General features: G+C 49.2%; 1 long non-coding RNA gene across 1 annotated transcript; it reads left to right on the top strand.

Moving 5' to 3' along the window:
- Positions 1-2,265: 2,265 nt before the first annotated feature.
- On the top strand, positions 2,266-41,212 carry LOC144276519 (uncharacterized). Its single transcript, XR_013348263.1, has 4 exons — positions 2,266-2,361; positions 2,557-2,633; positions 35,495-35,599; positions 41,001-41,212. It is a non-coding gene; the product is annotated as an uncharacterized LOC144276519 (long non-coding RNA).
- Positions 41,213-71,754: the final 30,542 nt, after the last annotated feature.

The raw sequence follows: 71,754 nt of genomic DNA on the forward strand, positions 1-71,754 counted from the left end.
CAGGAGTGCAGGAAGGGGTGCAGGTTCTGGCTGGGGGTGCGGGCTCTGGGGTGGGGCTGGGGATGAGAGGTTTGGGATTCAAGAGGATGCTCTGGGCTGGGATCGAGGGGTTTGGAGGGTAGGAGGGGGATCAGGGCTGAGGCAGGGGTGTAGGGCATGGGGAGAGACTCAGGGGTGCAGGCTCTGTGCGGTGCTTATCTCAAGCAGCTCCAGAAGCAGTGGCATGTTCCTTCTCCGGCTCCTACGTGGAGGCGCAGCCAGGTGGCTCTGCACGCTGCCCCGTCCACAGGCACTGCCCCTGCAGCTCCCATTGGAGCATGTAGGAACTGGAGCGGGGCGATGCCACGGCTTCTTGGAGCCGCGTGGTGTGGCCTCCTGACCCCGCTCCCCAGCGGGCGCTCACAGGCTGGCTTAAAATGGCTCCGGCCCGTAGGCCATAGTTTGCCCACCCCTGTCCTACATGCTTGTGCTATTCTTTTGTGCTCCTCCTTAGCAATTCATCCACATTTCCACTTTTTGTTTTTCAGGTCATAAAGGAGCTCTTGATGGAGCTATATTGGCCTCTTGCTATTCTTCCCATCTTTCCTTTGCATCGGAAGAGTGGGCAGCTGTGCATTTAATATTGTCTCCTTGAGAAAATGGCAGCTCTCCTGGTCTCCTTTATCCCTTAGATATTCTGGCCATGGGATGTCAAAAAAGCAGATGTTAACAAACTCAGAGAACCAGTAGGTGAAGTCCACTGGTCTGCTGCTCTCACATCTCCCTTTCGTTTCTACCATTTCATGATCACTTTCACCCAAATCACCTTCCCCCTTCAGATTCACAACTGATTCCTCCCTGTTGGACAGAGTCAAGCTTCCAATTGTCAATAATAATCACTCCAAACACCCGCAAAGCCTCAGGGTGCACAGAGCTGGGACCATGGGGTGCTCCATCTCACCTCCTGAGTGTACGATAGTCCCATTGTAATCAGCGCGGGGGTTTCTGCAACTGGATCAGACGTTGATGGATCAAGGCAGGATGTGAGGCTGGGGCTATGAGGAAGAAAAGCCTGCACTGTGCAAAGAAAAGGAGCTTTGATAACAAAAGAAGAAAAGTGGCCAGGGAAATTATTTTTAAAACCAGTCCCATGAAACGTACGTGCATTTGCAGGGAGGCGCAGTGCATGGGGATGTGTCTGGCAGAGAGAAAATCTCTGTGTGAGGAAACAAAGAACGAAACTGAACTACTGAATCTTCCAAACCAGCTACTCTTAGGAGACTGAACAATAATGGGAAATAAATCTGTATCACATTTATCTCAGACAAGAGATAGACAATAGCTGGGCATTAGATATTGTTAGAGGCTCTGCACTGAAATGCACTGGGGAGCTCGGCCTCAGGTGCGGAGTGGAAGAGCTGGCTGTTGGGGATGGGGCTATATGGGGACGATGCAGCTCACTAGCAGAGCTGGGGTGGGGAGCAAGGCTTGAAAAACAGAGGAGCCACAGAGCAGGAATGAGGGGCAATTTAATAATCCCTAGCTTTTTTCCTCAGCAGCGCTCAAAGCACTTTACAAAGGAGGTCAGGAATAATCACCGTTGCCATTTTACAGGTGGGAAAACTGAGTCACGCAGCAGGTCAAAGCTGGGGAGAGAACCCAGGTGTCCTGAGTCCCTGTCCTGTGTGCCATCCACTGGGCCACACTGCCTCCGATAGAGAGACTTCTGCAGTTGGAACATCAGGGATGCAGGCCGGGAGGTTTCAGGTACATTGGCAGAGTTTTCAGAGCAGGGAGACTGGGGGGGGGGGGGGCGCTGTTACACAAGTCGCAGAGCAAAGGGGGTGGCAGGCTGAGGCTACAAGTGAGTGCCATGACTCAGGACAGAGGTGCCATCGCAGTGCTAGACGGGAGCGGGTTACGCTCTGAATTGCAGTGGGTAGGAGGTCGGGAGGGAGGTGAGGTCTGGAGGCCAGCGCTGGAATAACAAGGGGTGATGCAGGTCCCGGCTGACATGCATTAGCTGAGCTGCGTGGGAAGCAGGTGCAGGGCCTGCCTGCATTCTAGCTGCCTCCCCCACCCTCGTGCTATTAGACCCTGACGTTCCTGAGCACCAAAAGTTAAATGTTTTTTTAACAAATCCCTTATCATTAATTCTTCCTGCTGGAAGCCTGCGCCAAGTCCCGGCCCCTGGTTGGGTTGTCACAGCGCAGACTTATCGACACCAGGCGGCGGCTCATAAACACGCCGTGTCGTCCATCATCCGGCGGAGACAATTGTGAGATGGGGAGTGAGAAAGATGGTGATGGAGCTGCCATATCGATCTCAGGCGGGCGGATTGTGCCGTCCGGTCCAGACACGGCGGATGGCATTTCTATTAAGGTAGCACCTTACAGCAGCCTGAGCTGTACCAGGCCTGGGTGCCACCTCGCGGCTTGTGCAGAGGGGGTTTGAGTCACAGTTAAAGGGTGTTAATTTAGCATCCAGGCCTGTATATTTGCCTGAGACAGAATTTGGGGGGTTGTTTGCCGGTTTGACTTATGATAGTCTTTTATCTTTTCTAACGTGTGAACAAAGGACAAAGACACTGTGTGTTGCATCTGCCCACAACCAGATGGCGTTTATCGCACAATGAGAAAAGCTAAAGAAGAGAGGTAAAGTGTTGCTGGTTTTGGTGAGAGTTTAATGTCTCAAGACAAGGAGGGAGGGGCGAGGGGGGAGGCATAAGAAACACTAAAAAGCCATAAGAAGAACTAAAACCAGAACCTCCCTCCCTACCCCTCCCATGGGATACAGAAGCGGTGGTACTGAAGCCTCCAGACCCAGGACCCTCCAAAAGGGAACGTGGCCATAAATTGGAAGGGGTGGTGCCAGGGCTGGGCACTACAGGCATAATCGAGCCTGCTGAGAAAGAGGAGGGGGGACAGGAAACAGCTGTACTGGGGTACAGAGCTATGGATAGGCTTGCTTGATTCACCAATAAACGTCTCATTGCCTGCACTTCGGACTCCGGTCTTCTGCTTTCTGTCTGCGTGTCCAGAACCAAAGCAGGGCGAGGGGAGGACACCACCGGGCGCATACTGGGGGAACACAGCAGAGACGCGGGTTCCTAGAACCCCGGTGCAGTGTTGCCTGGGGCCCACGGTGTGGCTGTGTTACTCAGGTGTTAATGTACCACAAGGTGGTGGGTCCGTGAGTGCTCTGTCACCAGGTCTACGGAAAGGGTTACTAGCAGATGGCGCTCAGGAGTCCTCTCCCGGCAGTCATCCAGAACTTTTCTCTCCTCCTTGCTGTGTGCAGCAAATCGCTAACTGGGTGGAGCCCTATCCAGGGATCTCTCACTTGATCCAGGCACTCGGGCTATGGCGACTTTTCCTGCTAAGTCACTGCTGTGAATGTAGCCCCTCACCATAGTGCCCAGCAAAGAGGCACCCTTGAAAAGTCTGCGTGGGACTAAAGAGACCTGGGATTTGTTCCAAGCTCTGCCACTGAACTGCTGGGTGACCTTGGGGCAAGTTACTTTGCTGCTCGGTGCCTCAGTTTCCCCAGTGGTGCAATGGGGATAATGATCTTGTTCTGCTGATGAAAAGTGCTGTTGAAGAGCTAGGTGGTGGCGTTATTACTCTGTGGAAGGCGAGGGGCCCCAGAGCTCACAAGGTTTCTTGTTGGTGTTTAGCCACTGGTCTGCACGGAGGGCAGCACAAAGAAATGATGGAGCATGGGACCGCTGGAGTCCTAATGCAAGAAGTTAAATCGGAAGCGTTCTGTATATCATAGAAGGTTAGTGTTGGAAGGGACCTCAGGAGGTCATCTAGTCCAACCCCCTGCTTGAAGCAGGACCAATCCCCAATTTTTGCCCCAGATCCCTAAATGGCCCCCTCAAGGATTGAACTCACAACCCTGGGTTTAGCAGGCCAATGCTCAAACCACTGAGCTGGAAGGCAGAGAACTGGGAGGCCTCGGGAGGGAGCAGGGGTCAATGGGGCAGCTAGGAGGAAGATAGGGGCAGTGGGGGAGGCCCAGGGGAGCACGGTGTGAGTGCCTACAGAGCCCCTCCAGGCCCCACTTACCCCTGACCTGTGCCTGACTCCTGTTGCCTGCAGGCGCCCTGTCACCTGGCTCCAGACCTCCCCCAGCCTACCAGCAGCTGTGACCCTCACACCCTCCTCCGCGGTCCCGGCTGCAGCATCCCCGGCTCCTTCTGAACTCACCCACTGCCAAGCGCCCCCGGCCCAGCCCCAGCCGGCTCTGAGCTGGGAAAGGAGCCGCCTGGCCCAGGACCGGCAGAAGTACCGAAGGGTGGTTCTGGAGCATTCCAGGGCTGTCGGGAGACATCGTGCCTCCAGAAGGTCCCGTCCCTCGTGGAGCTCCCTGGGACTTCACAGTCTCCACCACCACCAAGGAGAGGGTGGCATGTGCCCCCTTCTCAGCTGGCTACTGTGTGTGTGTGTTGGGGGCGCGAGTCACGGTTCTGCCTCTTCCTCCTCCAGCCCAGTCCCCTATGGGGTGACTAATGCTTCTTAACCAGATATGAGCCCTGAGCACAGGGGAGCACAAGGAGTGCAAATGGGCCTGCCTCTTGCACAGAAGAGAGGGTGCTCTCCTCACCCCTTTGCATCAAAGCCTGCCGACGCAATGGCCCAGCCTCCATGCCCTCTCGGGGTATATCCACCCTGCAATCGGGGGCATGATTGCATGCAAACTGTGTATGCACACCCAAGCTAGCTTTCATCTAGCTCGCTCAGGTACTGGTAGCCGGGAAGCCGGCTCAGCACAGACTTCAGCGTGGGCTAGCTGCCCCAGTGTATATCCAGGGTCCCGGGTGGGCCCATGGAGCTCCAGGCTGCTGGAACCTCACTGTTATCGATAACTGAGCTGCCTAGATCGAAGCTAGCTCAGGTGGATCTACATTTGCTCTTGCGACACCTCTGACCGCAGTGCCATCGTACCCTAAGTCTCGGGGCGGGGGGGGGGGGGCACTGGACTTGTAGGAAGCTGGTAAGAGGGTAACCCCAATGTCAGTGACCGAGCCAACCTCCCAGGCTTTGGGAGTACACATCAGCTCATGGCCAAGATCATTTGGGGGGAGGGATAGCTCAGTGGTTTGAGCTAAACCCAGGGTTTGAGCTCAATCCTTGAGGGGGCCGTTTAGGGATCTGAGGCAAAAACTGGGGATCGGTCCTGCTTTGAGCAGGGGGTTGGACTAGATGACCTCCTGAGGTCCCTTCCAACCCTGATAGTCTATGATTAAAGGTGTGTGGTGACTCTGAGTCCCTGATCTGAGACACCAGTTTTTCAGAGGGCACTGTCTGAAAACCAGGTCCCTGTTCAACATCTCAGGTGAGACGCTGAAAACCACTGTCATCCCCAAACCTTCCTCTAGACCCGCTCTCCTAACCAAATCCTTCAGTCTGACTCCCGCTGCTAGGTGCTTTGTACATGTCACCGAATCCATGAGATCTGAAGGGGGAGGGAAAAAATACAGACGTAGAGCCCATGCAGTCAGAGAACAGTTTATTATTTATAATGCTCAGCTGTAAGCAATAAACACAGGCTCCAAATGTAAATTCTGTCACTTCCCCTACCCTCTCCATATAATTCCCCCGTAAATTTACATTGCTCACTGTCTGACTTAATGTGCTTCTATTTGTCTGATCTACAGATTTCTCTCTGTGTTTTTATGGTAAAATAAGAAGTCTAGGGACAGTCTCTCTCCTCCCCACCCCCAGACAAGTCAATTAAATTCATTTAGAGTTTGAAGGGATAATCTTCTATTATAATGATTCACTGTATCATTGCAGGTCACAGCACCAGGCTGTAATATACACGTCTGTGCTCTCATGCAATTTATAAGGCTTTGTCCGTCCAGAATCTAGCAATATGATTTGTAGATCCATAGGAAAAGATGGGAAGGTGCGATGCCCACTTCCAATGCAAGCTCAGTTCAGCCTAACAGATCCATGAGTCTGGAGAGCTCAATGGATAGACCATCGGCCTTTTAATCCGAGGGCTCCAGAATCTAAGATTTAATTGAAAAAAAATACCACTTAGTCATTTACGGTTGTTAAGGTAACATTGCAGAATGTGAACTGGGCATCAGTCGATGCAGTGATAGCTGCCTGAGTCTGAAGAGAGCCTGAAACAATTGCTCTTTTCATTCATTTCTGTGGAATGAAAACTCTGAAGCCTAATGATTTAAATGTTGTTTTGCCAGTATTTCAGTATTGGTCAAAGAAAGAAGCTGGCTGGGTGTGAGGAAGGATGACCTTGCAGTCAAGGCTATATTGCAGGATGCCAGAGACTTGGGGTTCAATTTCTGCCTTTGCCACAGCCCCTCTGTGTAACCTTGGGCAGCTCAATTAATCTCAGTGTGCTTCAGTTCCTCATCTTTAAAAGGAGGTGATAATAATGTTTTCTTTCACTTACGCTTTGTCAATAATGCCTACTTAGATTGTAAGCTTTTGGGGCAGGGGCTGTCTCTTTGTATATGTTTGTACAACACCTAGCGCCATGGGTTGCTGATTTCTGTTGGGACTTCTAAATGTTACTGTAATAAAAATGATTGGCGGTGGGGAGAAAATGCAATTTCCATCCTATAGCAAATTCTTACATGCAAAAAAAAAATCGTTCCAAATTGGGATGAAAAGTCATAAAATGGAAATTTCAAAATATTTTAATTTGGAAACATAAAAATGAGCACAGCAAACGATTTCATTTTGAAAATGTCAAACCATTATAATATAATACCAAATATGAAATATGCTATATGGTATTACACACATGATATAAAATACCACATGCAACACTAAATATACGATAGAAAATCCAATAGTAAAATTAATATTTTATCAGGCAATATAATATCAAAGTGGAAACAAAACAAGCTGAGAAAGTCCAGGCAAAATACTTCATTTTGATTTCCAGTCGTTTTGACCATTTCGCGTTGAAAACGTACTCAAAATCAGCATTCTCCCACGAAACATTTCAATTTCACCAAACCAGCTTTTTCCAGTGGGAAACTGCTCCAATGAAAAATGTCCTACCAGCTCTACAAATAATGAATGATTAAACAGCTCGTCAAAGAATGGAACTGCTTTTTGTGAAAAATGCATCCCTGTTTTTCGGGGAAATGTTTGGAAATCTTCCCATCAGCCCTATTAATAATAAGTATAACGGTCACTGCAATCCACCGGGAGCAGCAGCTCATTCTGATGTTGCGAAGGCCTGCAGCTTAGATGAAGAGTGGATTTTGGGACAGTGCTGTGACTTGCCTGGACCCTCCGGCAGTCCAACCCCTGTTTCAGGTAGGGGAAGTCTGCACCAACAGAACACATGCTGTCCCTGCAGAGAGCTTCTCTCTAATGGTGTGAATCTGACACTGCATTCATTTCAGAATAGCAGACTGCTACATTGCTTGATGAAAAGAAACAAACCAGGCTTCCCAGGTCTGTTTGTCACTCACGGGGAGCTTAGCCGAGCAGCGACAAAATGCGTCTCCTTACGGATGCAGCGTGGCGGACTCGAAGGTTCCTTTGCAGCTCCGGCAAGCCCCGTAATGGCTTCGTTTCAGCCACATAATGAAGACTGCTCATTCTCACTGATCATACATCATATTTGCAAGGATTCCTTCGGCGTGTTTGGAGCGTCGATGAGAGTTTTGTAATTTATGAGACTCTTACTGGCTTAATTATGCCGTCAACACCATCTGTCACTTAGCTGATATAAGGAACGATGGGTTGCCATTAGCTGGCTAATAGTTGCTCCAAAGTGTATTGTTTTATGCCATTAAATAGCAAGAGCAAAACCAGGTTTTGCTCCCTGATATTCACGCATGCTGTGGTAAGGAGGTTTAAAAGGTTGACCCCTTGAGATCAGTGCCTATGCTTGAAAGTTTGCTCCAGGAAATTAAAAAAACAAACAACAACCAAAGCCAGCAACCCTAATCAGCTTTGCTATTGAGATGATTGTCAGTGAGCAGGGGCAGCTCTACCAATTTTGCTGAATTGCCACCCCGGGACCCGGACCGCCGCCCCATGCTCAGTACCGCCCCAAGCAGCTGCTTGGAAAGCTGGTGCCTGGACCCAGCCCTGTCGATGGGGCATCTACATTTTCACCCTCAGGCTGTTCCATTTGTGGAACTCTGAAAAGCCAAGGGATGGCCCCATGGTGCAACTATTTCCCCATGTCACGAAGGGAAAAAGCCGATGGTCTGATCCACCTTAGGTGTGTATCTGGCCCTATTTACCGTAGTATTGGAGTAACTCGCCCGCTTTAATGTATCTGTCTGCCCAGCACTCGTGTGCAGCACAGCCCCGCTTTAAAGAGGGGGAACTACAGCACAGAGAGACAAGGGACTTGTCCAAGGTCACACCACGAGTCCGTCCCAGAGCAAAGAAGTGAACAGGGAACGCTTGCTAGCCCCCTAACCAGTGCGCCATCTTCCTCTGCCAAGCCCCCGGTTGGTAGGCAGGCACCTTCCTGAATCTCCACCCCCCTTTGAAAAGCACCTGGCCTACAACACATTATTTGCATTATGGGAGCATTGTGCTAGGCGCTGTACATACACACAGTGAGAGGCAGTCTCTGCCCCATAAAGAACTTACTGTCAAAATAGAGAAGATCGAGATCAGGTGAGGAAACTGAGGCACAGAGGCGTGTGTCCCTTTCCCAGTGCAGCTCTGCTAATGCACCTCCAGTCTGAGCTTCAACCACCAAGCTGTCTCAGTCCTGCCCGCCCTACCGATTGAGCAGTTGGGCTTCAACCCAACTGTCCAGCACTCTCTGATATTAGTTCTTATTCCTTCTCTGCTCTGCCAAGGCGCCTGGATCCTGACATGCAATATCCACTTGTTACTCTAGTCCCAGGGACTCCACACAGCTCAGCCAGTGCACCAAACGCCCACTGGTCTGTACGATACAGAGCACTGGAAGCACTAAACACCGTTGGCCAAATCAAGTCATCTTCTTGGTGGTCTCGTCTTGACACCAGTTCTCTTATTCCCCGTTCCCAGTAGGCAGCAGGCTCTGGTGGCTCCCAGAGTTCCTTTCAACTGGTATGACTCCGTGCTGCAACCTACGTCCTAGTACAAGAGGTGTTAATTCACTTGCCAGCCGTTGGCCACCGGTCAGTTTCCTGCACAGATAAGGAGCCATCAATCAGCTGGCTATCTGCAGTAGTCAAACTGTAATAAAAGGGGAGAGATTATTTGCTACAGTGCCATTCATAATAAATGTAACCCAAAGTGCCTTACAGAATTAATTAATAGCCAAAGGAGAGAGAAATTAAGAGCGAGAGGCCAGGAATAAAAGACACGTTTTGAAATGGGATGTGAAAGGATTGGCTGAAATCAGGGAGGCGCATGGGAACAGGCAGGGAGTTCCAGGGGTGGGGGCGCAGTGGAGAAGACTCTTTCCTCAGTAGGCGGCAGGCTAGAAGAGGAAGGCAGCTGGTCAGATCCTCAGCTGGTATAAATCAGTATCATGCCATTGACTCCAGTTGAACTCCGGGTGATTCACAGCTGGGGAATGGCCCATTGACCTCAATGAAGCTACCGGGAATTATGGGTATGGTTCAATATGACGAGCAGGGAACTGGGGTCAGGATCTCTGGGTTCTTTTCCCAGCTCTGCCCCTGACCCCCTGTGTGACTTTGGGCAGCCCCTGCTCTGTGCCTCAGTTTCCCCCTCTGTACCATGCATGTACTATTACTTGTGGGGTGTTGCAAAGTTTCATTTATCAATGGTTAGAAAACACATTGGGTGAAAGGTGCTACATAAATCCCAGCTCTCTGAGCTTGTTACTTCTCTGACAGCCACACCTGGAGGCCCCCGGTCAAACCAGCCCCGTTACAACCACATAGTGACCGACAACCCCTGCCCCAAAGAGCTCAGACTCTAAACAGACAAGACCAACAGAGGGGCAGTGGTTTGGCGATGGTCGCACAGCTGGGATGAGCACCCAGATCTCCCCATTCCCCAAGCACTGGGCCACACCCCTTCTCCTAGCTATTGTTGGGCACTGCCAGTTTTATGGTGCAGTAGCTCAGGTAAATGGAGGCACTGGCAGGAAGCTGGCGTGACACAGCAGAGAGCCAGGAACTGAAGGCAAGGAGGAGAAAAGATCGCCTCTGTTTTATACTCACCCGGGTGCAAAGGAGTCAGCCCGAGGCTAAGGCACCAATTAAGTCCTAAGAGCTTGTGCAGAAAGGTTGATTCCTAGATTCCACGGCCAGAAGGGACCCCTGTGATCACCCAGTCGATCTTTCAGGAACACGTCCGCGGCCCTTGGTGAGCTGTTCCAGTGGTTAATTCCTCTCACTGCTGGAAACTGATGCTTTGTTTCCCATCTGAATTTGTCTCGCTTCAACTTCCAGCCATTAGATCGGGCTACACCATTCCCTGGTAGAGAAGAGCCCATTATTAGAGAGACAAGGTGGGTGAGGTCATCATCACTGTAATGACCTCACCTACTGTGTCTCTCTAAGAGTCTGGGACTGACATGGCTACACCTGCATGAGCCCATTATGAAATATTTGTTCTCCATATAGGGCTTAATCATGGGCAAAATTCATCTGAAGGTCTAGGTCTTGGTCTGGCCTTGTGCCCAGGGGTGACCTTCACCCCAGGTGTCTGCTCGATTTCCCAACAGCCCCCGAGCGTGGTCCCGCAGAGGGGCAGAGAACACTGCCAAGTGAGACAGAAGCCACCAGGGAGCGATGAGCCCAGGCTCTGACACTTTATACTCATTCCCATTTGTTAAATTGACATGCAATAAAGCAAAATGCCAATTTTCTTTTGAAATGTCTTTTATGGCAGATGTGATACGGCCTGACGGATTGATGGCCCTGGAGACTGACAGCCTCCATTTGTTCTCCTGAAGCATAGGTGGCAGCCGTGAAGGCTTCCCCAGGCTGTTGCAGCCCTGATCTGGAAGGACCACCCTTGGGGATCATCTCCCTGCTCAGTCAATCTCCGCAGTCTTTCCACTGAGACAGTGCTGCCGGCTTCTGTTAGGTGGGCATCTGCTTGCTGTTCGACTGAGGTCACCAACCGGCCATCAGAAGTTTCTATCCTAGAGTTATGTCTCAACTCCAACCACTGTGATAGCAAAGCCAGTTCTCGCAAACAAGGCCTGAGATTCTTAAGTGCTCAGCTCACGTTTAACCACCAAAATAAACAGCCCGTGTTCTCCAAAGATCCCAGGTTGTTGGATATGTAGCTTTGGAAAATCTGACCCCAGTGTCACACTGGGAGCTTTGCACCCCTGAAAATGTGGCCCTTCTTTGGGTGCCTAAATGGGCATTGAGGTCTGTGGGGAATCTAGCCCCAATTATGGGCGCTGAGGCCTGGGGAACATGGCCTGGAGCACTTCCCAGCAGGAGAGAATTTTGAGTCACTTACTGAGCTGGTTCCAAACCAGTCACCTCGAAGTGCCAGGCACCATCCAGGACCAATAGGTCAAGCCAACCAGTCCCCCAAGGAATGATATTGCCAAATGAAAATAGTGTCTTCAGAAGCCACATGTGCACAAGGGGTCACGTTGCTGGAGAGCCCAAGGCAATCTCTGCAGAAGTCCCTTGGGGAAACCACAATCTCCACACAACACCGTGAAGTCTTTTGAAGACTGTGCTGGAAACTTGAAGAGGTCGCACATTCGGTACCCAACGACAGCTTTCTGTCTGCCCCCCTTGTCCTCAGCCACCCTGTTGACCACCTCTGAAATGTGCTGGAGGCTCTGGTTTCCCCTAGAAGAGTCCCATGTCTCTGTATCCTCACTGTCCTCCACAGATGGGCTGGAGACCCCCTTTGACACAGCAGCTTTAACCTGGCCACCTTCATCCATACGCATTGCAATACATTCCCTTTAGTAGCTGATCATATATCCCTGACTCTCCATTGGGACCTATGCTGGGCATGTGAGCAGGGATCCAAGGGGGGTCACTGAGCGTGATGGGCAAGTGAACTGGTGCACATGGTAGGGATCTCCAGGGTGTATTTGGAGTGTAGCTGGGTTGCAGCGTTTGGGTAAAGAGGAGAAATGAGTCTTCAGCTGTGTAAAGCAGAGGGGCAGATGCAGCTCTCCTGCTGCTGAGGGAGCACACAGGCCTATATCGTGGCTAGCTGCACTGGGAGGATCAATAAGCAGGACAACAGCCAGCACATAGCTGTGGTCACTGCTGAAGCCCTAAATGAGAATTTCCTCATACTTTGTGTTTCTAACTTCTAAGCTCTCCCATCCAGTGAAAACAGTTTCTAGTCTGTTGAGCTGTGCTTTCATGAAGATGTTTGCTGTGGGTAGAGCTCACTGGATCTCATTTCTTGTCATCGGGGTACCCAGCAAATCTCAGGAATCTCCATTTCAACAGACCTGCAACCCAGAGCCTTAAGTCCTGTTTCAGAACTTCTGCTGTGACAGCGGCAGACAGAGAGGGAGGCTGGCCATGTGATTAAGGCACCGGGCTCTGACTCAGAAGAGCTCGCTTCGAGTCCTACCTTCAGTCAGAAATGCCTTGGGTCAGTCATTTAATCTCTTCGTGCCTTCCATTTCCCAGCCCTACACTGGGGATAATAATCCGTCCTTTGTCTTATGTATTCAGATTGTAAATTCTTCAGTGGCGTGCTTTGTCTGTACAGCACCTAGCGCCATTGGACCCTGGCCTCAGTGTGCGCCCTCTGGATGCTACAGTGGGTGCCCCTTTGCCTTGGGGTGCTGCCCCCTGGCAGTGTCCCCACACTCTGGGTCTCCCCTCCCAGGGGAACCCCCCAACCCTCTATCCCCACCTTGCCTCAGTGGCTACTGCCAGTCAGCATGTAGTCCCGCTCACTGGGGCAGGCTGCAGTCTGTAAACCCACTCATCACTGGCACGGGGGTTTTGGACCTGCTGCCTTTGCCTAACGCCAGGCTACACCCCTGTAGCCTCAGTACCTGCTTTGGCCTTTCTATCAGGCCGCAGCCTGGGAAGTCACCAGGCCTGAGCGCCCCAGCTCAGCCTGCCCTTCCCCAGCACTGCGCCATTCCCTGAGCTCCCAGGCAGCCAGGTCCGCCTCTCTCCACAGCTAGAGAGAGACTGCCTGAGCTCCTGGCTAGCAGCCCTTTTACAGGGCCAGCTGCGGCCTGATTGGGGCGCGGTCCCAGCTGTGGCTGCTTCCCCAGTCAGCCTAGCCTCCTCTCTTAGGAACAGGGTAACTGCAACAGGAGGAGAGATATATATATATATATATTTAAAACACTTTCTGCGCAAGCCTTTCCTGGACAGTTAGAAAGAGCCCTGTGTATTCTGCTGACTCAGCGCTTCTGGAGGAATCCACCGTTAGCCGGCAGAGAGGGGAGTGGGCGTTTCGAACATTAACATAACAAAGGCAGTATTTTTCAGAACTGGGTGAATATGCTGAGAGGTGCAAAAATGGCTAAAGCAGACAACAAATAAGTGAAAAGAGAAAAGAAAAGGAGGACTTGTGGCACCTTAGAGACTAACCAATTTATCTGAGCATGAGCTTTCGTGAGCTACAGCTCACTCCATCGGAATACAGACTAACACGGCTGTTACTCTGAAACCAACAAATAAGTGGACTTTCTTTCTCGCTTTCTTTCTTCTCGCAGTGTCATGCCACCTCAAATACATTCTGGCAGCCAATCGTGTCTGAAATAACCCTGGTAAAAAGTTCTCCCAAACTGCGGTGATGTCTTTCCCAAGAGCATGGCGGGTGTAAGAGGAGAGACGCTGCTCCTCTGAGTGAGGCCCAGAGAGCCAGAAAGCAGGGAAGAAACCTCTTGCATGGGGTAAACTGCCCCTGCCTCCCACGCAAGACAGAACCAATGCTGGAGAGCACATGGCATCCCCAAAGACATGCCAAGGTGAAGGACCAGAGAGGCACCCTCCAGGCCTTGAAGGGCAATGCCAGCTTCTCAGTAAAGCCAAAGGGAGATGAGGAGGATGGCAGCAGAGACGTCACCAACGTTCCCGCCTCTGCCCTCGAACTGTGGGACTTCAGAAGAACGCTCCTTGGTGCCTGGCCAGGCCTTGCGTGCATGCAGAGTGTTGGGCAAACAAGCACAAAGTAAAACATGCCTAGCTCCTGCATTCATGACAGTGCTGCTCAGTGGCTACCACATACGTCCTGCCCAGGAGCGGTTTAAGGCTTGATAACTTTTTAACCCAGCAAACCCAGCTGTCATGGTCTGAGAACATCCCCTCCCTGGGCCTGACCGACCAGATGCTCCCGACACAACCAAAGAGGCTGTTACGACAGAGAATCCCTCTCAGGTTTTTACCGCGAGCACAGTGCATGCTGGGATAAGACGGGAGGCTACCCATGATAAAGCTCATGAGGTTACGTGCCTCACTGCTGACTCTCAGTGCCATGTGCTGCCCCGGTGACACGGCACAGCCAGCCTGTGATGGACTCTCCCAGCTGGTTAAGTCTGCCACCACATAGCTAGCACAGCTGCTGCACAGAAGGAGTTAAGGACGCTGCAGTCGGTTGGCACACTTTAAACATAGCTGTCTTGACCTCTGCTGGGCCTCCCACCTGCAGTGGGAATGTCCAGGACAGGGACCTTCCACCCCTACCAGCCCTGCCTTTTCCTCTTGATTCATTATGATCTGTTACACCACAATGTACCAAGGAATTTTTATCTCACGGACAGTTATAAGGACAAGAGGCCAGATTCTGCTCTCAGCTAGGGAGGAAGGACAATTTGCTGCGAATATGCTGGATGAGCCCTCAGAAAACCGGCATTCAAGTCCTGGCTGCATGTGTGAGCTGGGATGAGACCATGAATCCTTCTGTGCCTTAGTTTCCCTGTCTGTAACATGGGGGAAAATGATACATTCAGAAATTCACAGCAGGCCTGTGAAGATGAATGATTTTTATGGCGATGGGGCCACATAAGCAGGAAGAGAGATAGTTACAAAGGTGTAGCTCAGTGCTGATTCACCAGTTCGCTCCAGTCCTTTACCTGCTATCTGGTTCTCCCGCTCCTCCTAGCATCTCAACCAGACATGCCCCCTGCCCAGTGTACTTCAAAGTGACATCGACCAGATCTGGTAAGTTTCACCTTGCTGCTCCATCCCCCTTGAGCTGAAGGAGCAACAGAGCAAACTATCCTGTGCAGGTCAATTTCACTTGAAACTGCCATGCTGCAGACACAGGGTAGGACACAGCTGAAGCAAGGAGATGGCTTGTGGGACAGACGAGGCTGGGAGTTAAGTGGAAAGAAAGAAAGAAAGAAAGAAAGAAAGAAAGAAAGAAAGAAAGAAAGAAAGAAAGGACGTTGGATGGAAGCAGCAAAGGTAGGAAGTGGAAGGGGAGAAGACACAGTCTGTGGAATGGGACAGACAAAAGGAAAAGGGAACAGCTCAGCAGGGGCCTAGGGATGAGGTGGCTCAGGAGGAAAAGGCAACAGAAAGAAACGGAGCCCGACTGCCTTAGAGTGTTGTGCAGTGTTGGCCACTATGCAAAGAGTTCATGGCCCAGTTAGAGTCTACATGGCCCCAAGCAGGCCTTATAAATCCTTTGTAGCCTGATCGCAGGCAGCTGTGATGTGGGTAACGGCAGGCAAGGCACTAGAAGGAGGAAGTTAAGTCCAGAGAAGACACATGCAGGGCAAGAGCTCTAGCAGGGGAATGGAAGGAGTAAACTTTGCTCTGCTTTTACTAGGAAAAAGCAGTCCTATGGCATGAGCATTCAGTGTAATGAACAGTGTTTGGGGTAAGGAGAAAAGTCAGCTGAATATAGATCCTTTCAAAGCTGCGCCTTTGCTCAGAGCAAATGCTCCCATTTGTTCAGTGGTTCATAATAAACCCTTTCAGACACTAAGTTGTTCGTGGGGGGAGGGGGAGAATCCACTCTGAGAAATACGCACCCGTCGTGACTGTCATAACTAGACCAAGCAGAAAATTTTCCGTTGGCTTTTTGTCAAAGGGAAATTGTTTTTGCTTTTCAGCTTTTCCCCCCCAAAAATCAATAAAAATGATTTTTCTTTTCCTTCTCGTTGACATTTTTCCACAGGGACAAAATAAATTTCCTGACTCTCTCTAGTCAGGGGCTTGCAGAACTGACAAATCTTAAAATATGTATTTTTGCGTAACTCTCATTTGTCCCATTGTTTCCTTTTACTCCCCCATCTGTTTGTGTCCATCTGTTGCCTCTTGTCTTATAGGCAGATGGCAAGTTCTGTGGGGCAGGGACTGCCTTTTTGTTCTGGGTTTATGCAGCCCCTAGCACAATGGGTTTCTGGTCCATGCCTAGACCTCCTAGAGGATACGTTGGTGATAAATAAATAATAATAATAATAATTAAGAACTATTTTGTTATTGTGATGGGGTGTTCCCCCCACAATAGCCCTGAAAAGGTTAAGGAAGCTGAGAAAGGCCACACAAGAGGGGAATAGGCAAGAGAAACAGCCCTGACTGGGAGATGAAGCTCAGGGGAGACCTGTGTATAAAGCCAGGCAGCTGGCAACAGAAATGGCTGCAGCGAGGAAGTCTGCAGCCATGTGCTTTGCATTAGATAGGGAAGTGGGGAGCTCAGGGAAAGAGTAGAGCCCTGGGAGCCTGGTCCTGAGGGAAGGGTGGACCCAGATGAGAGAAGGGTGGAGAAGAAAGCCTTGGCGAGGCAGAGCAGGAAGCAGCCCAGGGAGAGAGCAGCAAGGCTGGAGACTTGGCTGCGTGTTGTATGGTCACTGACCGGACCCCTGAGTCATGTGTGGGCCCAGGTTCCCCTACCAACCACTGATGGAGTGGCATTTCCTGGGCAGCTGGTCCAGTGAGACTCGAAATCACATAGTGCCCTGACCGGAAGGCCGACTCATGAAGAGGAAGGTACTGCTCCTGGCATGAGAGAGGACAAAGGGTTGAGAGACCACAAGGGAAGGCATCGGACTTGGAAGAGAGCTATTTCCCACAGCATCCAGGAGGAGCTGCCCCCCACAGTGAGTCGACCCCATGACAAAACTGTTGCCACAAAATTGTCCCCAGGTTTTGATTTTGAAAACATGCTTTTTTTAATTATTCATTTCACATTCTACTCTTGCTGAAGAATGCAAAAATTATTTATCTGGTAACATCCTGAGCCAGATCTAGTCATTAGAACCAGTCTGAAGTGGAGGGTTCTCCTCTCCCATGGGGAGTTTTGATGAAAATGAAAAATAAAATGAAATAAATTGTTGCCATTTTCCACTGGAAATTGTGACGTGTCGTTGAAAAACCAGGACCTTAACATTTTTGGCTGAAAACTGTAAACTTTTAATCCCCAAAGTCTTCAGTTTTCAGCCCAAAAATGTTCAATTTTTGTTTTTCTGACCAAATGTAAACAGTTGTCTGCAAAAAAGTTTCACTTAGTTGAAAGTCCAATTTCCTGTAGAAAAAACAGTGGTAATGGAAACTTGTCAACCGGCCCCACTCATAATGGAATTGCTTACTCTTAGCGCTGGTTTATACAGCGAGTTAATGCGTGGCAAACAGTACACAAAATGCATGAGGGAGGTTTTAGTATATGGCAGCAGGGTCCACACGGGTGGTCAGAGCATGGCAGGCTAGTGTGCTGTATACTTACACCCCAGCTTTCCGCCCACTGCGTATAGATAGATGTGCTCTATATTTTAGTGTTCTGTGTAGCAGAGGGCAGAATCTGATCTGTAGCCTTCTGTCTGCTCAAACTGAACTTCAGATTAATAATGAAAGATCTGGGGTGTTTTTCCCCGTTCTCCTTAGGAATAATAAATAAATAGCTCCCTCACATTCTGCAAAGGAACGAACCACAGGTACTTAGCACATAGGTGAGCAAAGTACTAAAATATTCTATTCCTTGGTGGGTCTTTAATGAAACACTTACAAGATCAAACAGAAAACGGTGCCTCTCAGGGCTCTTTCAAAGCTGTAATTAATTGCAAAGTAACTAGCATGTACTTGCTTTCACCAGCACCCCAGAGAGCAGGGCGATACCTTGACAAAGGTGCAAGTGCAAAGGAAGGTTAATTAACATTAAAAATTAAGTGGCTAATTACATTGTTCTGACAGCTCAGTTCACTCTCCAGGAAAGGTGGTGCTCAAGAAGGTTTTCATCCCAGCCTGGCCCCTGGGGTTATTTCTGGGGCTGACCTCAGAGATTCATAGACTGTACAGCCAGAAGCGACCATCATGATCATCTAGTCTGACCTCCCGTACATCGCAGGCCACAGAACCTCACCCACCCACTCCTGTGATGACCCCGAATCTCTGGCTGAGTTTCTGATGTTCTCAAATCTTGATTTAAAGACTTCGGTACAGAAAATCCACCATTTCTTCTAGTTCAAACCGGCAGGTGACCCATGCCCCATGCTGCAGAGGAGGACAATAAAACCTCAGGGTCTCTTGTCAATCTGACTTGGGGGGAAATTCCTTCCAACCCCAAATACAGTGATCAGTTAGACCCTGAGCGTGTTAGCAAGACCCACCAGCCAGACCCCTGGGAAAGAATTCTCTGTGACTGATCTGTGAGGAACTCCACTAGTAACCTCCCTCCAGCCTGACAGTTCACCTCTTGACAATCTTCTCTTTAACCAGTTCCTTACCCACCTCTCAATTCTTTTATTAGCTTCCATCTTCTCCGATTTAACTAATTATTTCCCCTGTGGAACTGTATCAAATGCTTTATTGAAATCCAGGTAGATTAGATCTACTGAATTTCCTTTGTCTAGGAAATTGGTTGTCTTCTCAAAGAAGGAGATCAGGTTGGTCTGGCATGATCTACCTTTTGTAAAACCATGTTCTATTTTATCTCAATTACCATTTACCTCTATGTGCTTAACTACTCTCTCTTTCAAAATTGGTTCCAAGACCTTACATACAATTAATAGACCTGTAGCTTCCCAGATCAATTTCCCCCCCTTTCTTAGATATAGGTACTGCATTTGCAATTATCCAGTCATAGGTACAACCCGCGAGTTTACGGATTTATAAAAATCCTTCCTACTGAGCTTGCAGTTTCATGTGCCAGTTCCTTTAATGTTCTTGGATGGAGATTATCTGGGCCCCCAGATATGGTCCTGTTAGTCTGTTTGAGTTTGGCTTCCATCTCAGATGTGGTCCTTTCTACTTCCATATCCTCATTCCCATTAATCCCTCTGTCCACTGTCCCCAGGCTCCTCATTATCCTTATTAAAAACTGAGGCAAAATAGTCAAGTGTTGGCCATGTCTAGATTATCTTTAATTTCCATCCCATCCTCAGTGCTTAGCTGTCCCAATTCTTTCCTTGTTTTTTTGTTTTTTGTTATTTATATGGCGAAAGAACCTTTTTAATTTTAATTTAATTTAACTTGGTTTCAATTTCCTTTGCAAGATCGAACTCTGCTTGGCTTTTGGCGGTTCTCATTTTCCTCCTACACATTCTGACCTCCAAGAGGCAGCTTTCCTTGCTGATCCATCCCATCTTCCATTGCTTGTAGGCTTTCTGCTTTCTCTTAACCAGTTCAAGATGCTTGCTCCTCCAGTTTGGTCTGCAGCCCTTCCCGGTGAGTTTTTTCCCCTTGCTTGAGTGAAGGCTCCAGATAGTTTTTGCAAATTTGATTTAAAGTAATTCCAAGCCTCCTCCGCATTCAGATCCTTGAGTTCTTCATGCCAGACCACAGTCATTTTACTGCCAGTATCGCTAATCTGACTGTTACTGTCAGTGGTATTAGCACCGTTTTTTCTCTTGTCGGCCATTCTCCTACCCTCTGTTGGTCCTTTCTCCATTGCTGTACCCTCTTTTACTTGACTTTCCTCGAACTCAATATTACAATCGGACGTGAAGGTTACTCAACCCTAACCCTGAATTCCTAGTTTAAAGCTCTTTTAATCAGTTGTGCCAACCTCCATCCCTAGCAGTCTATTTCCCTCCCTACTCAGGTGGGGTCCATCCCCTGGGAACAGTCCTCTGTCCGCAAATGCCTCCCAGCAGTCCACCATCCCAAAGTCCTCCTTGGAGCACCATTGCCTGAGCCACCTGTTGATCATCATAATCTTGTCTTGCCTTCACTCTCCTCCTCCAGGAACAGATACAATCCCACTGAAGATCACCTGAGCCTCCATTTCTTTAAGCACCTTCCCCAGCCGGGCATAGTGTTCCTTGGTCTGTCCCAGGGAGAATCTAACAGTATCATTTGTTCCCACAGGTTTCAGAGTAGCAGCCGTATTAGTCTGTAGCCGCAAAAAGAACAGGAGGACTTGTGGTACCTTAGAGACTAACAAATTTATTAGAGCATTAGCTTTCGTGGGCTACAGCCCACTTCATCGGATGCATAGAATGGAACATATAGTAAGAAGATATATATAGATATATATACATACAGAGAAGGTGGAAGTTGCCATACAAACTGTAAGAGGCTAATTAATTAAGATGAGCTATTATTAGCAGGAGAAAAAAACTTTTGTAGTGATAATCAAGATGGCCCATTTAGACAGTTGACAAGAAGGTGTGAGGATACTTAACATAGGGAAATAGATTAAATATGTGTAATAACCCAGCCACTCCCAGTCTCTATTCAAACCCTTAGGATCCTCTTCAGCTTCAGGTCCATATCCCAGCAGACAGCACACCTTTCTGTTCTCTAGATCAGCTCCGGTGACTAGCCTGTCTGTTCTTCTTAGTAGGGAGACCCCAGTCATGTAGACCTATATCTTCTCAGTGTTGGTGAGATTCTCCAGCCTTCCCCGTCTTGCCTTTTGTTCTCACTTCTGAGAGTCATTCTCCGTCTTCCTGGAGCTCTGAACTCTAGCTATCTCCATTGTCTCTTCCCCTCCTCTTGTAGGACTAGCCACTCTTCTCTTCTATCTTGCCCTCCCACCTTCTGTTATTGCCTGCCTCTCCCCTTCATTTTCCAACTCAGAAAATCTGTTCTTCAGTCCTGTTTCTCCTTCACTAGCCGGTCTTTTCCTCTGCCTTGTTCTTGTAGTCACATGCTACAGCTGGCATCTTTCCTCATCCGGCAGTCTCCCCTCACAGTTCTCTGGTCCAGCTTGCATCTGCAAGTTATGAGGTTTTACTTCAGCCCCCTCTCTGCTGCCCTCCATCATCACTGGGGGGAGGGATAGCTCAGTGGTTTGAGCATTGGCCTGCTAAACGCAGGGTTATGAGTTCAATCCTTGAAGGGGCCATTTAGGGATCTGGGGCAAAAATTGGGGATTGGTCCTGCTCTGAGCAGAGGGTTGGACTAGATGACCGCCTAAGGTCCATTTCAACCCTGAGATTCTATGATCCGCTCAAATTGCCTTCGAAACGCAACCAGTTTCTAGCTGCATCTCCAAACCTCAGCTTTTCTCTTCCATCAGATCTAGGTATCCTACAAACGAAGCACCTTTCAGGTACCTGCTCCAGGAGAATGTACATCCCACAGTTCCCATCTTCATTGTCTCTTCCATTCGTCAGGTCGTTACCAGTGCTGCCTCTGAAGCTGTCTAGCCTTTCCTCCTAAGCTCCTGTCAAGGAAAAAAGCCCCACCCACAGAATCACAGGGTTGGAAGGGACCTCAGGAGATCATCTAGTCCAACCCCCTGCTCAAAGCAGGACCAATCCCCATTTTTTGCCCCAGATCAACTTAACAGCCCCCTCAAGGATTGAACTCACAACCTTGGGTTTAGCAGGCCAATGCTCAAACCACTGAGCTATCCCACCCTCCCCAAACTCCTCTCCTTTCATCTCTGCTGGCTGCCGGGCTCTCTGCTGGCTGCCGGTTGGCCTGCTGACCAGGAAGCCCCGCCCCCTAATCAAGGTTCAGCTGTGACCAAAGGCTCCACTTGTCTCACAAGACACTGCCCCCTACCAGAGCTTGCAAGCTGAGAGCAATCTGCAGGGCGGGGGCCCAAAGGCGGCTTCATGAAACATGAGCGACACTCCGGGATCGATGGAGGCTCTGTGTGGAGCCCCGGCTACAGGACAGCGCACCGTCGCTCTGCTTCAGGAGCCCGTTGCAAGTCTCAGAGTTACAATTTGCCTCCCTGTTGCCTGCTCTGAGGGGGTCATACTCTGTGCCAGCCACATGGCTCCTAGCCCTGGCCACATTGCTGGTGGTGGGGGCACCACCAAAGCTCCATCCATTCCCTGCGCACGCCCCCCGCTCCTGGGCGGGGTGGGCATGGAGCAGCCCTGTAGAAGCTGTTCCCCCGGCCTGAGTCAGTGCCACCAGTCATGTCCCTCAATGCACTATTGGAAGATGCTCAGATACTGTGGTGATGAGGATGGGATACAAACCTGCATGGAAAAGAAGAGGAGGAAGAGAAGGAAGCCCTGAGGGGGATATTTTTAGAGGAGGGCTGTTCAGTTTCACACATGGCTCATGCCCACACCCCAGCCTGCAGGGTGGCTGAGCGAAGGCCCCTGCTCTCCCGGTCCCCCCATGTGCCTCCCTTCTCCAGCTTGCTTTACCTGGGGGTTCAGCCATAGAACTCCTAGCTGTGGGACTAGCCAGGCTTTGAGGTGTCTCTGTGAGGGTACCTCTACACTGCAAAAAACAAACAAAAATCCCTGGCAGCAAACCTCGGAGCCCAGGAGTAGCATGTCGGGCTCGTGCAGCAGGGCAGAGCAGACAAGAACCATGGGGTTTGCAACCCTTCCCCTGGATAGCTCTGCCAATGCACCTGGATCCTCACTCACAGCACCCCCTGCTTTCTCAGGCCTGGGCTCCCCACACCCAGCTCAGCCAGTGCCCCATAATCCTCACCCACGGCTAATGCAGCTCAGGCCTGACACGCAGCCCCCCAACCTCTGCTATTGCCATCCTGGGTCTCTGCACGCTGCTTTCATGGCAAACACGAATCCTGACCTGCACCATCCCAGGCTCCCGAGAAGAGATGGCCAGTCGTGGTGAATGGCACCGTGAGCTGGGCAAAGGGGCGGAAGTCGGCATCTAGAATAAGCAACTCTGAATTCCAAAGCAGGACTTGAACTCAGCTCTCCCGAGGCAAGGCCCTAATTCACTGCCCCCCTGAGCCCATGCTGGGGTGTCCCTACCTTGCCCATTCCACCCCCTGCTGCTGGGACAAGCTGGGTGTAGATGGAAATGTCTGCCTCTCCTCCCTGCAGGGGGACTGGTTCAGAGAAATGTTTGCCTTTGGCTGCAGAATTCTCTCCCAACAGCGCCTTCCTTAGAGACATTTAAAAGCAAATTGAAAACCTTCTTATTTGCAAAGGATTAGCGTGGCTCAGGCCCAGCTGAGTTGCCCAGGGAGTTGGTTTGGGGGTTTATTGTATCACAGCTCATGGCTTTTGTGAAGCGTTTGACACAAAAGGTGCTTTGGAAATAGTTTTCCCTTTGCCGAAAGGCGAGCGAGGAGCTGATTGCATCGCACGCACCAGCGAGTCTGTGCCTGGCTCCCAGCCTCCCCCACCGGGGTGTGGGGAGTAGGGGTGAATACGTGACCCTCGCCCTCATGGTTCCCCTAGGGCTTTAGTTAACCAAAGTGATCACTCTAGATAAGCTACTACCAGCAGGAGAGTGGGGTGGGGCAGAGAAAACCTTTTGTAGTGGTAAACACCCATTTTTTCATGGTTTGTGTGTATAAAAAGATCTTCTGCAGTTTCCACGGTATGCATCCGATGAAGTGAGCTGTAGCTCACGAAAGCTCATGCTCAAATAAATTGGTTAGTCTCTAAGGTGCCACAAGTCCTCCTTTTCTTTTTGCGGATACAGACTAACACGGCTGCTACTCTGAAACCTGTCATTATGCGAGGTGAAAATAGCATCACACAAAAGCTATTTGACTAGTAATGGAGAGTCCAGCTGCTCTATCCACGTTCTGGAGACCGGGAAGCCAAGAGGAGCCTCAACGAGCTCTTTGAAGGACTGGCTGGGTCAAGAATCAAATTGGTGTATGTGTGAACATTGAAGAAAGGGATTAGAAAGAGTCTGAGAGAGCTGCTCCTACTTCGGGCTTTAGGAAATTAAAATATAACCTCTCTGGCTCACCATCCCTGCTCACAGGCGCTCAGGAATCCTTGGGGATATGCAGCCACCAGTGTGATGCTGGCAGGGTGTATTCAGTCCAATTCACTTGTGTATTAGTACAGAGCAAAGTGATTGTTACATGTAGAAGTGTTTGGGTGTTTAAACGTCATCAAACTAATGGGGTGTTACATGCATTGTTTTTACTTATCAGTGTCCTGCCATAATGTGTTAGCAAACATCTACATTGCAAACACCTCTGTAACTAAATAACTCACCAGCCATCAAAGAAACCTTGCAGAATGCAAACGAAGGACTTTATCAGAATGGCCACTGTGTGTGATGACCGGAGGTCAGAGACTCAAAGTGCATTCCCCACCCACCCTCATCAAAGGAAAAGCCCATGTGGGAGAGATACTGTCAATTGACTTTCTGGCAGAAGAAGCTGGATTTGTGGAAAGATCTGGCACCTCTACAGTTTGGACTTTTCCAGGGAAGTGTATCAGATGCAAGGTGGAGATCCACAGAGACAATCCAGGTACCCGGAAAAAACTTTTGGGAAAAGAGCAGTTTATTACGTCCCTGCCACCATTTGGGATTACGAACTATGACTCTCCTGTGCATATATTTAACCTCTCTTAACTCTCATTCTTTTCCTTAGCTAATAAACCTTTAGTTCATTGGCTATAGAATTGGCTGCCAGCGTTGTCTTTCATGGAAGATCTAAGGTACCAGTTGATCTGTGGTAAGTGACTGGTCTCTTGGGACTGGGAGCCATTGGATGTGATGTGATTTTTGGTTTAAGTGACCTTTTATCACAAAACCACTTTGTCTGGGAGGCAGGATAGGCTGGAGAGTCCAAGGGGACTGTCTGTGACTCCAAGGTATGACTGGTATAGTGATCCAGGAGTGCAAGTGTGTTACTGGTTTGGTGAAATCGAATAACAGAACACACCACCAGCTTGGGGTGTCTTCCCTCTTTCCAACAGTCTGGCCCGAGGTCAGCACTCGCGGTTGTGAGTCACTCCAGACAGCGTGACAAAGCCAAACAAAGCAAACACAATAACAACAGATGGTTTTATGTGTGGTGTGAGAAAAGCCCAAGCAGTGTCCCAGAATTGTGCCCAACCCCACAGCTGTCATGTGTGAACTATTATTGTGGCCCACAACTGAGTCACCCATGTGTCCAGTTAGAGTCAGGGGTAATCTAGGGGGCCAGCTCTCCTCTGCCCATCTGCTCCCGCCCAGAGAAGGCTGCATTCTAGGTTATGCTCATGACTGGGTCCAGTTCTGTTCTGTGACATCAGCTCCGTGCTACCACGTGCTACGGTTCTGTGAAGTCAGCTCTACACGGCTGATTGTTGCTCCCGCTGTCACCAGCCCAGTCCAGTCAACCAGACCAGGGAATGGACCAGTTGCTGATGACCTGTTCTGTTCAGTCCCTCTGGGGCACCTGGCACTGGCCACTGACGGGAGACAGGACACTGGGCTAGATGGACCTTTGGTCTGACCCAGTGCGGCTGTTCTTATGTTCTTATGTTCTTAACCACCAGAAGGAGAACCCAGAGCAAACCACAACATCCCCCCTCCCTGGGGCAGCCCGCCTCATCTCTACAACACAACCCTCCACCCTCTCTTGCTGAGCTTGAATGCCCGTTTCCAAACGCTCATCCCCCACCTATGCATTCAGTGCGACCCGCTCACTCCCGGGCATGCGTCGCACACTTCCTACGCCCTTTCATAAGTACGGCCGCAGTCATGACAATCAGAACACGGGCAAATTCCCCTGAAGGACACCCAGACACACTATGGGTGAGCAACATGACTATTCACGTAAATGAGGCTTGCTAGAGCTGGCTCTTCCCCTTTGCCCCATAGCAGGAGCAGAGAATTCCCTCCCCCTAAGCCTTCTAGCTGGGGAGTTTACATCTGCAAGTGGGTGGGGTGCACATGTGAGCTTGTGAGATAACAGTAGCAAGGAGCAGGCATCTTTTGACACGGTCTCCCACAGTATTCTTGCCAGCAAGTTAAAGAAGTATGGGCTGGATGAATGGACGATAAGGTGGATAGAAAGCTGGCTAGATCGTCGAGCTCAATGGTTAGTGATCAATGGCTCCATGTCTAGTTGGCAGCCGGTATCAAGCGGAGTGCCCCAAGGGTCGGTCCTGGGGCCGGTTTTGTTCAACATCTTTATCAGTAATCTGGGTGATGGGATGAATTGCACCCTCAGCAAGTTTGCAGATGACACTAAACTGGGAGGAGAGGTAGATACGCTGGAGGGTAGGGATAGGATACAGAGGGACCTAGACAAATTGGAGGATTGGGCCAAAAGAAATCTGATGAGGTTCAACAAGGACAAGTGCAGAGTCCTGCACTTAGGACGGAAGAATCCCATGCACCACTACAGACTAGGGACCGAATGGCTCGGCAGCAGTTCTGCAGAAAAGGACCTAGGAGTTACAGTGGACAAGAAGCTGGATATGAGTCAACAGTGTGCCCTTGTTACCAAGAAGGTCAATGGTATTTTGGGCTGTATAAGTAGGGGCATTGCCAGCAGATCGAGGGACATGATCGTTCCCCTCTATTCGACACTGGTGAGGCCTCATCTGGAGTACTGTGTCCAGTTTTGGGCCCCACACTACAAGAAGGATGTGGAAAAATTGGAAAACGTCCAGAGGAGGGCAACAAAAATGATTAGGGGACTGGAACACATGACTTCTGAAGAGAGGCTGAGGGAACTGGGATTGTTTAGTCTGCGGAAGAGAAGAATGAGGGGGGATTTGATAGCTGCTTTCAACTACCTGAAAGGGGGTTACAAAGAGGATGGATCTAGACTGTTGTCAGTGGTAGCAGATGACAGAACGAGGAGTAATGGTCTCAAATTGCAGTGGGGGAGGTTTAGGTTGGATATTAGGAAAAACTTTTTCACTAGGAGGGTGGTGATACACTGGAATGGGTTACCTAGGGAGGTGGTGGAATCTCCTTCCCTTGAAGTTTTTAAGGTCAGGCTTGTCAAAACCCTGGCTGGGATGATTTAGTCGGGGATTGGTCCTGTTTTGAGCAGGGGGTTGGACTAGATGACCTCCTGAGGTCCCTTCCAACCCTGATATGCTACGATGCTATGATTCTATGATCTTCCTTTGTTCAGAGAAGCAAAGTTCCATGTACTTGGGCACAGGCTAACATAATAGTACTAACTCTGGGCTTGATCCTGAGAGGTGCGTCTGCAGCTGCTTTGGAGTTTTTCATGCTCCGTACATGTAAAGAGCATTTAAAAGCAGCCTTGAGCAAGCATTTAAGACTTTTCCTTGTGCAGGCGAATTCCTGACCAGCATAAACTTTACGTAGCTTTACATGTCTTTGTGTCATGCATTCTTCCCTTCCCCCCACCCCCCTTCAATATAGAGGATGTGTCTGGGGCTCATTGTTGATGGGATGGGATAGGTGGGATGGGGCCTGAGTGCACACCACCCGGACCAATCCTCAGACAGTAGAGAGGTTCCTTGTGACCATTGTAGCTGACACAATTTAGAGCAGCCACTAGGGTGCTTTAAATTTTGCCAGGGGCTGTTTTGGCCTGAGGATCAGGATTGGTATGAGCAGTTCAGGCAGGATCCCAGTGGTTTCAATGTGAGCTGTGAGTATTTGGCACCTGTTTGGGTCAAATCATCTATGAACAATACATAGGTCCAAAGACAGATAATGCGCTTGTCACGTTCTAGCATCAGGGGAAACCATGCGTCCCCTCAAGGGCCCTCCTCCTACAGCTGGGTCTCCTTATGCTAAGCTGTTTCAGGACATTTGTTTCCCAGTATGGCTGGCAAAGGAAATCAACTCGAACAGGAGAAAGATGTGGTTCAGCAGAGATTGTGCAGCGAACAGCAATGGAAACAGCAACCCTTCCCACTCTTACTTGTCAACTAGGGACCTTCTTTGGTTACAACCCACCAGCTGATTCAAGAAACCCAGAGGAGACACAGCACCCAAGAAAATTATGCATCCAATGAAGTGAGCTGTGGCTCACGAAAGCTCATGCTCAAATAAATTGGTGAGTCTCTAAGATGCCACAAGTCCTCCTGTTCTTTGTGCGAATACAGACTAACCCGGCTGCTCCTCTGAAACCTGACTAGCTGATGGAAATCCCAAACCACAAGACTATTGAAGGGGTCTCACCAGAGCTTGGGATAGGAAAATGTAAGGCAGACCCATCATCTGGAGGCTTCTGTGGTACAGGGGCTCTCTGCACAGGGGTGAATTTCGCCTCTCGTTCCTAAATGATCAGTCTGTGATGGGTGGAAAAGGCCCAGGTTCTCCAAGGGTATTTCCTGAGTGATGCTGACTTAAAGTAACAGCTCCATCAGCTCAGCACTGCAGAGTACTTGTGTTGTTGTCTGTTGGAAGCGCAAGCCATGTAGCAATACCCTGTCAGTCCCTCCCAGCTTTGATAGCTCCTGCCAGCGTTCGGGTCCCACTGGAAGCACTAATGGATTTGGCATTGGCAATCCATGTAGCTGTGGCTTGTTCCTGATGTCACCATGACGCAGGGATGGAATTAACAGACGCAGGGATGGAATTAACAGACGCGTAGTACGAAGAGCACTTAGCTACGACAACTGCAGCAGACAGTGTCTCACAGCAGCGCCGGGTCATGAACCTTACAGGGACATAGCAACCACCCACCATTGCATTGTTCAGGTTGCACAATGAATATAGTACTCCGATCTTAAAGGGAATTCAAGAGGAGGGGGGCAGGATGGCTCAGGGGATTGGCAGTGAAATATGGAGCCTTCCACAGCTAAGGTTGTGGTCTGAATTTAGCTCCTGTTCATAGTGGCCAAGTGTTGCATCCAGCAAATGTTTTTTGGTGGCATCTCTGAAGCAAGTTGTGTTCCATCTCCGCCCATTTGGAGCTTCTTAATTCAAAACACCAAAACTTGATGGTCAACGACATAACCATGAGCCATACTGATCGTGTGCACACTGTGGGTAAAATTCACCCATCTGCAGAGGGCCAACACTAGAGCTATGCCCCAGGTATGCCCTGCTGAACATCACCAGCTGAATGAATTGTCACATATCACTCAACAAACTCCCAACATCTTGTTCTAGGATACCTGGAAGGATTCTCACGAAGCTGGAAGAAATGCACATCCCTCCTCCCCGGAACATTACAAGCTGGGTGAAGAGGTTCAGTCCAAAGGTACCAATGGACAGATGTCGACATCACACCAAGAAAAAAAAATCTCCGCAGCTTGAACTAGTTCTTGCTGACAGCCTCAGAGGAGAGATTTAAGACTGCATAGGCCAGGGTGACTGAAGTACACTCTCCTCCTTAGAGCAGGTCCCACATGGATTAAGTAACCCAACATGTCCGAATCACAGAAATGTTTGGGGCCTGATTAACTCAAGTTTGCATGAAGAGCCTGGGCCAGCTTCTATTTTGGCCCATCTTGATTTGCCTGTTCCTAGCTGAACCCTAGGAAGAAGAGGTGAATTAGCGCATAATGCGGTTCACCAGCATTAGCGATAGGCTGAACTAGGGAGCCTTTCGCTCCAAGATCATGGGTTCAGATCCAGAACAGGTCAGTAGGGAGTGAAAGTTGTTTCTATTCAGTGGCTAAGAGTGCTGGAAGTTGGCACCATCTAATGGCTAGTGAGGGGTTCATGGGAAGTGGGTTGATAGGTATCCATGTTACTCAGTTGCTTATCTGGTCCCCAACACCATGGTACCTGGACACTTCACAAACTGTAGTGTATTTGGCCTCGAACTCTTCCCTGTGCAGCAGGGCAGGGCTATTACCCCTGAGGTCCAGAGACAGTAGGGCCCAGACCATCCAAAGGTATTTAGGCTCCAAACGTCCATTGATTTCAATGGAAATTGGGAGTCAAAATGGCTTGCCAAAGAGCACACAGGAAATCTGTGGCACAGCAGAAAATTCAATCCCAAGGCCGGTCAGGCTGGCCCCTTTCATTCTCTCACCCAATGAGGACAGCACCCCAGGTGGCCTAGGCTTGATCCCACCCAGGTCCCACAGCCTGCTGGCGATCTCATTGGAAGCTGGCTGCTGCTGCATGGAACGATGGGCAGGTGGGCGGGCGCACTTGGCTGGCATGGTTCACGGAGACCCTGATGCCTGCCCCTCCTGCAGCAAGGGGGAGACCCTGGCACATTCGCCTGCAGCCCCTCCTCTGGAACCTCCTGCTGTGGTTCTAGCAGCATTTGCCCTTCACTCTCCCTTCCCCCCGATCCCTTCTCACTTACGCACTCCCCATCCACGGCACCACAAAGTTACAGGGCCTCCTGGCGCTGGCCAAGATGGCCATCCAGCAATCCCAGAGTTCCTGTGGCTGGCTTCCTCCACGGAGCAGTGGGCTCCATCCAGGGCTCTGCTTGGTGTCCCCATCCAGGTCCCTTTTTTTAAACCTATGGCTACTCCTGTTCCTGTTTTCTCATTGTTTGTCCACCACACGTAACCGTCTCCAAGCTCCTGTGGGTAGATGTTTAGCTCTGTGGCGTTCTGGTGGCAAAATTCCTCCCAGGCCTCCATTCATGGTGCAGGGAAGGCTTCCAAGCCACCAGAGGATAAGCAGTGAAAGCTCCCTGTCAGTCCTGTCAGAAGCAGCCGTCGTGTCTTCACTTTGCCTCTGCAAAGCTCCAGTTGGCTGGAGGATTGCGATTTGTCAGCCTGTTGCACGGTGCTTCTCTCCAGCCTTCAATCTCACCTAACGAGAGTGAAACATTTAGTTAGCACAGAGGAGGAACCAGAAGACAAAAAGCATGTTAGGAATTTCGGTAGGAACGATTCAAGCAAGAGAAGTGACCACACTGAAATATTTGCCTTGGGCAATGCACCTTAGTCTGACAAGCTACATACAGGTGCTCCTCAGGGTGGGCATCCATCCAGGTGAGGAACTGACAAGAGATGGATTATCCTATCAATATTTGCTCTTTCTGGTCCCATAGGATGCCAGAAGATTCCTCTTTCCAGCCATGAACATTATGAGGTAAAACTCCATCTTCCTCACATTAGACTAGTGCCTAGAGGCTCCAGCCAAGATCAAGAGCTAGATGGACCTTTGGTCTGACCCAGTATGGCCGTTCTTCTGTTCGGATCAAAGCCCCATTGTGCTAAGTGCTGTACGCATACGTAGCAAGACAGCCTATGCCCAACGAGACAGGGGTGGGTGGAGAAGCAGAGCTGAAGGGACTTGCTTGAGAACATCCACCAGGAACAGCACCCTGGTCTCCCGAGGTGAAGCGCATTGCCTTACCCACTAGACTACACTTCCACCACCGTGCCTGGGCACATACAGGCATCGAGACACCTCCCTCACCCAGGAGACAGCAGAAATTGCCCTTTATAGGGCTGGGTACTGCCAGGAGAAGCTGCCCTGTCTGGTCCCAGACAGTTGGGAAGCATCAGGATTTACAACAAACTTGTTTCTTAGCTAGCCGATCTTGCTTTACTTGCCCCAGCTTCTCCAGTGGCTTGTCTCCCTCCACTATTTTGCCAATAATTCTGGGGGTATTTCTTCAGTCTGACAGTGAAAATGCTGCAGCTCAGGTAATAAACAGAACATTCGCCACGCTGTGTCAGGATGAATGATGCTTCCCTGGAGAGGAGTCCCAGAGGCCCGGGCAAGAGGAGTTACTCTCCTGAGCCACATCTTCACTGTGCTCATCAGAATCATCTCTTCCAGCAAAGGAGATTGTCACCTCTGCAGCACTGGAATCATGAGGGGCTGGCTTGTTTCCATCTGCTGGATTAAGCAGGTGGGGAGAACATCTCGGCTGTGGAGGTGCCCGAGAAATGTTTTTCCTGTGGTGTAAAAATTTTTGAGATTTGGCCCTTGTTTCCTATCCAGAATCTCGAAACCATTGGTGAGCCAAAAATCGGAAGAAGAAGAAAAAATCTGTTTGGCTCAATCAAAATGCTCCATTTCAATAGGTTTTATTTGGCCCATTTCATATTTTTTTTTGTTTTAAAACAATTTTTTTTTCACTTTTAAAAACTTTTTTTGAATTGTATAAGATAGCTGCATTTTTCAAAGGGGTGAAATCAAAATGAAATATTTGGATCGACCCCCCGACAAATTTGGGGGTGAACTTTTTCCAAAGAGTTTTGAAATTTCCCAGTTTCGTTCCTAACAGAAAGCAAGCAAACGCCAAATTCCTTTGTGAAAGAGAATTTCCATCCTCTGCACCACTCTGCCTGAAGGTGGTTGCAACCGTGAGGGTGTCAGCCACTGCAAAATGGACTCAAGGTAGGGTCCCTGGGAGGAGCCTGTTTCTGTCCCCTGCCACTCCAGTCTCTGCTCTGGTCCAATAAAGAAAAACTCACTTCTACATTTTTCTGACTGTGCTCCAGAAAGTGCAGGGACTCTGTGCTGGGCAGGTCTAGCAACAAGCTCATCCGATAAAGCAGCAAGCCCCAGCTCAGAGGGGCTTAAAAAATAATACCAAGATTTATTTTAAATGAGTAAGTACAAGAAAAACCCTCCATGAACAACTCCACTAGACTCAGGTTCCTCCAAGTGATCCTTCCTCCTGCAGCTCCAACTCCCAACTGCAAGCCAGAGACTTTTATGAAATACTTCTACCCAGAATCATTTACGGGGAAGGGAAATCCCTCCTTTGTCTTTGTGGGTTATTGACACCCCAACTAACCCATCAGCAATCTTCCCCTCACTGCTGGCTCTACAAGACCTTCACTCCACCACACACCCCTTGCTCACCAGAGACGGCAGCGGGCCCAACTCGGTGAGGGCCCTCTCCATGCCTCAGTTTCCCCATCTACAATAAATGGATAATTATGCTGCCCCTCCCCATTTCACACTGCTTTGAGAACTAGGGATGGAAAATGCCTGTATACATAATTTTTAAAGCCACCTATGAGAATTAGGCGATCAACCTCCATTGATATTCAATGGGCATCTTAGGTCCCGTTTGAAAATCCCACATCATCATCACCATCATCATCCTAATTAAGCCAGAGTCACACTGAAGAGGACCAGCCATAGTACCACTCACTTCCAGTAGCACCACAGATGGCTGGCAGGGCTGCTCAGTGGGTGAAAGGTAGTTAAGCTACTAGCCTGGGCTCTATAAACCTGGGTTCAATTCCCTGTCTTGCCACAAGTTTCCTGTATGTCTTAAAGTTACCCAGATAGTAGAGAACTATTGAACAGTTCTGCTGCTCGAGTTCCTCCTGTAGGCAAGCTGTTAGTCCCTCAGGGTACATTTTCACTGTAATAAAAGATTTGCAGCAGTGGGGCAATAAAATAGCAGCGTCGATGTTCAGGATCAGGCCGGAGCCTGGGTTTGCAGATCCCGCAAGGTGGGGACGGTGTCTGGGCCTGAGCCTGAATGTCTACGTTGCAATTTTATAGCCCTGCAGCCCACGTCAGCTGATTCAGGCTCCAAGACTTGGTGCCAGGGGTTTTGTATCGCAGTGTAGACATCCCTTTAGTTCCTTATCTGCAAAATAGGAATGATAGTGCTTGCCTACCTCCTGTGGCTCTTATGCCATATAAGCACCAATCAGAGATAAGGGTCTGAGAACTTGGCTTACTATTCTCCACCGAAACCTCACCATGTAATTGTCCTGCTACCCTGGAGATCCAGCCACCTGCCTCCAGGCCGAAACGAATTCTCCAGCCCCGCTCCTTTGCCCCACCCCAGCCTCTAGCTCTCCTCGCCGTCTCCTTGCTTCGTGTCTCCCTTGGCATTTCCCCCCCGCCCCCAAGCGAATTAATGACAGAAACAATAATAATCAAGCTCTTCAGGTGGAGAAGAGGGAGTGCTGCTCTTTCATTTTTCGATTGCGCTTTGTTTGTATTTGCGCGCACGTGAAATATCTTCTAATAGGAGCACAATGTGCTAGAACATTGGAAATGCGTTCAGGCTGTTAGGCAGTTGCCCTAGCTGGCATTACGCCGATGTCTAATTAGGCTGGTGCTCGTCCCAAAGTGATGAGTTTGCAGGGAGGCTGCTGCGCCGAAGGAGATGGATGTCGCATGGCTTATCAATTTTCAATCTCAGCGCAGCGAGATCTTTATCAGGCCGCCGAGAACAACATTTTAATGGCATCCATTGCCAATCGCCAGTTGCTGCTGCTTCCGGGCTCATTTGGATTTTTTCGCTTGTTTTTTTTTTTCCCTCTTGTGCCCGGCAGGAGAGGGGGAGAAAGAAAAAAAACCAACAACAAGAACCACCTCAAAGGGTTCGTTTCAAAATTGCTGATCTCCTTTCATCTCTTCCCCATCCCCTTCCCGACCAAAAAGCTCATGCCTTTAATTTTGAAAAAAGAAGCCTTGAACAACAAGGAACTGTCCGATGTAAACACCGCAGATAAAGAGATGACACTGGGAGGAAACCTGGACTGAGACCAAAAAATTAGCAGTTGAAGAATTGGCTTGTTGTCATTTAGTCATTTCTTTGGAGGAAAAACAGAGTAACATTATTGGGCCAAAGCCCTACCTGGTGTAAAACAGCACACTCCAATGAGCTATGCAGATTGGTGCCAGTTGAGGAGCTGGCCCAGTGCATCTTTTACACATTTGTCAGTTACACTTTAGATTAAAGGTCTGTTAATAAACGGTTCATTAATAAACGAAGAGACGTTTTAATCAATGGTTATAGAGTCCAGCAGGTCAAGCTGTTGCTTCTAACCATTTCGAACACAGATGTGTTTATAACCAGCACCCTGCTCAGGTCTGAAGCACGCGTTAATCAATAATAAACTGTTTGAAAATGGAAGGTTAATTTGAAATAGGACCCATTTATCTCCTTATGGATACACAGGTGCCACACCTCATCTTAGAGAGCGGGAGAAAGTATGTGTGTGGGGGGGAGGGGTTGTCTCAGTCCTGTGTGTGTGACATGTAATAGGGCACCATGGCAGGACACACACAATTACAGTGGGGCTGATTTTCAAAGCACTCATGTGCCTAACTCCCTTTGTAATTCCACGGGTGTTAGGAACCTCACAGGAGTTTGTGCCTTTGAAAAAACTTACCCCATTGCTATTTCAGGCTCAGCTACTCAAAGTGGCCTAGGGGGAGTTGATACCAATTTCCCATTTTTCTCAGAACCAGGTTTCCAAATCTCAGAGGTGACTTTGAAAGCCTCACCTAAGAGCTCCAAGAATGAAGAGCAGTGACGGACTCAGTGCACCGTGGTGTGAGTTAGGCCTTTATGGCACCACAATGGGTTGCCACATGCTAATACTTCTCATATCCCCCTGTACTGGTCTCATATCCCTCCTCCTGCTTTTTGTATCTCCTCCCACCCCCAATCACCCAGGTGGCAGGGAGTTGGCTAAGAAAGAACAGCATCAGCAGGGAGATGGGAGGCGGTTCTCAGGATGCATCTGGGTAAGGAAAAGGGATATCCTGGTATGGAAAATGATGAGAATCTCTGACCTAGAGGAACGTGATTCTGTTTCACATAGGGCCATAGAGAATCTTTAGGGCAACCAAAATGTTCTTCCATTTATGTAGGACTCTGACTTCCTTTGCTTGCTGTGGAACATCTGCTAGGTCTTGGAGGTTGCATTGGATTTGGCACTACAAGGTGTTTTGTTTTCAAATATTTGGATTTGTTTCTGATTGCAGCAGTGAAGAGGTCTTGGAAAGAGGAATGGAGACGGCTGGAGGTCAGAGTGGAACAAAAGATCACGAGAAATGGAGGAACGAGGACCAGTCAGCCTGTAGCAGGAGGTGAGCTAGAGGAGCTTGAGGGATGGAGGAATTCTGCATTGTGCAGCATATAATGAAAACCGAAAGGGGCTTGCTTTTTACTTCCTTTCATAGGAGAACAAGGAGTCAGTCAATGTAATCAGTGGTGGATATATTTATCAGGCTGACAAAAGGCCAGGTAATTTACAAAGATGATCACGCTCAGATTGCAGCTAGCTGGAGGCCATCGCATTACAATTCCCAGCTCCCCAGACACATACAGACAACTGGACATAGCCACTCATACAGTCACACTTGAACACCCATACGTGTGAGGGCTCTGTATTAATGAATACAATCAAGAACAGTGTGCTGATTTCCAGAAGTGCCGGCAGGCACACTTGTACGTTCACAGCCAACACTCCTACACACATGCACATGTATACCTATCTGTACCTGTAGACACAAACACACACACTCATGTACACTCCCATGTATAAGGACTTCAAGAGTATGCACCCATGGATAAACATACACGGCATGCAGTGTGCACCCTTTCAATCTAATCCATGTGTATGCATACATTATTAGCCTGGTTACTCCCCGGCATGGGGGAGTATGGAGCCCCCTTATTCCCATATGTGAGCTACCTGAACAAGAGATAGCAGCGCTGGGGGAGAGTGATGGTGCTGTGAGCCACTGCTTCCCATCCTGCCATAGGGCAATGGGAGGTGGGTGGGCCGGGTGGGCAGTAGGCAGAACTCCCATCCCTCCCTGGAGCAAAGGGGAAAGGGGAGATTCCACTGTGACTCTCAGAGGTACCGTTCAGTCCCCGCTCAGGGCCAGGGCAGTTCCGCTAGGGACCACCCTCTACTGGGGCTGGATCGCACCAGCCCTCTGTGTGCACACCCCCATACATATGTACGCTCCCAGGAACTCGCACCTACGTGTTTACCCTGCACGCCCGTTTCCAAACACAGACTAATACTGCAATACGTGCAGGTGCCATTCCACCCTTTTGGTCATTGTGCACCCGTGTTGACGTCAGTGTCGTGCAGTGGTCAAATATGCAGGGGTGTGGGAGGCATTCCCCATTCTATGTATGAGGGACCCTACGGATATGAGACATAGATCATAGAATCATAGAATATCAGGGTTGGAAGGGACCTCAGCAGGTCATCTAGTCCAACCCCCTGCTCAAAGCAGGACCAATCCCCAACTAAATCCCTAACTAGACCGATGGAGGGCCATATCCCCAGCTGGTGTAGACCGTCAGAGCTCCATTCCAGGATGTTAATGGTGCCTGTTATGCCCATACATAATATATGTATCACCCATATTTCTAGTTGTGTACACCCCCCACACGCACCCACCCACAAGTCTGTCAAGCCCACTCTGCGCTAATCTATCAGGCCCCGGTACTCGGCAGATAAATAAATAAATAAAGCAACATCCACCATCCTTCAGCCAGCACAGCTGGTATCTTAAAAGCAGTTCAGAGCTAATTCCACCTCTGCATTGAAGACTTTCAATGACTGTTAATGAATTTAAATGCCGGGGATTTTCTTGTGATGCTTCATTGCATATGCTCTTCACATTAAGATGCTAATTAAGAACGCATCAGTCCAATCCTGGAGAGACGCGGGCACTGAGTGGAATGGATTGAGATGGTGTCTACAGGGCCGGTTGGTGGTATTTTTGTTTTTATCGGAGCTTGATAAATGATATACTGGAGGAGGTTAACTAGACTCATTCCCCAGTGTAATTTAAGACTCATTGCAGTATACCCATGTTGGAATCTAATTGACTGTCTGACTTCTGGACAACCAGTTTAAGAGTCCTTTTAAAATAGATTCAGGGCCATCTCTGGAACCCCATCCCCTACACCATCCACCCACCAAATTTTGTCCTCAGCCTTGATTGGTTATGAGAACTGGAGAAAGAATCTTCTCTAGGAAACAGTTTACTTCACAGTGTCTGAATCCAGGATTTTGTATTTGAGAGCCAGTAGAATTTTCCACTCCATTGTCCACAATACCAGGAAGCACAAGAAACAGATTTCCTCAGACTATCGGGAATCATAGAAAAACTTTGCAGCAAAAAGCAATGAGGAAAGGAAATATTTTGGGAAACTTCCCTGGCCACTGCTATACAGGAGGTCAGACTAGATGAACACAATTACTCTCACCGTTACAAATTTACACCTTATTGCCAGCCTGAATTGGTCTAGCTTCAACTTCCATTTATTGTATCAGTTATACTTTTCATTGGTAGATTGAAGAGCCCATTATTAAATATTTGTTCCCTATCTAGATACTTATAGACTATGCTCACATCACCCCTTAACCTTCTCTTTGCTATGCTAAATAGATTGAGATCTTTGAGTCTATCACAATAGGGCATGTTTTCTAATCCTTTAATCATTCTCATGGCTCTTCTTTGAACCCTTTCCAATTTTATCAACATCCTTCTTGGATTGTAGGCACCAGGACTGGACACAGTATTTCAGCAGCAGTCACTCTACTGCTAAAGACAGAGGTAAAATAACCTCTCTGCTTCTTCTCAAGATTCCCCTGTTTATGTATCCCATACCAGTCACTTCATTATCTTGCCCAGGATCAATAGCATGCTGACGGGCCTATAGTTATCTGGGTTATCCCATTTACCCTATTTAAAAATTATCACAATATTAGCTTTCTTCCAGCCTTCTGGAACTTCCCCAGTCTTCCAAGACTTATTGAAAATCAACATTAATGGTCCAGTGAGCTCCTCAGCCAGCTCTTTAAAAATTCTTGGATGCAAGTTATTTGGACCTTCTGGTTTAAAAATGTCTAACTTAAGTAGCTGATGTTTACCATCATCCAGAGATACTAATGGAATGGAATGAGTGTTATAATCACCATATCATCTGTTTTTCCTCAAATACAGAACAAAAATATTTATTAAACAGTTCTGCCTTTTCTACATTATTACTGATAATACTACCATTTCCAACTAGTAATCAACCAGTACCATTGTCAGGATTCTCTTTGTTCCTAATTTATTGAAAAAAAATCATTCTTATTGTCCTTAACTCTGCTAGCTATAGATTTCGCCTTATGTACCTTGGCCTCCCTTATCAATTTTCTACAATTCCGAACTTCTGCTTTATATTCATTACCATCTTCTTCCCCTTTCTTTCATTTGTTATACTTTTATTATTATTATTATTATTATTTTTATAGCTGCCTTCACTTCCCCTCTAACCAGATCATTTTTTTAACCAATGCAACCTTCTGCCTTAATTGTGACTTTTAAGAGCATCTAGTAAGATGTCCTTAAATGATTCCCAATTATCATTCAAATTTTTCTGGTTACATTTGTGTCTGTGTGTTCTCTGATCAATGCAGTCATTGGGATGTAGGCTTCATTCAGGAAACTGCTACCAGATAAGGAACAAGCCCCTTGACTTTGTAAGGAGGGCTTTGGCTTCAGGACTTGTTGGCCTTCTGAGTGGTAAATATCCTCCTCTAATGTAAAAAAAACCTGCCAGGAAATCTCAGCTAGAACGCTTTGATTGAGAAATCATCATTTTTAAACCTTTGGACTGAGCCGAAGCCGTCAATGCTTTATAAAGTCAAGGCAAGGTTTACAAATCATGAAACCTATTAATCTAATCCTAAAATAAATGTACAAATTCTAAAATGGATTTGCAGAGCTGAAGGGGGGAAACATGGATTCTGCAAATTCTGACAATTATTCCTTCGTTAAAGAGCTTTTTGCTTTCCAGGGCCTGAGAGTGGCTTTGTGTTTGGGACACTTAGCGAGTGCAATTGTTCCATTAGGATGTCTGTGGCATCTCATTATTATTGGGATTGCAAATGCTAATTTTCACATTTCAACTCTAAGCTCAGACCTCTGAGAGGATTCTTTCCACTTAAGCACTTAGCCGCTGTACTACTGTCCAAGTACGTCCAGAGAGAAGGTAGGTATTATTACAAATTATTTTTATAACGGTAGTACCTACAGGCCCCAAAGTGAGAGCAGACACAAAGCACTGTGCACACATAGTAAGAGGTTGCAATCTATAGACAAAGAAAACAGAGACTGACACCAGTGGCTCAATGTTTAAGTGGAAAGAATTTTTCTAGGAAGTCTGAATGTAGAAGTCTGAATGTTCTCTCTATTTTTTCCCCACCCATGTGCAGAATAAATTTTGTTATGTGCACCAAGGTATTGTCTGCTGTGTGTCACCAGTAGCAACAAAAAAAACCCCTAGGTATAATATACTGTATATTTTTCAAACATTACCCGAGGGATAATTACTCCAGTCAGGACAGGTTAGGCATTTTAGAACTCACTAAATTAAATGTAAGTGTAAAAGAGAAATAAAAATTATGAAATGCATAGACCAGTAAAAAAACTAAAATGGCACACTTTGAAAGAATAAAATTACAGAGAATATGTGTGCATTGCAGGAAGTACCAACAACAACAGTGTTGGGAGGTGTGTGACACAGACTGTGTGTGTGTGTGTGTCTTTCACAGAGTGTGTGAGAGACACACAGAGATTGTGTGTGTGTGTGAGACTCACAGAAACGGTGTGTGTGACACACAGGGACAGTGTGTGTTGTGACACAATGTGTGAAACACACAGAGACTGTGTGTGTGTGTGTGTAACACAGAGATAGTGTGTGTGAAGCTGCTGGGGAAGTTTCTGAGAGACTCCCGTATGCTGTCTATTTATGGCACTCACTGAAAGCTCTCCTCCTCCTGAACCATGCCCCCCCCCCCGCCCTGTTCTGAGGAGCTGGGGTACATGGGCAGGGAGGAGGGGAAGAGACAGTGTGTGTATGCATGCGTGTGTGTGTGAGAGAGACAGACAGAGACAGAGATTGTGTGTGCTGACTGCTGGGGAAGTCTCTGAGACGCCCCACGGCTCTCACCTGAAGGCTCGTTCAGACCTCAGAGCTGCTGCAAGTCCTGAGCCCTGTCCCCTCCTTGCTCTGTGAAGATGGGGTACAGGGGCTGGGGGAGGGGGACACCCTGACATCAGCACCCTCCTTCCTGCCCCCCTCTCTGCACAGCCAGCAGGAGCAGCTGCAGGAGCAAGGTGGCTGCAAAGCAGCGGGGGCGGGGAGGGGCACCTGAACACATGCTGCCGGCTGGATGTGCGCGGCTCTGCTGATCCACTGCACGGCCCTTGAATCTCTCCTGGGCGGCTGCCCAAGCACGCAGCTTACAGGGAACCTGGGTGTCGAGTTGAATTTGAGATAACAAAGGGGGGTATGACAGAGGTGTATAAAATCATGGCTGGTGTGGAGAAAGTGAATAGGGAAGTGTTATTTACCCCGTCACATAAGAGAAGAACCTGGGGGGGGTCACTATTCTCCAATGCACTCTGTGCACCAGTCTGCAGAGTGCACACCAGTACATGGTATTCACCAGTGCGCATTACCCACCAGGCACCAGAATGTGATAGTCACTCGTGTAAAATACACACTCTACAACCAGACAAGCACTGCGCTCTCCAATGAACTCACACAGGAAAATGATAAAAGACAAAAGCACCACGGCACCCGCGGGGGAACACTTTTCACAAGGCGATCGCTCTACATCTGACCCATCAGTCCCCATCCTCAAAAGGAACCTGCACAACGCTTTCAAAGGACGAACCTTGGAGCTTAAATTCATAACTTCTCTAGACACTAAAAATCATTGTCTTAATAAAGACACTGGATTATGGCTTATTACAACAATCTGCAACCCACTAACCTCCCCTTTTTGTCCTATGACTACAGGGGTGTCAAAGGGCCACTTCACTTGAACGTTCCCTTCAAATATGTGCTAACTACTTAATCATAGATTAGAATATCAGGGTTGGAAGGGACCTCAGGAGGTCATCTAGTCCAACCCCCTGCTCAAAGCAGGGCCAATCCTCAATTTTTGCCCCAGATCCCTAAATGGCCCCCTCAAGGATTGAACTCACAACCCGGGGTTTAGCAGGCCAATGCTCAAACCACTATGTTCAATCTTGTATTTAGCCTCCACCTCTGGAGCTCAAGGAGGACAGCTGCCAGTAAGTAGCAGTAGTAGGCTGCTATCCTGAATGTTGATTGGCCATTGGCAACAGCATTGTAAGGCATTTGTCCTGTAGTGGCCAGCGTGGAGTTCTGATGAGGTGATGTAGATGAAGCACAAGGAAGAGGTTATTCTGAAGCTTCTAGAAGGGGAAGAAAGGGGTGAGGGAGCCTACAGAGGCAAAGGGTGGCCATGCTGAGATGGTTGTGCTGTTACAAGCGATGTGGGGTCTAGCACCGCGGTTTCAGTCCAGCCCAGGTCAATAGTGACTGAAAGATGTCACCACATGATGGATGTGCAGGGGCCTCTGGGTAAAGGAACTGGGCCAGTCCTAGTGGGCACAGGTCCACTTCACAGAAGTGCCATTCTGTGGCACTTTTCACAGATCAAATGGGGGTGGAAAGTGGGCTACCCAATCAGTCAACAGGTGGGTCCCGCCCATCAGCTTGTTGGGGCATGTTGGCAGAGCAGCGTGGGGGAAGATTACACTGCTGCCTCCCTCTCCCTCTCTGAATATTATGATAGCCACTAAAAAGCTTAAATGAATGTGTGGCCGCATCATGGAAGGTGCGATACCTACACTGAATGAGAGACAGTCCCTGTCATGACGAGCTTACAATCAACCGGACCAGACAAGCAGAGCGGAAGAAAGGGAGAATCATTAGCCCCATTTTACAGACGAGGATCACTGAGGCTAAGGGACTCTTTGTGACTGAGCTGGTAATTGGATCCAGATCCTCTGAAAACCAGAGCCTGAAACACAAGTCCATCCTACCTCTCCCAAATAGATAATTTCATTGCCAGTCTCAAGGCTGGCCAGCTCTTGGGTTATCAGCCTAGAGGAGAGGCATCTGGTATGTCGGGAAGACCTTCTTCCTCTCCCGTGCCACCCACACACCCATCCGCTCCCATTAGCATGTCTTGCCCCAGATGTCACACCAACAGGCCTGTGACTCAGGGATGCCCCCCCACAGCCCTTCATGGAGGTCAGATAAGGAAGCCAACAACTCATTTCCCTCCTCACTGGCCCCCTGCTTCCCAGATCATAGGCTCTCTTGCCGTGTGAGCTGCTTTTCACTCACAGTCTGGTTCATCTCTGAAGCAGGGGAGCTGATGCGAAGGGGTTGGGATGATGGCCTTGATAAACCCTCAGCCATGCTACAAAATGTTCCCTGGTTGTTGCTTTGTTCCTTGCTTTTAATGCTTAGCCAGAGAGAAAGAAAACCTCCGTGATGAGCTACAAAATGCGCTGTGTCTCTTCCCCCCCCCCCACCTCTCTCCAAAACAAATGCAACCAAAATCCAAGGGCCTTAATGCAGAGAAAGGCTAATCAGTAGCAGGCATGCCGTGGAGTCTGAGCAAGAAAAGGAGCAAAAATGGGAGAGAGAGAAAGCCAGAGGATAAGTGTTTATTAATGATATGGGCTGAGATGCCCAAAACCAACCGGGGCATTTGGAAACTCGGTTCCCATTAAAATGAACAGGCACTCAGCATTTAAATCCTTTAGGCAGCCAGTGTTTTAGGGGCAGCCTGAGCCACCCTTGCTTTTGTTGAACAGTCCCCTATGCCGCGAGCAGTCTGAGGTGTGATGTCACGCAAGCAGTGATGATGTCACCCAAGCAATGATGACATCTCAGGCCTTTGGGGTGACGAGGAGGAGCAACCCCTGCTGGGCCACTTTGTTCAGCTCCCTCTAGGTTAGTGAAACTCCACAAGTGGCCCCAGCGGAGTAGTGGCCATGGGGCCAGGGAAGGAGGAGGAGGGATGGAGGAAACTGACACTCTGTTGTGTCTGATTGAGTAGAAATCGATAAGCTCACTCTGCTCATATCCATTATAATAGAGTTGAGGCCAGGGGGGCTGGTTTGTTTCCTGACCTAGAGGTGTGCACATGTGGGCAGGAATGGGTGTGCACATGTGAGTGTGTTTGTGTGTTTGTGTGCACACCAGACTCATTCTGATAGAGAAATTAACAATGGAAATGATGCTTTAAGTCATCTGGTGCAATCTTGACTTCCTTCTGGCCACTGCAGCTGTGGTCCCCATAGTCAAAGCCCCACGGATCATGAGATGAGGCTCCTGGTTTGCATGGTAAAGCAACATAATTTGCTCTGGGATTCAGGACACCTGGATTCTCTTTCAGGTGTGCCACAGGCTGGCTATGTGACCTTGGACAAGCCACTGCCCCTTGTCTGTTTAGATTATAAACTCTCCAGGGTAGGGTAGCGACTGCCTCTTCCTGTGTGCCTAGCACGTTGGAGTTGAGGCCTCAAGCTGTGACTGGAATAGAAAGAAACAAAAATGATTAGCCTCTGCTTTAATGGCGTGTAGGCGCTTTCCCTAGCTAACCTGAGCTTGTCTGCAAGGGGACATGACTCCAGAGTAAATTAAGGCATGCATTTAAAGCACAGTAGGTGTTGTGGAGTAAGGGTGTCCACCTGGGGAGATGTCCACCAGAAGATCCAAAGACTTCTCTCCTGTGCACCATTTGTGACCTGCAGGCAACTGTGGCTGGCTGAGGACATCTTGGGAGCAACCGAGGGGATTTAAAAAACACAAAACAGAATTTTTCTGATGAGGTCAGGGATTTTGGTGGCACAAAAGAGGCTTCTGGGAGAAATGATACAGCCTTCTGGCCAGGGGTAAAACCACACTGTACATGGACCCTCCCCTACGGTCTCATTGCCAGGCCAGGTTTGGATGACTCAGGCTATGGAGATGCCACCACTCTGCTATGGCAGTCGATCCCCAGAACACCCGGTCAGTGTTTCCCCGTATCCTAGAAGAAGCCGAGCGGTTGGCGATGTGGGAACTTGGAGCATTTAGCTCTGCTTTCTGGGCCAGAGAAAGAGCTTGGGAGCCTTCGCTCGGCAGAATTCAGAAGGCCACTGGGTGTCACTAGAAACCCACATGCAAGCCGCCTGCTTTATGCCTGTGGAAGTGAACATGCCCGAGAATCAGGAAGAGCAGTGATCTCAAAAACACCCACTTCACTGCAGCACAGGCCTCTCCATCAGGGCACGCCATAGCACCGGCTCAACGGGGAATGCATGTTCACTGTGATGCCTTATAGCACAGGGGAGTTTAGTATCTCTCCTAGGGTGACCAAGCAGCAAGTGTGAAAAATCCGGATAGGGTGTGTGAGTGTGTGTGTGCGGGGGTGTGGGGGTGGGTAATAGGCTTCTATATAAGAAAAAGCCTCAGATATCAGGACTGTCCCTATAAAATCGGGACATCTGGTCACCCTAATCTATCCACATCCACTTTAACAGGCAGTACGTGGGGCACAGGGTTTTCCCGAGATGCAGCAGTAACAAGGGGTGATACAGCTCTGGGATCTGCAGCAATGATCCCTGTATTATACATAGTTGTCCAGCCAGAACTCCTAGGTTTCTGCCTGCATTAGCTGCTGCCTGTATCCACATAGAGCTATGATGCTGCCCCGCCTCTTCTTCCCTGTCCATTTCTCGGGATGCCTGTCTCCACAAGGAGTCCCTGGTATCCCAGAGCCCTGGAATTCATGGCTAGGCTGTCTCCTGGATCCACACAGAGTCCAGGGCAAAATCTGGATCCAGAGTCCCTTGTGTGTGACCTCCCTGTATCCACACAGAGTCTGTCTCACAGTCACTCCTTTTGCATGCGGGCCTCCTCAAATTCCTCTTTTCATGAACGCCTGTACCCACAGGGAGTTCTGCTGTGGGTACGGGCATTGGGACCAGGCAGTCCCGATAGGTGACATGCCTGACCAAGCTGATTGCCTTCTATGATGAGATAACTGGTTCTGTGGATATGGGGAAAGTGGTGGATGTGATATACCTTGACTTTAGCAAAGCTTTTGATACGGTCTCCCACAGTATTCTTGCCAGCAAGTTAGAAAAGTATGGATTGGATGAATGGACTATAAGGTGGATAGAAAGCTGGCTAGATCGTCGGGCTCAACGGGCAGTGATCAACGTCTCAATGTCTAGTTGGCAGCCGCTATCAAGCGGAGTGCCCCAGGGGTCAGTCCTGGGGCTGGTTTTTTTCAATATCTTCATTAATGATCTGGATGATGGGATGGATTGCACCCTCAGCAAGTTTGCAGATTACATTAAGCTGAGGGGAGAGGTAGATAAGATGCAGGGTAGAGATAGGGTCCAGAACAACCTAGACAAATTGGAGGATTGGGCCAAAAGAAATCTGATGAGGTTCAACAAGGACAAGTGCAGAGTCCTGCACTTAGGACGGAAGAATCCCATGCACCGCTACAGACTAGGGACCAACTGGCTAAGCAGCAGTTCTGCAGAAAAGGACCTGGGGGTTACAGTGAATGAGAAGCTGGATATGAGTCAGCAGTGTGCCCTTGTTGCCAAGAAGGCTAGTGGCATTTTGGGCTGCATTAGTAGGAGCATTGCCAGCAGATCGAGGGAAGTGTTTATTCCCCTCTATTCAGCACTGGTGAGGCCACATCTGGAGTACTGTGCCCAGTTTTGAGAGAGTCCTGTGGAAGGCAACGAAAATGATTAGGGGCCTGGGGCACATGACTAATGAGGAGAGGCTGAGGGAACTGGGCTTGTTTAATCTGCAGAAGAGAAGAGTGTGTGTGGGGGGTGGGCTCTGACAACCTTCAACTACCTGAAGGGGGGTTCCAAAGAGGATGGAGCTCGGCTGTTCTCAGCGGTAGCAGATGACCTAACAAGGAGCAATGGTCTCAAGTTGCAGTGGGGGAGGTTTAGGTTGGATATTAGGAAAAACTTTTTCACTATGAGGGTGGTGAAGCACTGGAATGGGTTCCCTAGGGAGGTGCTGGAATCTCCATCATTAGAGGTTTTTAAGGCCTGACTTGACAAAGCTTCTGACTGGGATGAGTTAGTTGGGGTTGGTCCTGCTCTGAGCAGGGGGTTGGACTAGATGATCTCCTGAGGTCTCTTCCAATGATTCTATGAAGTCCCTCCGGCAACATCTATCTCTCAATATGCCTTGCAGAACTCTTCTCTTGACTGTCACCTGTAAACCGTGTAGGACCAGATTTGCACAAGAGCTCAGCTACCATGTGGCAATTTACAGATGGGAAACCGAGGCACTTAGAGACTAAGTGACACATCCAAAGTCACACAGGAAGTTGGTGATGGAGCAGGGACTTGAACGCTGGTCTCCCAAGTCCTAGGCTAGAGATCCCTGACCAGTGGCTCTCCTTCCTCACAGCTGATCAGCTCTTGGGTGGCCGGGTTCCATGTGTTCTTGTAAAACAGGAGAGTGTGTCAGCCCCACTTATGGGGTTACTCAGGGCCGCTAGTGGGTGAGGGGATGCGGAGAGCCGTGGATGGCTGGTGCTGAGTGATACGTTTGAAACTCTTGTTCGATGGCCGTTATTCCTTGGCTACAGATATCAGCCCCGTGCCCGCAGCTCGGGGAGTTAATGGTGGAATCAGCATGATGGCACGAGGCTGGGTAGGAGACAAGCTCCATCAATCTTTTTGCCGTGTACATGAGCCTTTGATTAAAGGTTGCAGGGTTAACTCGCTCCTGTTCACTATTCTAAGTCACGTGGGGGATCGAGGGGAGAAGGGAGAGAGAAATAAAAGTCCTGTTATTAGAGAAAGACCAGGCTAGATCAGCTTAGGCAGCACGAGCTGCTACTATCGGGAACCTGCCTCTTCACCTGCACGAGCGAAGAGCCTGGGAGTAAATGAGTTTTGAAAGGGGAAGTCAGGCAGGTTAATGACAGAGCTGGAGGAAAAAGGGGAACATTCAGAGGCTGAATTCCCTCCACTTTGTTCTCCTTGCGGCCCGTTCCACTGCTCAGCTACCCCCTCAGCCTGCCCTTTGCCCCCTCCTTGCCGCTCACCGGGCAGCTGCTCCCCGTTACGAGAACCCATTGCCCCTGGATGCCGTAACCCTGGTACAGGACTGAGCATCCCTCTGGGGCAGAAAGGGGGAATCATGTAGACTCAGCCACCCAGGCCTTTGCCATCCATGTACACCCGGACTGGATTCTCATTTATGCGAAGGCCCCATGACACTGCTCTGACACCACACCCCCATGTAACAGAGCCGCTTCTGTAGCCTTATACAGGAGCCCTAAGCCAGCCCCGCTGTCAGCCCCCCATGTTGGGAATGTGCATAGGATCAGAAAGTGGAGGAAGAGAAGACAGGAGGCAAAGGATGGGCCAGGGGACATGGGTAAGGTCAAGGGCAGACTGGGGGCAGAGAGTGGGAGGGAGAGGGTGGATCAGGGGTGTGGCAGGGACTGGGAAGCAGGTAGGTTTGGAAGGATTTTGTTTTTAATCGGTAAATGGCAATCAACGTCAATTTCACGAAACACACAGAAACCCCATGGGAAAATACTTCCATCAATAACAATCGAGATGTACAGAAAGGCAAAGTAAGAAAAACACAGCTTGAGAACATATTTTGAATGTGATTGAAGGCTCTTTACTCTGTATAGTGTGGCATGTGATGTTGGCCATTTGTGTTTTAATGGATTCAAAGCTTGAATTTTTTTGAATCTCAACGCCTGCTGGCCTTAAATAAATAAACATGAGGACACAGGTGATCCAGTGGATATAGTGGACTTGGACTTTCAGAAAGCCTTTGATAAGGTCCCTCACCAAGGGCTCTCAAGCAAACTCTGTAGTCGTGGGATAAGAGGGAAGGTCCTCTCATGGGTCTGTAACTGCTTAAAAGACAGGAAACAAAGGGAAGGAATAAATGGTCAGTTTTCACAAAGGAGATAGATAAATAGCGGGACTGGGACCAGTGCCGTTCAACATATTCACAAATGATCTGGAAAAATAGTGGCAAACTTTGCAGATGATATAAAATTACTCAATAGTTAAGTCCAAAGCAGACTGCAAAGAGTTACAAAGGGACCTCACCAGACTGGGTGACTGAGCAACAAAATGGCGGATGAAATTTAGTGTTTGTAAATGCAAAGTAATGCACATTGGAAAACAGCATCCCAACTTTACATACTGTGGCATATTGCCGGCACCACTTTGATGGGTCTCGCACTTTCTCTTCTTGGGGGGGTTCAGGGCACCGTTTCTCACCCCTGAACTGGGGTATTAACTGCCCCACTAGTGTCCTAGAGGAGGGGAGTAGAGAGGGAGGGACCCGGGCCCGCCCTCTACTCCGGGTCCCAGCCCAGGGGCCCTAGGGATTGCAGTAAACCACTAGAACTAGCGGTTCTTTCCCCTGGGCTACTTCCCTCTCCTGCCCTTCAGCTTGTGGGGCTTCCTGCCCTCCCTCTGCACAAACCAGGTGTCCCTTTACCTAGGGTCTTGGCCTTCTTAGCCCACCGCAGCACTTCTCCAAATTCTCCTCTGCTTCCCTCCAAACTGCTCTCTGCTCCAGCACCAATCCACTCTGCTTCAACTCCTCCTCTTGTCTGATTGAAGCAGGGGGTTTTTATCATGTGGCTGGCTTCAGGGGCTTTAATTGGCTTCAGGGGCTTTAATTAATTTATAGCAAATCTACAGGGAATAAGGCTCCCTTCTAACACTCGCCTGCTGCCCTCTGGCCATGCTGTATCACGATACAAATGATGGGGTCTAAATTAGCTGTTATCACTCGAGAGAGATCTTGGAGTCCTTGTGAATAGTTCTCTGGAAACATCTACTCAATGTGCAGAGGCCATCAAAAAAGCCAACAGAATGTTAAGAACTATTAGGAAAGGGATAGAGTGTAAGACAGAAAATATCATAGTGCCATTATTTAAATCTATGGTATGCCCACACCTTCAACACTGCATGCAGTTCTGGTCACTCCATATCAAAAAAGATACACTCAAAATGGAAAAGGGACAGAGAAGGGCAACACAAATGTTTAAGGGTCTGGAACAACTTCTGTATGAGGGAAGATTAAAAATCCTGGGATAACTCAACTTGGAAAAGAGACGACTAAGGGGGGATATGATAAAGTCCATAAAATTTTGGCTGGCACGGAGAAAGTGACTAGGGAAGTGTTATTTGCCCCTTCCCATAACACAAGAACCAGGGCTCACCTAGTAAAATTAACAGGCAGCAGGTTTAAAACAAACAAAAGGAAGTATTTCTTCACACAATGCTCAGCCAACCTGTGGAACTCATTGCCAGGGGATGTTGTGAAGGCCAAAACTATAACAGGATTAAAAAAAGAATTAGATAAGTTCCTGGGGGACAGGTCCATCAATGGCTATTAGCCAAGATGGGAAGGGACACAACCTCATGCTCTGGCTGTCCCTAAGCCTCTGACTGCCAGAAGCTGGGACTAGATGACAGGGGATGGATCACTTGATGATTACCCGTTCTGTTCATTCCCTTTGAAGCACCTGGCATTGGCCACTGTCAGAAGACAGGATACGGGGCTAGATGGACCATCTAGTCTGTCTGTCTCCTACACACTTCCCTCCCTCCAGTCTACCTGTGCATTACTTTTATGCCTCTCACCTTACAAGCTGCTTAACGGATTGGAGCCTTCCAAGATCCATTGTTCATTAAGTGTTTCTTGGTTGGGCACTTAATTGGTCTGACCCAGTATGGCTGTTCTTATATTCTTATGGTTTGACACCCCTGTATGTTCCTGCAACTGTGAAAATTTAAAATAGATTTAAAAAATGCTTTAAACCCATCATCTTATATAACTGTGGAAACTTAAATTGATAAAAATAAAAATAAGTAACTAAAAAGGCTTAAAATAACCATCACCTTTTTTCATTGCAATGCTAAAAATATAAAAAATTGAATTCTGCAAAGCCTAGATATAGAAGATTTGTGGGAGGGGTAGCCAGGGCTGGGAGCAGGGTATAGGCGGGAGGGGGCAGGTCACGGGTTGTGCTAGGGTAGGAAAAAGGGGGAAGATCAGGGCATGTCAGCGGTAGAAAGGCACATTGTATTCCAACTAGTCTCTGCTTCCCAGGGTCCATAGGGCGGCATGGGAAGAGAGGGTAATTTAAAGCAGCCCTGAGGCTGCTCTAGGTGATGCTGGATCCATGCAGGCCCCAAAGGGTCCCAGAATACAGGGAGCATAAAAGTAGTTTGAAGTCGCCTTCCCCCACAAGGCCAAGAACTGGAAACGGGCAATAAGAATGTAGGGGGGGGTCCGTGGGTCAGACTTGGAGCATAGGTCATCAGCACTGGGTCACCAGTTCAAACCATGCCGAGCCAAGGTCAGTTTGAATCCAGACGCCATCAGGACATGGACACCTGCCAAGAGAGCATCCTTCCCGAGGGACACATGCTGCTGCTGCTGCCCGGCTGAACGAACGAGGTTTGCACTGCCCAGATCAAGGAGCGATTCATCTCCATTTAACTGTGATCTGTATTCAATTCCTGCATGTATCCATGACGAGCCCTGTCACTCCCTCCCCAACGGATGGGGCTTTTATAGCCAGAGGGTCTATTCATGGCCGGAGAGCTGGGTTATGATTGCTGTGCTCAGCCGCAGCCTGCTGGATGCAGGACGAGCCAGTGTCTCGCCTGACGATCACTGCTGGGCCCCGTGCACCGCCCAGCTCTTCGTCCCAGCTCAGGGCGAGCAGGGGCTGCATCCCTCCATCACGCTGTCTCAAAACTCAACCGCTGGGAACTTGTTTGGACTGTCCTTTCAGTGTTCCACGTTCTTGTACACCCTGCGTAAAGAACTGTGCCTGTGAATATCTGAATATCCCCTCCCTGTACACCCCATCCATCCATCTGTCTGTCTGTCTCCTACACACCTCCCTCCCTCCAGTCTACCTGTGTGTTACTTTTATGCCTCTCACCTTACAAGCTGCTTAACAGATTGGAGCCCTCCAAGATCCATTGTTCATTAAGTGTTTCTTGGTTGGGCACTTAATTTGCACACTCCTTTCTCAAGAAACTGACCAAATGCTTTACTAAGGCTACTTAAAAATCAAGCAAGTACACAGCCGATATTCATAACTTCGAATACAAAAATGATACATGCATAGAAATAGGATGGATAGATTTCTGCTTAACGGAAAGGTTTGTAAGCCAGAGATGAGCTCAGAGGCAGTGCGCTCCGTGACACCACCCTGCCTCAGTTTCCCTTCTCACCCTTCATCTCTCTCATCTATTTCAGTTGTGAGCTCTTCAGGACAGGGACTGGTTGTCGCTGTGTGTACGTACCATGCCTGGCACAATGAAGGCCTCTAGATACCACTGACATATCAGTCACAGAGAGACAGGATTGGGAATCCAGACTCCAAGCACCGTGAGAGTGTATGTGTTGTCTAGGCCTGGTGCAGGTGAATTTCCCAGGCCCAGCTCAGCCGGAGCTGTGCCCATGTATCCAAGGGGAGAATCCGGCCCCTTAGTATTTGAGATCTTCAGCATTTATGAGGCTTCGGTTATTTTTGTGCCAGCCATTGCAGGTCTCCTTCTGAGGTTAATTAGTTGCTCTTCCTTTTTCCCTTCTGCCGACACCTGGGCCTGCCCTCCACTCTCCCCCGCCCGCCATCAGATGCTCACTGAGTTATCAGCTCACACAGGACATGCCAGCACTGTGCTTCCATTCTTCGTGAGCAGTGGTCCAGGAAGCTCCTGGCCATCCGGGAGCACTCAAGGGGACAGGCAGAAAAGCTGATGGTACAAAACAATTAACAGGGTCAGACGCCAATCCCAGCAGACTAGCTGGTCGATGTTCAGTATCAGCAGCAAATGCTGCTGCCTCGTCAGATGGCGTTTAGCATCTCTCCCATCACCTTCCTCATCCTCTCAGCCTCCCCTCCGCTGCTGCCTTTCCTCTCGCGAACTAATCCTCTCTTTACCTCCACCCCTGCTGCTCCTATTGATGCTGGCCAGGGTTCCCTCCTGGCCACCAGTCTCACAGCCATCTCCACAGCTGGATTAAGGCAATTTGGAGACCAGGGACCGCATGACATGCTGTCCCTGGGGCTCTCCCCTCACTTGGACTGGCATTTACAAAGCACCCCCAGGAGTAGAAACAGGTCCTCTCTCCCCACATAGTGGGGCAGGGATAGCACCTATAATTTCTCCCAACAACAGGGGCATATCTGCCTGGATGGGTGGTGTGACGGTGCACCCCATAAGGCTTTATGGAAATATGTTTATGAATGTGTATATGACATAACTGGAATATGTTTTATGCTACATATGCCATGTAACATCTCTCTGTAAAGGTGATGATCTACTGAATCTATCCATCCTATTTCTATGCATGCATCATTTTTGTATTCGAAGTTATGAATATCGGCTGTGTACTTGCTTGATTTTTAAGTAGCCTTAGTAAAGCATTTGGTCAGTTTCTTGAGAAAGGAATGTGCAACTTAAGTGCCCAACCAAGAAACACTTAACGAACAATGGATCTTGGAAGGCTCCAATCCACATAAGAAGTCTACTTGAGGACGTTCAAGGTCGCATGTGAACCATGGCTGCTACCTGTAAGTTCTGAGTCGTGCATGGACATGTGACTGGCCCACGGGACTCCAGAACTCCATATTGTAGCTGGGATTCTACACAAGGGGAGGGAGGGATCTCCACCCATGAGAGAAAGTCTATTTAAACCCCTGGGAGACCTCTACATTTTGTCTTCAGCTGGCTCAAGAGATAGCCTCTCCACCCCCAAGGATACCTGAAAGAAACTGGAACAAAGGACAGTAATTACAGGGGGTGTGAGTGATTGATGGACCCAGACTAGAAGGAGACTAGTCTGTGAAAGGAAGTTTACTGGAATATCTCAGAGGGTGAGATTTCATCTGTAATCACTTTCTTACTGTATTAGGCGTAGACTTGCGTGTTCTATTTTATTTTGCTTGGTAATTCACTTGTTCTGTCTGTTACTACTTGGAACCACTTAAATCCTACTTTCTGTATTTAATAAAATCACTTTTTACTTATTAATTAATACAGAGTATGTATTAATACCTGGGGCGGGGGGACAGCTGTGCATATCTCTCTATCAGGGTTATGGAGGGTGAACAATTTATGACTTTACCCTGAATAAGCTTTATACAGGGTAAAATGGATTTATTTGGGGTTTGGACCTCATTGGGAGTTGGGCATTTGCATGGTAAAGACAGGAACACTTGTTAAGCTGCTTTCAATTAAGCCTACAGCTGTTGTGGGACGTGGTTCAGACCTGGGTCTGGGTTTGCAGCAGGCCAGCGGGTCTGGCTCAAACCAGGCAGGGCACTGAGGTCCCAAGCTGCCAGGGCAGGGAAAGCAGGGGCAGAAGTAGTCTTGGCACATCAGTTGGCAGCCCCAAGGGGGTTTCTGTGATCCAGCCCATCACAGGTGGATGGACTGGTCCTGTTGCCCACATACACAGGCCTCTCCTGGGGAGGAGCCCCCAGCCCAGCAGGTTTTGGATTTAACACCCTGTTGTGATGCAAGTTGAGTCCCGCCCCCACCCCTATCAGAACAACTGGCTCAGGCTCTCTGCAAACTCAGGCAGATGTTGCTGTCTATCTACTTAAGTTGGAAAGCACTCTCCCAGCTGCAGTGTAGACATACCCTGAGGTAAGAACTTAGGAGCATGTCTACCGGACAGGGCCTATCCAGCATAGCTCTGTCACTGTAGCTATGCCAGCAGGCCTGCCTGGTGTACACACAGCCTATGCCAACGGGAGAGGTTTTCTGTCACTGTAGAAAGACCACTTCCCTGAGTGACAGAAGTTACATCAACAGAAGCATTCTTTCACAGCACTAGCTGCGTCTCCACGGGGTAGGTCAGCATAGCTCCACGCTCACTGGTGTAAATGTCGGTGTGTGTGTTATGCAATGTGTGTGTCTGTGTTATATGTGTGCAGTGTGTGTGGGTTGTGTGCTGTGAGCGGAGGGGTGTGAATGTGTCGGGGGGTGTGTGGTGTGCAAGGCGTGTTGTGTATGGGTGCAGTGTGTGTGGGTTGTGTGCTGTGAGTTGAGTGGTGTGGATGTGTCGGGATGTGTGTGCTGTGCAAGGCGTGTTGTGTATGGGTGCAGTGTGTGTGGGTTGTGTGCTGTGAGCGGAGGGGTGTGAATGTGTCGGGGGGTGTGCTGTGCAAGGCGTGTTGTGTATGGGTGCAGTGTGTGTGGGTTGTGTGCTGTGAGTTGAGGGGTGTGTATGTGTCGGGGGGTGTGTGCTGTGCAAGGCGTGTTGTGTATGGTGCAGTGTGTGTGGGTTGTGTGCTGTGAGCGGAGGGGTGTGAATGTGTCGGGGTGTGTGTGCTGTGCAAGGCGTGTTGTGTATGGGTGCAGTGTGTGTGGGTTGTGTGCTGTGAGCGGAGGGGTGTGAATGTGTTGGGGTGTGTGCTGTGCAAGGCGTGTTGTGTATGGGTGCAGTGTGTGTGGGTTGTGTGCTGTGAGCGGAGGGGTGTGTATGTGTCGGGGGGTGTGTGCTGTGCAAGGCGTGTTGTGTATGGGTGCAGTGTGTGTGGGTTGTGTGCTGTGAGCGGAGGGGTGTGTATGTGTCGGGGGGTGTGTGCTGTGCAAGGCGTGTTGTGTATGGGTGCAGTGTGTGTGGGTTGTGTGCTGTGAGAGGAGGGGTGTGAATGTGTCGGGGTGTGTGTGCTGTGCAAGGCGTGTTGTGTATGGGTGCAGTGTGTGTGGGTTGTGTGCTGTGAGCGGAGGGGTGTGAATGTGTCGGGGTGTGTGTGCTGTGCAGTGTGTGTTGTGTATGGGTGCAGTGTGTGTGGGTTGTGTGCTGTGAGCGGAGGGGTGTGAATGTGTCGGGGTGTGTGTGCTGTGCAAGGCGTGCTGTGTATGGGTGCAGTGTGTGTGGGTTGTGTGCTGTGAGCGGAGGGGTGTGAATGTGTCGGGGGGTGTGCTGTGCAAGGCGTGTTGTGTATGGGTGCAGTGTGTGTGGGTTGTGTGCTGTGAGCAGAGGGGTGTGAATGTGTCGGGGGGTGTGCTGTGCAAGGCGTGTTGTGTATGGGTGCAGTGTGTGTGGGTTGTGTGCTGTGAGCAGAGGGGTGTGAATGTGTCGGGGGGGTGTGCTGTGCAAGGCGTGCTGTGTATGGGTGCAGTGTGTGTGGGTTGTGTGCTGTGAGCGGAGGGGTGTGAATGTGTCGGGGGGTGTGTGCTGTGCAAGGCGTGTTGTGTATGTGTGCAGTGTGTGTGGGTTGTGTGCTGTGAGCGGAGGGGTGTGAATGTGTCGGGGTGTGTGTGCTGTGCAAGGCGTGTTGTGTATGGGTGCAGTGTGTGTGGGTTGTGTGCTGTGAGCGGAGGGGTGTGAATGTGTCGGGGTGTGTGTGCTGTGCAAGGCGTGTTGTGTATGGTGCAGTGTGTGTGGGTTGTGTGCTGTGAGCGGAGGGGTGTGAATGTGTCGGGGTGTGTGTGCTGTGCAGTGTGTGTTGTGTATGGGTGCAGTGTGTGTGGGTTGTGTGCTGTGAGCGGAGGGGTGTGAATGTGTCGGGGGGTGTGTGGTGTGCAAGGCGTGTTGTGTATGGGTGCAGTGTGTGTGGGTTGTGTGCTGTGAGTTGAGCGGTGTGGATGTGTCGGGGTGTGTGTGCTGTGCAAGGCGTGTTGTGTATGGTGCAGTGTGTGTGGGTTGTGTGCTGTGAGCGGAGGGGTGTGAATGTGTCGGGGGGTGTGCTGTGCAAGGCGTGTTGTGTATGGGTGCAGTGTGTGTGGGTTGTGTGCTGTGAGCGGAGGGGTGTGAATGTGTCGGGGTGTGTGTGCTGTGCAAGGCGTGTTGTGTATGGGTGCAGTGTGTGTGGGTTGTGTGCTGTGAGCGGAGGGGTGTGAATGTGTCGGGGTGTGTGTGCTGTGCAAGGCGTGTTGTGTATGGTGCAGTGTGTGTGGGTTGTGTGCTGTGAGCGGAGGGGTGTGAATGTGTCGGGGTGTGTGTGCTGTGCAGTGCGTGCTGTGTATGGGTGCAGTGTGTGTGGGTTGTGTGCTGTGAGCGGAGGGGTGTGAATGTGTCGGGGTGTGTGTGCTGTGCAGTGTGTGTTGTGTATGGGTGCAGTGTGTGTGGGTTGTGTGCTGTGAGCGGAGGGGTGTGTATGTGTCGGGGGGGTGTGCTGTGCAAGGCGTGTTGTGTATGGGTGCAGTGTGTGTGGGTTGTGTGCTGTGAGCGGAGGGGTGTGTATGTGTCGGGGGTGTGTGCTGTGCAAGGCGTGTTGTGTATGGGTGCAGTGTGTGTGGGTTGTGTGCTGTGAGCGGAGGGGTGTGAATGTGTCGGGGGGTGTGCTGTGCAAGGCGTGTTGTGTATGGGTGCAGTGTGTGTGGGTTGTGTGCTGTGAGCGGAGGGGTGTGTATGTGTCGGGGTGTGTGTGCTGTGCAGTGTGTGTTGTGTATGGGTGCAGTGTGTGTGGGTTGTGTGCTGTGAGCGGAGGGGTGTGTATGTGTCGGGGGGGTGTGCTGTGCAAGGCGTGTTGTGTATGGGTGCAGTGTGTGTGGGTTGTGTGCTGTGAGCGGAGGGGTGTGAATGTGTCGGGGTGTGTGTGCTGTGCAAGGCGTGTTGTGTATGGTGCAGTGTGTGTGGGTTGTGTGCTGTGAGCGGAGGGGTGTGAATGTGTCGGGGGGTGTGCTGTGCAAGGCGTGTTGTGTATGGGTGCAGTGTGTGTGGGTTGTGTGCTGTGAGCAGAGGGGTGTGAATGTGTCGGGGGGTGTGCTGTGCAAGGCGTGTTGTGTATGGGTGCAGTGTGTGTGGGTTGTGTGCTGTGAGCGGAGGGGTGTGTATGTGTCGGGGGGGTGTGCTGTGCAAGGCGTGTTGTGTATGGGTGCAGTGTGTGTGGGTTGTGTGCTGTGAGCGGAGGGGTGTGAATGTGTCGGGGTGTGTGTGCTGTGCAGTGCGTGTTGTGTATGGTGCAGTGTGTGTGGGTTGTGTGCTGTGAGCAGAGGGGTGTGAATGTGTCGGGGGGTGTGCTGTGCAAGGCGTGTTGTGTATGGGTGCAGTGTGTGTGGGTTGTGTGCTGTGAGTGCAGCGGTGTGCCTGGACTGATCAGCAGTGAACCGATGCCCAGTGCCCTCACCCAGCCCCCCCTGCACGCCCTAGTAGACCTGCTGTTATCCCCGGGACTCCTGGTACCTGAGAAGGTGGAAAGAGGGGTGAGACACAGGAGTGCGGGGCTCCCTGCACCCCAAATAGCCTCGTGGTGCCTTGAATGCGGCTCTCACCTCCTGAACAGGGATTTCTTTGGGGTGGGGGGGGGTCTTTAATTTTTTATGAATCCCTCTTAAGTGTTTTCTTTTTTTCCCTTCAATTTTATTTGGCCCACCTCCTTTCAGCGATTAACCCTGGGGCCATCGCGTCTCCTAAGAAAGATGCTCTGACTTCATTAAGAGTTAATGGAAGCTGTCGGAGGTTTGAAGGATTGCGCTGGAGACGGCACAGGGGGATGGGGGGGTGGAGAAGAAGAAATATATTCTCGGCAAAGTTACATTTTCATGTAAATTGTTTAAAGATTTAAATGGTTTCTATTAGGAAGGGTCACTGGGGCCGTTCGCAGGGCTAAATTAGTCCTTTTGCAGAGAAGCATAATATTGTCTGTAAAGGAAAAGGTATAAAGTGGGCTGTTAATTTCTTTTTCTCTTTCTTACTTCATCTCAACCTCCCTCTGTTCCTCTCTGCCCCCTTGCTCCCTCCTCTCTTCAGTCCTCTGGGATCTCCTTTTCTTTCTGTCTTCTTTCCCCTCCCTTTGTGGGATTGATCTTTCTCTCTGTCTGCCTATCTATCTTCATTCCTGGAATTGATCAATGGATCGATCTAGCTATTGAATACTCTCAGATAGGTCTCCACAGATTCTTTCTTTCTTTCTTTCTTTCTTTCTTTCTTTCTTTCTTTCTTTCTTTCTTTCTTTCTTTCTTTCTTTCTTTCTTCTCATGGGATCCAGTTTTGAATCTAACCCCACCGAATCCTGACCTGGGCCCAACCAACCTCAGACTGCAGCCTTGAGTTTGCAGTTCTCAGCCCCATGATACCAGATGGGAACCTGCGGCTTCCAGGTTGCTTTTGATTCCGAAGCCCCTGGGGTTTGACTAAATACAGAGGCTGCCAGAGCCGTTAATTGGTTAATGAATGGCATGAGAGGATTTGCAGCCTTTCAGTTGCATTTAAAGAAGCAGCAGTGAGAAGGTGAAGAGTTTATTCCTTTTCTCTGCTGTGTGAGGGTAGGAGCCAGGCAGTGCTAGCAGCTGGGGGCGGTGCATATGGATTGGGGAAAGGTGTCAGAATGCCTCACAACATGGGCATCTTTCCCAGAGGCTTCCTCATCTGCGTGCCTGGCCTCGGGTGGGAAATGAGTTCTCTCTCCGTAGCCCATTCAAACCATCTTCACTTTGCCACTCGGGCATTGTCTGTGTTTGTGCTGCGGGATTGGCTGCCTAGCTCTCCCAGTTTTGTTTGCACTGCAAATCCTGCTTCTCCCAGACAGCCACATTTCATTTTCGAATGAGTATTCACATGCAAATGTATAAATGTGTACAGGGGCGGTTGGCCCTGGTTCTTACTGAAACAGAGGGTAGGTTTATACTGCAATTAAACACCCAAGGCTGGCCCATGTCTGCTGACTCAGGATGGGAGAGTTTGGGCTATGGGCAGGGACATCAAAACAGGGCGGCCCAAGGGGCCATGCCCCCCCCCCCTTTTTACCAGCTGTAATGGTGACCGAAGGGGGCAGGGGGTTGAGAGGAGCAAGCGGGGGCAGGGTCTTGGGCGGGAGGACGCTACAGGGGAGTGGAGCCTCAGGGGGAAGAGGCAGCGTGGGGGGGCGGGGCCCCAGTTCAGACGCCGGTGGCTTCCCCACTTTTAGGGACCTTCTGGCGCGCCTGACTACGGGGCTGTTTAATTGCAGTGTAGACCTTTGGGCTCAAGCTGCATGCAGGTAGAAGTATGCTTACGCAAATGTATATATACACAGGCATTCGCACGCAAATATATATTTGCACTACCGGTCACATGCAAATGTCTGTTTGCACGAGTGTTCACAGGTCCGTGTATGTTTGCCACAATTGGCCTCAGCGTGTTTTGCTTTCTGCCAGGGTCTTTGTGCAAAAAGAGCACTCTCCCTGGACTGCTCGCAAGTGTACAAAAGAGGCACTCAGTTCCAGCACCACAAATCAGAGGATTTGCCAGGCTCTGGTCATGAATCATTTGGCGGAGAAGCCCCAGAGGTCAAACACTCAAGCTGCATTGCAGGGAACAAGTGGGACAAACTGCAGAAGTCTCCTCACCTCACAGAACCCAGATGGCAACAATTGACTGACGGGGCGGGGAGGGACACATTTATTTCAAGTGGGAGAGATTGCATAAATAAGAGCATTTCATATAACAACACCGGCACAGAGCACTCTTCATTGGCAAAGAGCTAGACAGACATCACCACGCAGGCTTCCCATCGGCCCAGTGGTAGGGAAGCATTGTCTCCATTGTACAGATGGGGAAACTAAGGCACAAAGGTGTTGGTTGGTTTTTGTCCACTAATTTCAAGTACCTCCATGCAGTGGGTTTGCCCAGCATGTGCTGCTTGTTAGAACAGCAGAAATGGATCTGTTTTGACCACACTTTCTCAGATCCAGGATGGAATTTCTGGTCAAAACCAGAGAGAAGCCCACCCCAGAATAACCAATTGCCCACAACTTGATTCAGAGCAGGGACTTGACCCTGGGGCACACACATACCGAGTGCACTAACCACAACGCTAGTGGCTATTCCACATTTACCTTTCTTTCTGTTTTTTCAGGAAAATTTCGAAAGTTTGCATCAGTTTTGTCCCAATGGCACCATTTTTGAAATTTCAGAAATTTTCCTGGGACTGGAAAACATCTTCCAGCCCAGCTCTAGGGATTGCACTTTGCAGTGACATTTGTAAAATGCACGGAGGTCCTTGGGTGGAAGGGGCTATAGAAAAGCAGAGCTGGTTCTGACGGGTTTTCATTCTGATGGGGAGCGGCAGGAGAGCAAAGGAGAAAGGGAAGGGAAAAATAAAGACATGAGAAGGAATAAAACAAGGGAAGGGTGAATGGGCTGATGAAAGCAACAGCTCTGGAGTGTGGTTCTAGAGGGGGAAAAGGGGTGTCCAGCTGCCAAATTATCACAAGAGGGATGGGGCTTGAGAGGAAAAGGTCGCGAGCTGCATTAGGGGATGGGAAAATGCTGAATGTTGAGCAAGTGTGATTCTGCCCAAGAGAGGGCAGGGGCGCACGTGAACAGAGACACATGCATGCGCCCCTCTGGTCCTGCCCAACGGAGAACAGAGGTGAAGACACCTGCCCACGCAGAGCTGCCGGATTGGATTCCCTTCTAGTAAGCCCAGAGAGCAGTGAGGTCCTAACATACCCACAGGCAGGTTAAATTCCACCCAACAGAGGGCAGAGGCAAATCCGTTCCTGCAAACGGCGGACACCAAGGTCACCAGCTGAACTGCATCCCCCCAGCCACGTGGGACACACACACACGTGTAGGCTTGATTCCATTCAGCAACTTCCTTCCCAAGCGTCCCGGGTTCTGTGGCTCTGTCCCGCTTTGACCAGCAAAGCCCCCTCTCCCGGCTGCAGAAGAACAGTTCCCGCAGTGCCCCTGGCAGGGGCAGAGTGAGCGAAGGCAGCCTGCAGGGCTGCTCAGGGAGGGGGAACAACACAGCAGCTGGAAGGTCGGGGCGAAGCGTGGAGTGGACTTGGCTGGCGAGAGGCTGGGGCCAGCGCCCGCAGCGGGGATGGCTCCCCCGGGATTGACAGTGACCCGTTGTGTCCTGCTTTAGATATGCGGGGCAGGGCTGCCTCCCCTGCCCCCACACACGTAGGTTCGGTGCCATCCAAAAGGGGGCTGCGTGGGCAGCGACGAAACTCCATGCCCGTAGAAATGGGGCACATGCACAGTGGGACCCGACTGCTTTTATCATTTGAGCTAATGGAGGATCTCTGCAAACTCTAACAGTTCTGGGGCCTAGGCCCTAGCTAGGAATCAGCCAGGTAGGCACTTGGGCCAGCTTGACAATCCCGCCAGCAGGGGCAGTGGCTCACACATGTTTTTAGCCAGTCGTAGCCACTCACAAGGCCCTCCCTGGTTTAGATCTCAGGTATTCAAGAGACCGCCTCATTGCTCAGGGGGTAACGCAGCCACGGAGGGGTCACCCCAGGCCCGGAAGCCAACGCAGAGTATGAAAGGGGGCTCTGACGGCAGGATGTTTGCAATAGCTTGCTCCGTAGCAGCCTGGGTTCGATCTCCTTCGGGACGTGTGGCCAGAGACACCGGCTTTCTGGGGCTGGGGTATGTCGGGAGGGGAGCCGGGAGGTCTCGCAGGACGTCTTCTCTACCTATGATACACTGTAGGATTTGGCTGGCTGGCTTTGGATGCGGGTCCCTGTGCCGTCTTTAGCTCTGCATGCTGTACGATTTAAAACAGGGCCCAGAGCGCTGGGTACAGACCAAGCAGCTGGTACGTTAGACCCTCCCTCCCACTTAAGGAAAGCCACCCCTCAGCTTTCACCAAATCCACATGTAACAGCCGGGCCCCAGGCAGCTACGCGGGCTTACGCGTCCACTGACAACCTTCCCAGACACCAAGCCGAAGCTGGAGACACCACGGATTCCACTGTTTATTCTAAAGCTTCTCCCGGCTCAGATTACGCCTCAGTGGGAGGGTTCTGCCAGGCTACCATCCTTATCTCCCCGCCTTCCATCTTCCATCTCTGGCGCCTCGGAGTCTGCTGGCTTATTGGGCTCCCCGTCCACGCCTGGGAGACATCTGTCTCTCTCCTTGCCGTTGCCCCCGGCCTGCACCACTTCCCCGCACAGCTGCCGGAAAACCGGCAGCCTTTCCCGAGATAGGAGAGGGCCCCCGCAGGCAGCGACTTGTTTCTCCTGACCCTTGGAGAGGGTGACAAAGATGGGGAGACGTTGGAGGTGAGGGGGCCAGTAGGCGGTGGCCACGCCCCAATCCGGGGGAGCAGCGGACTGGTAGAAGATGTTAGCTGAGTCCTGATAGGGAGCGTGGGTCTCAAAGCCGGACAGAGCAGGAGCGGAGATGATATTCTGGCTGCCGTCCAGGAAGACGTACCTGATGACCCTGGACGTGTGGAACGGGGCGTGCTCCGGCAAGGGGGAGAGGTAGCCAGGTGGACAGTAACAGAGATCCTGCCTCACCCTCTGAGGAGCTGGCATGGACATCGCTGCTACCCTCACCTGTGAAGAGACCAGATGACCTAGTGAGATGAGGACAGTGAAGGAGACACATCTACAATCCCAGCCCTGCCTTTTGCTAATGCAGCTGCAACAGTGAGATTCTATTGTCCCCGTTAGTGGCCGGGTCTCATAGATGTTGACAAGTCTGCTATAGCAACTGTCTTTGAGCTCACAGAGCTAGCTGTTTTAGTGCAGGGAGTAGCTACTTTTAGAGCCAGAGGTGCTGGGGTCAGTCCCTGCTCCATTTTGCCCAGCCCGGGGGTACTACACAGCGTAGTGAATGGTGCACAGCAAACACCATGGCGTTAGCTGTGACCGGCCATGGTTTCCCCTTTAAACTGGGGTTTATCGTGGCCACTGACAATCTAGGCTGAGATTTCCAAACCTGAGCAGGGGATGCAGTGATAGAGTCATAGAAGAATCATAGAAGATCAGGGTTGGAAGAGACCTCAGGAGGTCATCTAGTCCAACCCCCTGCTCAAAGCAGGACCAACCCAACTAAATCATCCCAGCCAGGGCTTTGTCAAGCTGGGCCTTAAAAATCTCTAAGGATGGAGATTCCACCCCCTCCCTAGGTAACCCATTCCAGTGCTTAGTGAAATAGTTTTTCCTAATATCCAACCTAGACCTCCCCCACTGCAACTTGAGACAATTGCTCCTTGTTCCGATGCACAATTCCTCTGCAATCAATGGGAGCCGTGCACCTAAAGCTCGTAGGTAGCTGTGAAAATCTCACCTATCATGTTTAGGGGGTTGGACTGAGTTGGGAAAGGGGGCACTGACTGGATTCTTGGCATCCTTGGGAATGTAGCTCTTTTTTCCAGTTCGCTAAGCGCTTACAAGGAGATCCCAACTTCTACAAGTATTTTTGATATTCAGAACACCAGCACCCGCTGGAGAAGTGTGGCTGATCAGTTTTCACCGTATGTGTTGCTGGCAAGCTGTTCACCCTGGCCTTGATCCAAAGCATACTGAAGACAATGGGAAAACTCTCAATAACTTCAGTAGGGTTTGGATTCGGCCCCAAGGCCCTTTTGCTATATGTTATTTGTGGTGTGCAATTGGTTGCCTAAATCACATGATATTGTTTCTGCTCTTTGTCTCTGTCTTAATATGCATAGCCATCCATGGAATACACCCTTGCAGAAGATACCCGGAGAGTCATATAAGCAATAGATCAATTTACGGGTTATTGTTGGAGCTGATCTGGAATTTTTTGGTGAAACGGTGTTTCATCGGAGAACACCAGTTCATTGAAACCAATCTTTCTGTGGGAAAGGGTCAGTTTTGATTAAACTTTCCTCTAATCCTGGATGGAATTTCTAGTCAAACATGGAGCAATACACACACAGCTCAATGGTTAAAACACTCATGTGGCATGTGAGAGACCTATGTACAGGTCCCTAGACTGAATCAGGCAAAGTTGGGACTTGAACTGGGGACGTAGGCACCCCATGTTCAAGTCCTACCTTTACCTGACTCAGTGTAAGGACTTCAACTTCAGTCTCCCACATCCCAACTGAATTCCATGGCCACTGAGTTATTGGCTGGCGTGTAGAAGCTCTCTCTGTTTTGTCTTGATGCAGAACAGAAACAAAAAAAAGAATCTCATAAATTTTCCGGTGCAGGAAAAATGTTTCCCACCCGGCTTTTGTGATGATCTGAACAGATTTTTCGGTGGTGTCACCCTTTACTAGTCACTGCTGTCGACATGGGAACAGATCCTCTACTGGCGTAAACCACATCGCTCCAGAAAAGCCTTGCTGGAAAATTTTTGACCAGCCCTAGTTGTAATTCTAGAGTTAAAGTGGGCATGAATGAGACATAATGGCCTACAGGTCTTGTGCAGGGAGGACTCAATTTCTCCCTCTGAGCAGTGGGTTTCTACCTTTTTTTCATTTGAAGACCCCTAAAAAATTTCAAATGGCAGTGCAGACACTTTTGGAAATTTTAGACGTAGTCTGTAGACCCCCGAGGGGTTGGTGGACCACAGGTTGAAAACCACTGCCTTAGAACATTGTTCCATTGACTCAATACTCGGTTCTCTCCATGGGATTTCTACTGATTCACTGAGCTCTGGTGTTGGGATTTCAGAATGCAGCCCCCTGACGGGTCCCTCCATTCACCAGGAGGTCTGTGTATTCAGTAGTTCTGGACATCCTGTCCCTTTGGGGCTGGACCATGCTTAGCAAAGTGTTTAAATCATTGTCATAGATCACAGATGGCATCCAATCAGAGCACAGGTCCTGGGGTCTGCAGGCTGCCCTGATCCTAAAGAGAAGCTCACAGACATCAAACATTTAAACAACCCAGACGGAGGCTAAATTATTAAAATACCACTACGTGAACTGTTTCTCTGTGAGGAGACTAGCTCGCTGCTTCCCTGGCTCATTGTGTCTCCACGGGGTGCCAGAAACACTAAGACTCACTCCGCCTCTCCCAACCCCCATGAGATGCTCAGAACGATTGAAGAGCCTCCCCGCTGCTAAGGAAATATGGAATATTTATGGCTTCCCTCAATCAGAGATACAGAGACCATTGAACCGGCCTATGCTGGCACCTTTCATGGCTTCCCTTTTACAAAGTACTAGAACTTGCTCACAGAAGATTGCCATCCTGGAGTAGATCAGTGGTCCATCAAGTCTGGCCTGCTGCTTCCAGCAGTGGCTAAAGCTAAGTGCTTCAGAGAAAGGCATGCCTCCAACTTCACTAATGCCCCTAATTATGTAATAAACCCCCCCTAACTTCATTTAGAGACAGTTACATTTGCACACCTCACGAGCTCCAGACCTCAGAAGCAGGGAAATAACAAGTGAAGAGAAAAGTCTTCTCCATTCCTTGCCTCTTTCTCATGGCCTACCACGCTGTTAACACTGCTAATGCCACATTCTGAGGCTGCAAACTGCTTTTGCTTCCACCTCCAATAGATGAGGAAAAACAATACATGCAGCTGAGGCAAATAGCTGAAGGTGACTTTTTCCTCTTGTTTTCTTTCTCTTTCCACCCCTTTTCCTCCCGCTTCTCCCAGTGAGAAAAGGGGGGAAAAGGAATTTAATATTGAGAAAATGGGGCAAGGGGGAGGGGAGTTCCCACCAAAATGAAATCAAATTTGAGCTAGAAGATTTTTCTACACACAAAATGTCAAAAAGATTTCATCACAAAATGGAGTAACAGATATGAAATGAAAAATCTTTGTTTTTATGTTAAATGTTTTTGTGAAACAAGCCTACCTTTTAACAACGCTCACATAGTCCATTGATGCCTTTGAGTCATCCCAACTCATCTTAGGCCAGGTCTCCACTACACTACTTAACAAGGTCATAGTTGTGAAGGGTTTGGTCACAAAGATCCCTTTGGGACTGTCACCTGATGTGCTGAAATCCCTCTGAGCCTGTTTTCCCTGACAGCTTTGGACTCCAGAACCTTGCCTTGTTGAGCCAGACATGCTAGCCTGTTGCAACATAGACCCAGGGTCTGGGACACACCCCCAGAGCTGCAGACTTTAACTAAAAACAGCGCAGCAGGTTACCTGACTCCAGCACCCAGACACCCAGTTCCCAATGGGGTCCAAACCCCAAATAAATCTGTTTTACTCTGTATAAAGCTTATACAGGGTAAATTCATAAATTGTCCATCCTCTATAACACTGACAGAGAGATATGCACAACTGTTTGCTCCCCCAGGTATTAATCACTTATTCTGGGTTTATTAATAAAAAAAGTGATTTTATTAAGTATAAAAAGTAGGATTTAAGTGGGATTTAAGTGGTTTCAAGTAATAACAGACAGAACAAAGTAAGTCACCAAGCAAATACTTCATATTTCTAGCTTCAGATACAAGAATGATACATGCATACAAATAGGAGGAATATATTTAGTAGGTTGTAACCTTTGTTATGATACCTTACAAGAGACCTTTTGCATAACACATATTCCAGTTACATCATATTCACACTCATGAGCATATTTCCATAAAACGTATGGAGTGCAACGTCACAATACTCCTGTTACGACATTACTCATCAAGGACACGCTCCTGTTATCACTGAAAAGACCAATGTAACGAGGGGAGAGTCAGCTGGATTCTGTTCTGCTTCATGCATTTTGAATCAGCCTGATTGAAAAACACCTGTTGCAACCTTTTTTTGACCGAAAATTGGGGTTTCGACCAAATTTTTGGCAAGAAGTGTCTGCTTTTCTCAAAAAAAAAAAAAAAAAAAGAGAGAGAGAGAGAGAGAGAGAGAAAGTTTTCTTCTTTTAAACTGAAAGAAGAAAACTTTTTGGTTTCAAGCCAATCGTCTTTCAGGATTCAACCCATCAGCCCCAAAATGAAAGATCTGGAAGAACTCGCATTCTTACACAGTGCTGCTGTAACCAGAGAATGTCAGGGATGGAAGGGACCTCAGGAGGTCGTCTAGTCCAACCCCCTGCTCAAAGCAGGACCAATCCCCAATTTTTGCCCCAGATCCCTAAATGGCCCCCTCAAGGTTTGAACTTGCCTCCCTGGGTTTAACAGGCCAATGCTCAAACCTCTGAGCTATCCCTCCCCTGGGAGTGTTTGGTTTTTCAATGAAAAGTCAGCATTTTCTGCAGAAGAGTTTGCTGAAAATGAGTTTTGTTTTATTTTTGTCAAAATTTTCCAATGGAAAACAAAATTCTGACCACCCCCAGTTAGGAATCAGATTGTCAGGTCTGTTGGCAGGACTTTGCCATGGGAGTCAAGAATGCCCATATAAGACAGGAGGAGTGTAGTCTGGCAGAGTTTGCAGTCCAGGCAATTAGAGGCTAGCTAGAGCTTGCAGCAGGATGTGCGATCAGGAAGCTGCACTGTCACTGGTATACCCCATACACTTCTACAAAGTTACTTCTGATTAGCACCAACTTGAGGTCAGAGTCAAGCCCTCTGTACTTGAAAACCAAGACAACCTGCACATCCTCAGAAGACAAATCTGTTTACAGGAGATTTGGAGGTTGAATGAGCATACAAACTTCTGGATCCAACCCCTTTTGGTCTAGCAATCACATGCTTCCTGCCCCTTCAGCCATTGCATCCTGATGTGAACTGAACCTTAGAATTTTCAGAGATACGTGCTCTGCTATAAAAATGGACTGATCCTCTAAGGGACGATGTGGGATGCCAAAATAAGACCAGAAACCGCTGTGTGATGGAAATAAAGATGCCCCCTAAACAGGGCTGGGAAAATCTGCTTCTAAACCAGGACAGGCTTCTGGTTGTACAGAAACTTTGCCCCGGTTCAAAATAAAACGAATGCTACATCCTTCCACACCAGAGCCAACACGGACAGAAGAGCAAGTCAAGTGTTCGTGGATGATTTGATCTGTCTGGGAGACTTACTGGGTTTTTTTCTTTGCTGTGGAGCTGTGTCTTCCGACTGCTTCTGCAAAGGGCGGGGTGAAATCTGCCCTGGCTTTGGGAGCTATTGTCAGAGGTCACATGATGCCATTATGACATCGTGCTGCCATGCTGGGCAATGTTCTGGACCTCATATCATATAAAGGGCCAGAATCTGACCTCCGTGGTACCAGTTTCAATCTGGGGCATCAGGTTGAAGTTGGTCCAGTAAATAGGGCATAAAGATCTGGCTTCTCTGCCACTGATCTGCTGTGACCTGGGGCAAGCAGCTTTCTGACCTCTTTCCCCTTCCACCTTTTGTTTGTCTTGCCTATTTAGACTGTCACCTCTTCAGGACAGGCACTATCTTCTACTATGTGTAAATCCAGCATCTAACCCAATGGGACTCTGACCCCGCTTGAGGCCTTTATCAGCCGATTTAATAATATTATCAGGGAGACCAGGAAGATCCAAGTCTTGTGTCTGAGCTTTGAGTCTCACAAGATCCTCACTGCAGATGCTAGGAGTAATAAGACTGTTTGCCGTCGTCCTGTCCTAGAGTGTTCTGCATGGCTGTTAAAGAGCTGCTGCACTCCACACTAGAGGTAGATGAAGCGATTCCTTTAATAACCTTGTTTTTAAACCACTTTGGGATTATTTGGGCACAACGGTGCTTTGTAAATGAGAGCCACAATTATTTATTCCTATCTCCGTGTTACAAAGCACTTGTACTCAATGGATCTTCTGGCGACATTCTGTCTGGAAAGCAATTTTCACTTAGGCGGAGCTGGCCCTTTATGCGCTCCAAGTGAGTCTTTTATTAAACACCAAGTGTTCCCTGAATTGGACTCTCAACCCTCCAGGGTCCCAGCGTGCTCCCCACCGACCACCAGCTTTCCGAATGTTACTGATTATTACAATGAGGGATGGGCCCAAACCAAAGTCCTGGATCCAAGCATCTCCAAGCTTTTGGTTGCAAGTTGGTTCCTATTTCTCTAATAGACTGAACCGAAACCCTGGAGCCAAATACTCCTGGGGAATTATGAATCTGGATCTGGAGTAGTTAATGCCTGTTGCCTAGCCCTCAGCATTGCCCATTTGTCAGTTTCAACCCTCTGTGGCATGTAAGCATAAGGTTAGATCATGCGCTCTCTGATTGAGGCACTGTGTGTTTGGACAGTGATAAACACACAATTTCTTTGTCCTAGAAGAAGGGAAGATGTCTTGTTTAATTAATTAATTTTACTGGATCTGGGTCAGGTCCACCTTTACTTGTAAACACTTAAACGCTATTGTATAAGGATCCCCAGTGAAATGCAGCCACTTCTGGGGAAGCACACCGAGGGAGTTTAACAGCACAGACAACACTACCTCACACTCTAAGGCAGCAAGTCAGGATGTTTGACCTTGGGAGACCCGGGCTGAAATCTGCTGACGGGGTGATAGAAGAAATGAAAAATCCCGAGTGTAACTGAAATGTGACAAAAACTTTCTCTGTTTGTTAATTTCATGAGACTGCTCCAAGGAAGCACAAAACAAGTTCTATGATTTCAACAGACACCATTTCACTCGGTGGTTTTATTTCTCCCTGTTCTTTCTCCTTGTTTATTTCTGCCATGCACTGATCCGACAGATCAGACATTTGGAGGAGTGTGGCATACACATCTTGTCATAGGAACAAGATCATCACAAGGAAAACGGAAGAGATAATAAATCAGGAGGAAAGCCAAAGGGTGAGAAACAAAAGGAGAACAGAGAAGAACTGACAGCGTTATCTTTGTTTAACGTTTTTCTGAGTCACCATTAATTATTTAAGATATTCATCTGCTGGCACCCAGAACCCGTCAAAAGGAGTGATCCAAGCTTTTCCATCACCAGACACACTTTCCTGGTCTTAGGGGAAGGGAGGTTGTATGGGAAACTGCTTGCTTTCCAAGGAGGAAAAATGTTGCGTGCTACATTTTTGGAGGTCCAACAGTAATATGATGGCTTTCTTTGGGTATGTCTACACTATGAAATTAGGTGGAATTTATAGAAGTCAGTTTTTTAGAAATCGGTTTTATATATTCAAGTGTGTGTGTCCCCACAGAAAATGCTCTAAGTGCATTAACTCGGCGGAGTGCTTCCACCGTACTGAGGCTAGCGTCGACTTCCGGAGTGTTGCACTGTGGGTAGCTATCCCACAGATCCTGCAGTCTCCGGAAATGAGATTCAAAAGTTCGCGGTTCTTTTCCTGTCTACCTGGCCAGTGCATCTGAGTTGAGAGTGCTGTCCAGAGAGGTCACAATGGAGCACTCTGGGATAGCTCCTGGAGGCCAATACCGTCGAATTGTGTCCACAGTACCCCAAATTCGACCCGGCAAGGCCGATTTCAGTGCTAATCCACTTGTCAGGGGTGGAGTAAGGAAATCGATTTTAAGAGCCCTTTAAGTCGAAAAAAAGGGCTTCGTCGTGTGGACAGGTGCAGGTTTACATCGATTTAACGCTGCTAAATTCGACCTAAAGACCTAGTGTAGACCAGGGCTTTGTGTACTGAGTTTTAAGGCCAGAAGGGACCACTGTGATTCTCTAGTCTGACATCTCACCTAACACAGGCCAGAGAACTGTCCTGCTTAAATTCCTGTTTGATGGTGTTGCCCTGGAGTGGCTGGGCCAGAGAAAGCACAAAAGAAAGAGGACGAGTAGGTAGCCAGTGTGCTTTAGTAGACAGGGCACTGGCTGAGCTCAATATTTGGAGACCGGCTGCAGTGTGGTAGAGTGGAATGGGCACTCGGTTGGGACTTAGGAGACCTGGAGTCTGCCTTCAGGTCTGCTGTTGACCTACTGCGTGACCTTGGTCAAGTCACTTCCTCTCTCCATGTCTCTGTTTCCCCTCCCACTTGGGGTCTTGAATATCTAGATTGCAAGCTCTGCAGGGCAAGGGTCGTCCCTATGTGTACGTAGAGTGCCTGGTACAGCACAAAGGACCACTAGTGATACAGTCATATAAACAAGAGTCATGACTGGCTTGTCCCCAACAGCCGGCCAGAGGGCCAACAAGATGCTACTTGGGATCCCCCCTAAACTTAACAGACTTACTGCAAATAAAAAGCAAAGGCGGGACGGGGGCTTTTAGGACCTTGATTCAGTAAGATGCTTAATGAAGCACCTGCCTAACAGGAGTAGCCCCGCCAAGGGGCTAGTTAGGCATGTGCTCAGGTAGCTTGCTGAATCTTAGAGGCCAGGTGAGCAGAAACCCTCCCATGCTCACGCCGGGCTCTCTGAACTGTTGCCAACAGCTTTTTCTTTCTTTCTGATAAACAAATAAGCCGGAGGGAGCTGCTAGCCCAGTGCTTTTGTGGACTGGGGGAGGGAAGGTTCATTTCTCTGCCTTATGCTCCCACTAATTAACTTGGGAGTTGCGAGTAGCCAAGCCATTAATATAACATAAGGGTTCAAAATAGCCATCCCATCCCTTCCCCTTGGACTTGGCGAGAGAGCGGGCACCTGGCCGAGCAGTGCAGTGAACTGAAGCGGCTTCAGAAAGGAAATTCAATCTGCTGCAAGATGTGCTGGCTTTTTCCATCCTCCTTCAGCTTCTGTACCCCTCTGCCTCCTGTCTCCAGAGCCTTCTATCCACCTTCATGTATTTTCTTCCTTCTTTCATGTCCTGTCTGCCTTCCAGGCCAATGTCCCCATCACATCCCCCCTACTCGCTGTCACCTGTATCCCCCCTTGCCCTTTCCCTTCTGCCCCACTGGGGCTGGACCGGCATATGGATTCC

This window comes from Eretmochelys imbricata, chromosome 17 (assembly GCF_965152235.1).
Source record: "Eretmochelys imbricata isolate rEreImb1 chromosome 17, rEreImb1.hap1, whole genome shotgun sequence".
NCBI lineage: Eukaryota > Metazoa > Chordata > Testudines > Cheloniidae > Eretmochelys > Eretmochelys imbricata.